We start from the raw sequence: 58958 nt of genomic DNA, 5'->3' as shown, positions 1-58958 counted from the left end.
CTTAGTCAAGAAATTTTTCATGAAAAAAATTTACAGGAAAATATTTTTATGAAAAATTATTTCATCATGTTTTATAGAAAACTGAAAAAACAAATTGAAGAAAGATTAAAAACAGCAGGGCCACAGAGGAAAATGGAACTAAATAAGAGAGCAGTGAAAATAAATCTCAGAAGTCAAAGTGACCAGCAAGATCTGAGACAAAGCAGTCCAAGCAGAAAGAGACAGCAAAGAACAAGGAAGAGTGAGTTTCTCACACAGAAGGAACACTTCAAACAGCAGATGAGAGCAGTGAGTTCTGTGAAGAGTTTGGTCATGTGAGTAAATTGTGCATAAGCTTCTTTATCTTTTGCAGTATGCCTGGGAATGAACTCAAAGACCTCAGGTGCCAAGTAAGGACTCCTCCACTGAGCCATATGCCTAGCCCAAACTTCTACTATTCACAAAGGAAGACTATGTTCTTAGGCAGAAGTGAATAGTGGTATGTGAAATTCTTTTTAATAGCTACATAACTTCTTTTTTAAAGTTTTATTTAAATTAAAAACAATCTTATTTTACATACCAATCCCAGTTCTCTCTCCCTCCCATGCTGCCTCACCCCACCCCATCCCCCCATCCACTCATCAGGGAGTGAGGCCTCCCATGGGGGATCATCAAAGTCTGTCACATCATTTGGGGCAGGACCTAGGCCCTCCCCATTGTATCTAGGCTGACAGAGTATCCCTCCATAGAGAATGAGTTCCCAAAGCCCATTCTTGCACTAAGCATAAATACTGGTTCCACTGCCAGATGCCCCATAGACAGCCAAGCACCCCAACTGACACCCATGTTCAGGGTGCCTGACTCAGTCTTATGCTGGTTCCCCAGATGTCAGCGTGGGGTCTGTGAGCTCTTGTCCCAACTCACAGGACACTCGATGTGGGTTTGGTAAACACCTAGGAGAAAGATGGGGGGCAGGGGATACAAGAATGGATGCCAAGATGGGATTCTGATCAAGGGGACAATTTTATTTCACCCCAAAGGGACTTACATAGGGGAAGGGAGGAGGGGAAGGAATGGGGGTGTGCTGCAGCTGCAATGAGCCTGGTAGAGAAAAGGTCAGTGGGAGGGGTAAACCTCTGTGCTGCCTAATTCACAGGGCAAAAGGTTGGGGGTAGAACCTCCTGTGTTGCTAGGTAACCTGACCATAGGTTCTTACTTTATCTGTCTCCATCTCTCCTGTGTCCTTGTCTAACTCCTGGCGGATTTGGGGGCTTTCTGTTGAGCTAATCTTTAACTGCTAATTAAGCTGCAGGCCTGTTTCTGGAATTTGGCAGAGGTAGTAGGGTGGTCCAGAGTCACGTACTCTCTCTGAGGGTTGAGTCACGTCTTCTGTTATGAGTATACGAGGCAGCCATTTTTGGTTGATGGCCGGAGGACCCTGACAAGCTCTCACTTGCTTAGGTCAGCTGTTTCTGTGGGTTTCCCCAGCATGGTCTTGACCTCTTGACTTATCACTCCTCCCCCTGGATTCTAGGAGTTTAACGCAGTGCTTAGCTGTGAATCTCTGCTTCTGCTACCATCAGCTACTGGATGAAGGCTCCATGATGGCATTTAAGGTAGTCATCAATCTCATTATAGGGGAAGGGCATTTAGGGTTGCCTCTCCACTATTGCCTAGATGCTTAGTTGGGGTCATCCTTGTGGATTCCTGCAGATTTACCTAGTGCCATATTTCTCCTTTAGCCGGTAATGGCTCCCTCTATTAAAGTATCTCTTTACTTGCTCTCCTTCTCTGTTCTTCCCCCAACTCAACCTTCCTGATCCCTCATGTTCTCCTCCCCCCCCATTTCTCCCCTACCTCCCCCTTTCCCTGCCCCCAATTTACTCAGATCTTGTCCCGTTCCCCTGGGGGGGGGGGGCGCATGTATGTCTCTCTTAGGGTTCCTCCTTGTTTCCTAGCTTCTCTGGGGTTGTGGATTGTCAGCTGGTAATCCTTTGCTCTATGTCTAATATTCACTTATGAGTGAGAACATACCATGTTTTCTTTCTATGTCTGGGTTATCTCATTCAGGATGGTTTCTCCTAGCTCCATCCATTTGCCTGCAAATTTCAAGATGTCATTGTTTTTTGTTTTGTTTTGTTTTCTGCTGAGTAGTACTCCATTGTGTAAATGTACCACATTTTCTTTATCCATTCTTCAGTTGAGTGGCATCTAGGTTCTGACTATCACAAATAATGCTACTATGAACATAGTTGAACAGATGTCCTTGTTGTATGAATGTGTATCATTTGGGTATATGCCTAAGAGTGGAATTGCTGGATCTTGAGGTAGACTGATTCCCCTTTTCCTGAGAAATTGCCATGGTATGTGAAAATTCTAATACCAAATTTTAATTGAACATATCTGCATGTTAGAAGGAGTAAATATTACATTTGATCTTGTCACTTGGGACAGAATGTAGCTGTTACCAGCTTTGTGTGAAAATAACAACATCTCTTTACCAAAGTGGGAAATCAGAAGGTGTAGAGAAGAGTGTTGACTTCTGCTTCTGACAGAGAAGCATCCTCTAAGGATGATAATATCTGCTGTTATTTGAATTTCAAATGCTACCTCCGAAGGTCCATGTGATAAAGCTCCAACCCTCATAGTGCCATTTTTGAAAGGGTGAAAACTTTTAAGACGTCATACCTATTAAGAAGTCTTCAGGTTACTAAAGGGCTAAAATGCCAGCTCCTTATCTTCTTTATCTTCCCATTGACCACCATTCATTGGATTTAGCTCTACTGCACACATCTGTCATGATGGACTACCTTGCTATTTTAAACAGTCACCTTTAGAGTAAAATGTGACCTGGAAATATTACCAGATAACTAACACAAGGCCCATTGGTCTGGTGTCATCAACACAGTGAACTCAAGTCCTCTGACAGGAGAGAGATCTGTTTCTCGGTTCAGCTCACACACAGTAGATAGTATGAACATTCACATATTGCAGTGGTAGAATCATAAATGTGTATTGAAAATCCAGCCAACTAAAAGCAACTGGCCTTGGTCACCTTTTAACAACACAGCATAAAGAAACATTAGATGTGTCATGTACAATATGTAGTGAGTTGCATCTTTAACATGGCTGTGCTAAGCCCTTTTTGGAGCCTTTGATTTCCCTTTCTCCTATTGTAACTGTCAATCATCGTTTTGCTAACTAGCATTCATACAAGCGAAAGCCTATCTAGAGTATTCATTTGGCTATCCTCTCTTACATACGTAGATCCTCTTACTTAGGAAACTCTTGAAACACGTTTGCATTTACAGTATAAGCACAGCATTAGCACCAACAGGATGGTGGGGCAGAACCTGATGTGGTGGCTGAAGCCTTTAATCCCAGCACTTGGGAGGCAGAGGCAGATGGGTCTCTGAAGTTCAAGGCCTGCCTGGTCTACAGAATGAGTTCCAGGACAGCCAAGGCTACACAGAAAACCTTGTCTCGGAAGAAAAAGAAAAAAAGACAAACCCAGATGGCAGGATGGAAGCCTGACTGGCCTCTAGAACATCAGCTCTATTGTAGCTCTTCATCAAAGTGAGTAAGGAACATCAATTTTTCTATTCATTCATTCATTCATTCATTCATTCATTCATTCATTCTACACCCTGACTGCAGTTTCCGCTTTCTCCTCTCCACCCTTTTCCTCCCCCTACCTCCCTTCTGCCCCCCCCTCACTTCTCCTCTGTTTCTGTTCAGAAAGGGGTAGACCTCACATGGATATCAACAAAACATGGAACATCAAGTTTTGAGAAGACTAAGCTTCTCCCCTTGTAATCAGGCTGGCCAAAGCAATCTAGTATGAAGAATTGGTTCCCAAGAGCCATATAAAGCCTTAGGGACAGCCCCTGCTCCCATTTCTAGGAATCCCATAAATAGGCCAAGCTACACAACTGTCACATGTATGTAGAGGGCTTAGATAGACCCTGTAGAGCCTCGTTAGTTGATTCTGTGAGTTTTCTTGTGGTGACTGTAGAGCCTCGTTAGTTGATTCTGTGAGTTTTCTTGTGGTGTCCTTGATTGCTCTGGCTCCTACAATCCTTCCTCCTTCTCTTCAGTAGGATTCCCTGATCTCAGCCTAATGTTTGGCTGTGGGTCTCTGCATGTTTCCATCAGTTACTGGATGAAGGCTCTTCGATGACAATTGGGGTAGTCACCAATACAATCACAGGAGATGGCCAGTTCAGGCTACATATCCACTATTGCTACGAATCTTAGCTGGGGTCATCCTTGTAGATTCTTGGGAGTTTCCCTTGGGTCAGGTTTCTTCCTGTCCCTGAAAAGCCACTCCTTTCCAGTCACCCCTTTCAGTACCCTTCTCCTCCACTCACACTTCAACCCAGTCCCTCAAGCGCCCCCTCCAGGAGATCTCTTCTATCTCCCCTTCCCATGGAGACCCATGCATCCCTCCTTGGGCCCTCCTTAGCCTCTCTTAGTCTGTGGATTGTAGCATAGTTACCCTTTACTTTAGAGCTAATATCCACTTATGAGTGAGTACATACCATGTTTGTCTTTCTGGGTCTGAGTTACCTCACTCAGGATGATTTTTTTCTAGTTCCATCCATTTGCCTTCAAATTTCCTGACGTCATTGTTTTTAACCGCTGAGTAATAATACGCCATCCTGAAGTTCAGTACTGACAGACCGTGACTAAGACAGTTACCCAAAAACTTTGGCTATGAGAACCAACAGTGAGAAAGAGAATATCAGTGCAGATTCCACTGCAGCTTGGCTGTGTAACACACAAGGTGACTGTCAAGCTGAGAGAGACACAGGCAGCAAAGTAGGTGGAGAATGTGAACATAGCTGACCCGAGTGCAGCATGGCGATGGTGCTTGACAGGCGCTCTTTATTTCTCGGCGTCCAAGGGTGGTACCATGATGGAGAACACCTTCAGCTTTAGGAAACGCAAACCCTGTAACTCACACAGGTACTGCGGTACTTTCCTTGCCCGGATTACCTGATGATACAGTGTGGCCCTGGCTGATCGTCACTTACACTGAGCCATGGAAAAGCACATACAGTAGATTTTGTGGTCAGAGTCACAAAATGAAGTGGAACTCATTTTCTCTCTAAGACTGCAGCCAGATGAGAAGAGCCCGAGAACAGAGTTATCACGTGTGAAGTCAGGCAAGCACATATTTGGACAGCAAGCACATAACCTACGGGGCCATATCCCTAGTCCCTGGCTTTTGTTTTGTTATTGATATACATATATCTGGACATGATAGTATACAATTTCAATCTCAGCACTTGAGAGGCAAAGGCTAACAGATCTCTGGGAGTTCAAGGCCAGCCTCAGTCACATAGAGATTTTTAAGGTCAGCAAGGCTACATACTCCGGGCTCAAAACAACAATACACACACACACACACACACACACACACACACACACACACTTTTTTCTTGAACGATTTCTTTTTAGGATTGTCGCTGTGTGTAGATTAGTGCTGCCCAGCTTTGGTCAGATAAGCTTCTTTTGCATTGGACAGCAGTTACTGCAGAAACACAGCCAGTCAAAATGCTGCGAATAAGGGACCGCTCAACCTTAAGTAGGCCATCTAGATCACATCCTCCAAAATTCAGGGAACATCATAGGAGAGAGGATGAAAAGAATTTAAGATCCAGAGAAAGGTGAGGAGTATTGCAGGAAGCTGTTATCAGGGTAACGCATGGACCCTCAGGACCTCTGGCTACCTACCTGCACAGATGTGCATGAGATTGGACCCATCATCATTCACTGAGAATTCAGGAGCAGTTTGTGAGGTCTTCTCCTCCTGGGAAAATAGAGGAAGTTATTGGTTGCTAACAGGAAGCAGGGAGCACATGAGGCTTTACACCTCCCTGAGAAGCTATTGGCAGTTAAGTGGCTGCCGAGGAGGAGACATTACTCAACAATATACCATCATTATGTTGCCCATGATAGACTGCATGGATGATTTTGTAAGGCTCCTCTTACCCATGCTCATGTAAACAGCCCTAATCAAAGTCACCATTATCCTTTGTGTATCTCTGACCATCAAAAAGTATAGTCTTTTTTCCAGGATGTCCTGCCCACATTTATGAGGCCAAAAAGATAATGAGCTGAGCCCTCTGAAACCCTGAGCCAAAGTGAATTATTACTCTATTCAGTTGTTTTCCTCAGACATTTTGGTCATTGTGACAGATCCCATAGGTACTTTTTGTTTTACTCTAAAATCCCTTTCACCAAAATGTGATATGAATTTGTAGCCTCCCCGGTGGGATACTGGGAAAGAAACTTTACCTCCTTTATTATAAGTTATCTCACTTGTTCACAGGAATATTGATACCACTCTTGTGAGGTTATAAAGGGCAAGGCAGTGGGCACATGCCAAGAGCTGCCGCCAGGTCACAAGATACCATTGCTAGTTTCCATTTGACCAACTTCCTGCCAAGCTTTCTGACCCCAGTACCACAGATCACCTTTTTTTTTTCATCTTATGCTAATTGTCTCCCTGAGTTGAGGTTTCCCCTTAACCTTTTCTCTAAGCTCTTTCCTGTTACTGCTCATCCCACAGCCAAAACCCACACGATCATTTTGGGTTTCTTACAGGAAATGACTTCTTGTAGTTTCTAAACCACAACAAAGGTAGGGACCGAAGGCACCATCCATGCTATAGTCTCTCTCACCTTTCCATGGGATGAGCTAACTAACCGGGTAAATCTGGCTGGGAGTGGGGAATGACGAAAGACATTCAAAGGTTTTCTTGGGTGCTGAGATACGCCGGGCTCTGTGTATACTGCCTGCTGTGATCTCCACCATAGGACAGCCAGGTTTACATATGCCAAAGTGGGTATGTTAAAATGCAAGACTGGAAGCTGACAGACATTTTAAGGTTTGGGGCCGTTCAAGATTATCCCATGCACTGTGCTTTCAGTTACATAGTCCCAAGGTCTTATTCAAGAGGAAGATCATCTCTGTTTTCAAAAGCAAGGAACCGGCACGACAAAGTAACTGTGGCCATTTTTATTCATTCCAACGAGGTTTAAAAAACACCACAGAAAGAACTTGCCACTCCGTTGGCATATTGATCTTCTTGGCAATGGCTATGCCATGGTAACTTGGAAGCAAGTTTACTCTTTGTGGGATACTGGGCTTCTGCACCAGCTGTATTTCCATTTTATTCAGGCACATTCTCTTTGACTCCATTTCCGAAAATGAAGAAAGGTGGACCTTCAATTTGCTCTTAGACAAGTAGGCAAGATTTAAAACAAAAGGTGCGATATTAACTACCCCTTGTCCTGTTGCTGATAAAAGGCAATGGTTAAGGGAGGATGGGGGAAGCAAATATGCAAGCTAACACCAAGAGCATTTTCAGCTCCTAGTTAGGGGGAAACTGCAGCAGTTGGCACTGAATCTTCACAGCATCTATTTCTGCCATGCATTTCACTCACCTTGGGGTGGCAGGGTTTCACACTTTAAAGGACCCGGTGTAGGAAGCAAGTCACAGAGAGGTGAGGTATGCCAGGTCGGCTAGCTGTAGATGGAAGTGCTTCTCAACAAACAGGAGGAACGGCCTGACCAGACCACCTTACATAAGTGACAACAATTAGACACTCGCAAGCATTATCAGACGTGGACAAAAGCCATGGGTTGACTCATTCATTGTTCATTCAAAACCTTTGTGTTGAGAAGATTCTGATTCTGGGCAAATGCTGCTTACAATTTCAAAGCCTGAGCAGAATAAGAGGCAGTGGTAGAGAAGTCAATCTAGAGAGGGTGACTTAAAATTGCAAGACGACACACTTTGCCTGGAACAGCAGCTCCATCTTGACCTCTCCACTGTCCCTCTAGAAGATAACCCCCATGCCCACAAGGAGCCATAGGAAAAAATAAAGAAATAAGAGTATGGCTTCAGGGAGATAACAGACTCCTACGAGCTGTCCTCCGAGTTCCACACGTGTGGCATGTTCTTCTACAACCAGACACATATGGACACCAGACAAAGAAAGAGAATTTTAAATGTTTAAAAGGCTGGTTTCCTGATAATTAGATTTAAAAAATACACAGTATAAACATAAACAACCTCAATGGCTACACATTTTCTTTCAACTGTTTTCCTAACAGGATGCCTGAAGCCAACATTTTAGATTCACCTTTTAGCAAAACCACTAGAGGGCACTGGGAGATATTCGAGCAGGCTACAGTATCCAGCAGAGGGCAGGACTGCTCATCCAAGTACTTGATTGAGAGCATAACTTAGAGTGAATGACAATAGAGAAGCCTAGAAAATGCTTTCAAAGAAACATGATGCTTTATATAAGTGTCAAGAACATGTGGAGAAAGCAATGACCATGGTCAGCAGTTGTGGTTTTTATGGGTATCCCCCAAAGGGCTACATTAAAGGCCATGTTAAAAAGTGGTAGTACGCCTGGCATTGGTGGCACATGCCTTTAATCCTAGCACTATGGAGGCAGAGGCAGGCAGATCTCTGTGAGTTCGAGGCCAGCGTGGTCTACAGAGCGAGTTCCAGGACAGCCTCCAAAACAATACAGAGAAACCCTGTCTCGAAAGACCAAAAAAAAAAAAAAAAAAAAAAAAAAAAAAAGTGGTAGTATATGTAAATTGGGCCTAATGGGAGGTCCTCAGGTCACTGGGATAAGTTCTTGAAAGCATCTCTTTCTCTTGTTCCCTGGCCCCGAGATAAGCAATTCTGTCCTACAGTGTGCCCCTTGTCACTGTGATTACTACCCCTACCAAGTATATCAACAGTATCAGCTACTCGATGCTGAGACAGCATAGCATGAGCTGAGGAACCAGATGGCAACGTAGGCACAACAGAGAAACCCCATCTTAAACAATCAAACCACAAACAGGAGTGATGCCATAGCATCAGACCTTGGTAATCCAGACTCATGCAATGGAACCAACTCATGTCTAAAATGTGGATAAAACTATCATTACTGTTCTTACACCAATTATGGCTATAGAAGTAATGAGGATGACAGGGAAGACGGGGAAAGCCTGGTCTTTTTTTTTTTTTTCCAATTCCTCAGTTTGATATAGCCAGTCTCCAACATGATAAAATTTTTCCTGAATATTGATAATTTAAAGCTTAAAGAGAAAGCCTCAATCAAAACACTGTATTTTGGATAGTAGATATTGATCAGTAAGTGGAGTATGCGCCTTGCAGAAATGGACACCAGAGGGAGCTGTTTGGATCCCAGAACACACGTTAAAAACAAAAACATAGTGTATATGGTTGTAATTCCATCAGTGCAAACATGCAGATCCCCTTGGTGCTCACTGGCAGCCAGCCTAGGAAACTGGGTGAACACCAGGCCAGTAACCGACAATGTCTCAAAAGGTGAGGTGGACAGCATTCATTCCTGTGGAAGGGGACCCAAGACCGCCACATACTTTGTCTTCCAAACGTGCATGCATACACGCCCACATGTATGCACACACATATACACAAAATTTTAAAAAGCATAATTTGAAGCAAAAACAACAAAAAATCCAACAAATATTGCGAAAAAAGCAATCAAGTTTCAATAGCTCCCTCTGCTGTCCATTTCTATAATTGTTTTTTATTTATCTTTTTAAAAATGGATGCCAGATTAAGGCAGTTTTGTAAAGTTAGTGCAATCCCTGACAGTTTGAAGCCTGCTCCTGTGTCGTTTGCTCAGCCCTTTTCCTGTATGCTGGAGTACAAATGAGGAGTGGCTAGCTTCCCGAAGAGCGCCACCTCTACTTAACTCCCAAGTCTCACTTGTGTAAACAAATGGGGTCATCGTTGAAAAGCCACTGGCTCAGAGAGGCATGTGTAGGGTCTACATTTAGACTTACAGAGAAAGAAGTAGCCAAATTAGGGAAAACAAGTTCTCAGAATAGCCAGGACTTCTCCGATCTTCAAGATGTCACCAAGAGACAGTCTTATTTAATTCACTTGCCAATTTTAAAGTCACTCTCTATTTTACAATACCAGTCCTGCTTATAGCTCACTTTCAAGTGGGAACTAGGAAGTCTAGGCTCACAGTCCTGCAGTGGTCACTAGCTGGACGATAATTAAGACTGAGACAAATTCTGTATGTGGCTGAAAGTTGGTCATGCATCTAAGCTCTCCGGAATGTGAAGGTCAGGGGGCAATATTGCCGATCTAGGACTCCTTAACCTCACAGGTGTCTGTCACATGACACACAACTGCTCCCTTCACCAGAGCTAGCTCCCTGCATGACTCTACAATACCTAAGCTCAGAAAAAGAATGTATTCTGTTGACTGCTGTGTAGCCATCTTGATTTATGTTACCAAAGGAAAAGCAAGGCTAAAATTACATCTTTATTGCCCTCACAAAGATCCCTCTTGATATACAACTCAGGAGAGCAGGTGTGCACCCCAGTTCCCGCTCTGTTGGAAACCAAGGGGTCAGAGTCAGTCTGGATACCACGGTAGGTCATTTCAAAGCAGGAGAACCCAAAGTAATTTTGCTTCTTCAACTTTGATTAAGTGATGGGTCACTGGTGAGGTGGTAGGAAGCTAAAGAGGCACTAAAAACTGACTCCGAGAATGAATCCATCCTAATAATATGCTCAGTGAGAAGCTCACCTGACTGTGTGGCGAGATCAAGAGACAGATGTTCCCTGGTGAGATGGCTGGAGGTCCTGTGTATGGGAGGTTATTGCACAGAAGTACTCAAGAAAAGGCATCGACACAGAGGAGCATGGAGCCAAGCAGCCCACCAGTGGGCATGCAGGAGGGGAGTTCTCAAAAGCAGCCCCAGTGCCAGACGGATCAGAAGGACACTTTTCTTTCATGGGACAAGAGATGCTGCCACAGACTGAACGCAGAAGACAACCTAGAGTATCCCACCTAATGAAGCAGTGCTTTAATATCTGTCCAAATTTGCAATACAGTCAACGTCAGTACATAACCCATACGAAGAAAACATCTTTTGGTTTGCTCAGTGTGTAGAAAGGACTTGACACAAACCAGTTAACATTTAAGAATATTTAACTTTACATCACCATGAATTATGTCAACAGCACAAATCTGACATAACTATTAGCAAATTATCTGGCGGTGTCTACAACAGTAATCTGAGCATCAAAGTTACTCAGAAACCAACCGAAGACAGGTGTGCTGAACTGGACTGATATAAGTGCTGACACATGTAGGTCTTTCGAACCTGAAAACCTCACTTTCTAGCTTTGATTGCTGTGGTGGTTATTCTTGGTTGTCAATCTGACTGCATCTGGAATTAACTAAAACCAAAATTACAGGTACACCAATGGGTTTTTTTTTCTTTTAAGTCATTTGAAGTGGGAAGACCCACTTCTAATCCAGATTGGTTGATGTGAGAGCCAACCTGGTCGGTCTTTAATCCTGCCCCACACTGTGCTGGCAGCCTATGTAAGACATGGAAGGAGGGAGCTCTGTGTGCTCTTTGCGGGTTTGCTCTCACCCTGCTAAGCAAGCCCATTCCTCCATTGGCATTAAAGCCTACACCTCCGCCATTCCAGAGGATACTTAAGACCAGCAGAGACATCCAGCCTCATGGACTGAACAATTACTGGATTCTTAGACCTTCCACTGGCAGACAGCCATTGTTGGACTATCTGGATCATGACCTGTAAGTCATTCTAATAAAATATATATTACACACGCACGTATGAATGAGTGGCATGGAAGAAGGAAGCTAACACAATCATTCAAAACAATGGTCAAAAGTTACTTTATCTCTACATATTATTTACTCCATTTAACTGCATGTCCTTAGAAATAGTACCTGAGAAATGAGTACATTAAAACAAAGCAAATTATGCTCTAATCACTAATTTCATGATACTTATTTCACCACTAACTCCCTCTTACACAGCCAGATGAGGAAAGGGGATGGGTTGTTATATAAAGGGCAGAAAGTGGCTTAATTTCTCAAGGTAGTCCCCAAAACCTGATATCCCAGTGGCTTTAGACACCAGAACTGTCGCTGGGCACATTTCTTCTCCCCACCTTTTCATATAAAGCATGTCACTCAAGAAGCCTGAAGTAAATATGCATGGGCCAGCATGTTGTACTTTCTAAGTGGTTAAAGTACTTTCCAATGGTTTGCGCTTGAAGAAGTGTAACAGTTTATGATTACACGTGTACATATGTAGCCACAGGCAAAAGATGTCAACTTTTGAAGAGTTATATCTATATAATATATATCATACACACACATATATCTTATTAGAATGGCTTCCAGGCTGTGGTCCACCTAGTCCAACAATGGCTGGCTCAACTGGTCTTCAGTATACCCTGGAATCCCAAAGGTGTAGGTGCTTTTTGTTTCTTTTAAAGAGGTTTGTAAATTGTAGATGCTTTATTTTTTATCTATGAATATTGTATTTTTAATTCAAATTAGAAACATGCTTACTTCACATGTCAATCCCAACTCCCTCTCCCTCCTCTCCTCGCCTGCCCCAATATAGGCTTTAATGCCAGAGAAAGACAAAGTAGCAGAGACATCCACATGAGCTTTCCCTCCCATGGAGCAATTTTATTATTATTATGGTTGAGACTCTGACTTTGGTTCTGAGTGCTGGAATCAAAGACTTGTGCTGTCACTGCTCAGCTTTATTTATGTCTGAAAGTCTGGTTACTCTGCATTTGGGACTGGGGATGTTGGGCTGGGGGTGCAGTCCATGATTAATGTTCTAGTAATGTGTGTATGTGTGTCTATTTGTAAAATACCACCTGGCCAGACCCCCCCCCCCATCACCTCCCATGAACACACCAAGAAACAAACAGAAGGATAATGAGCAAAGCTAAATCACTATAGTGATTGCTCTGGGGATCTCAATAAAGCAGTATGAAAGTAGCCCATTTTGACTACAACCTCTAAGCTGCACTCAAGCAGTAAAGATTCCCCTAAATTCTTCATAAACAGAAAAGGATAGTATTTGAGGGCTTAAAGTAAGCCCAGGGATAGAACTCAACACATTTCTATCACCATTTTGAAACAAATTTATTTCATCATTACTATTTGCTCTCTTAGCCCACCAGAAAATATAAAATAAGTAGGAGTCCCAGATTCCAGGAAGCTAGTTACCCACCTCCAAAGTTGACGTTCTTGGCAACTATATTAAAAATCACCTTAGGATGTTCAAAAGAAATTCATCAACATTATGTTAAGCAAAGTAAGCCAGGCATAGAAAGGTAAATACTACATGATTTCCCGTGACCTCTGAGAGCATAGGACTTATCAAGACCTGGGAAGCGTGCAGAGACAAGTCAGAATAGCATTCATCTGTTGCTCTATCACACATTAAAGAAGCTACAACCAGCGGCAGGCAAAACTATTTTCACTTGATGGGTACATGCTGCAGACAGGTATCACTAAACCCCACAAATATGTGCAAATGCTGTGGTCATTTTTAAAAGTATATGTGAAAAGATTGAATTATAAAATATGCTACTCTATTTTAAACTTCCTTTTAAAGGAATGTACCAGTCTAATCATAGCATACATCTTCTATCTCACTTTTCTAGCTGAATGACTATCCATCCGCTCCTATCATACCACAGCTAGAATTTCCCCATGACCTAAGATTTAACTTGCATATCTCCTACCCCTTTATTAGAATCACTACTTCTTCATTCAGACAATTATGCTTGAAATAGGTATGAGTCCTATTAAAATTCCTTCAAGATTTCTGCTGCCCCCTTGAAAAAAGGTAGAGAAAGTGAGGGGTAGTATCCACAGGGAAAATATTGACATACAAGCTTTCAGCAATGGAGGGTAACTAAAATTCCTAGATTCCTGTGTAAAAATGCAAGGATCAGTGCTACCAATTCTCCACTCAGATGTTGACTATGACTTCTTTGGAATATATGAGTATCCTGCAGGGCATTGTGATGTACATGCGCAATCCTAGCAGAGGACTCAAAGGGCGGATTATAAAATCTGAAGACAGAATGTGTCAGAAGACAACCCTGGGCTTCTAACATTGTGATCAAATACATTGGGGGAAACAAAAGATGTTTTGGTTCCTGGTTTTATCATGGCAGAGGGGCAGCACATCATTGTGGCCAGGAAATGGAGATGTTTATACTTCTTTCTCCTCCCTTTATTCCATCTAAGCCCTCAGCCTGTTATGTGATGCTATCTCCAAATTCAGGAGTCTTCCCCTATTTAATCTCCCCTGAAAAGTACTCTCAGAGGCACCCCAGAGGTGTGCTTCATAATCTCACAAGGCATTTCTCAGTTCAAAGAAACTAGCATTCAGGGTTAGTAAGCATCCCTGAATCATCTTTGTTATCTCAGAAGACAAAGGAAAGCTAAGCGGGCCAGCAGTAGAGTACTGGAATAGAAGGTGCCAGACTCTAGGTTTAACCACAGGCACCATATACAAGAGTGATGTTAAGAAACCTGACAAGGGCCACCTCAGCCAGTCATAAACATCAGCACACGTTACTGCGTACCTCCTTGCTATGTGACAGAAAAAAATTACCAGCCAGATTCCAAAGGAAGAACATTCCACACAGTATCCATCGCCATCCAGAAACCCAAGAAAGCAGCCCCAGCAAGGAGATGTGAAAATAAGTGCCGTGGTATTCCCGGGTGGATCCTGGCAAAAGGAACATTAGGTAAAAAACTAAGAAAAAATTTAAAGTGTACAAGTAGGAAATGAAGGATCCGTACTTATCAGGAAGTCGAGGAGTTGGGCACAAAGTAGTTAAGAAAAATTTTTCAGATTTCCTGCAAAATTGCTCTTACCTGATTTATGAAGAATAGAGAGATACTGTGAAATGACAGAAGGAAAAAATTTGGATGTCTTTGGGACACATGTTCAATGTTCTGAATATAACACCCCAAAATCATACAGATGGCCAAACTTATTTTGAAAGGGAAAACATTTAACAGTTAGACACTACCACAGCCTACAAATCTAATTATCTAAATAAATCATTTACAAATCTCAGAAATGTCACAATCTTAGCTGTGGTTTATTTTTACACTAACAACAAAGAGATTGGTTCAGTGTTACCCCATCAGATAACTCATGTTTCTATGTCCCCTTTATATGTGATTCCATCCTGTGTCTCAAAATGAACAGTATGTAAAAATCAAACTTGGAGGATGTGGATCCACCCTGGGCAGTTACTCTGAATTCCTATCTTCATTTTACATTTTCATGGAAACAGTTTTTTCACCTAAATTAGCTCCAATGTTACACAGATAACCAAATTTCAATGAATTATGGATCTGATGCACTAGTTATGACTAAACTGTACTTAGCCTACAACCACTACATATAGGTACTACACAAGAATTCTGTTCATTTTAGCAGGAATAAAATTCTACTACATTGAGATTATATACTAATAAGTACTACGTAAGCATAAAGTAAAGATAACCACCTTGATCAGTAAACTCTAATAACTTAGTTCATAGAACAGAATCTCCAAATCCAACACTAAGAAGCAAGATCAGTAAAAACAACCGTGTTCTAACGATAGGTGACTAACGAATGACTGTTCTCAATTCTATGAACACTGGTAATTACATACTTGGGGAGATGACCAAAAGGAGGCTCCTGACGCTACTGCAGTGGGTAGACACAGCCAGTGATGTTTGTATACAAGCAACTGGTTTTGAGAACACAAAACTCAATTTTCTCATCCAACCAAGGGCTTTATTAAGGGTTAAGTTAATGATGAACATACCATCCAGAATTACAATGACCCATTCATATAAGACTGCCGTGCCTCCTGCGCAGCCTGTATCCGAGAATGTGGCGAGGGGGTCAGGATTGATGACACAGAGACCAGTCGGTTGCGTTAGGAAAACCTTATGCTCCCCAAATCGGCTTAGGAGAACTTCCCAAGAAAACCGCTTCCCTCCAGAAAAGCTTCTGCCATACATACACGCACAAATCTCCAACACGTCTCTCTTTTCCCCTCCTGGCTGGTGGTTAATTCTCTGACACCAGAGAGCAGAAAGAAGTAGCTAGCCATCAGGAAGATCAAAGTCAGGGTGTTTCAGTGAGCAAGCCCTTATCAGGAGCTTATGGCATTGGATTGTTTTCAGTAAACATGTTTTCAGCAAACATTGTCTTGCAGCTGCCTGCTCCCAGACTGATGGAGGAGTGGGTTTCCGGCCAGGGTCTGTGATCCCCACATAAGACAATGTGAAAACTGTTTAGAAAAGCATTCCTTGGGGTCAAGGAAGATATAGGCCCAGACAGCTGGCATTTCTATTTCCTCCTACTACATTTAAAAAAAAAGGGGGAGAGGGGCTCTTCCTCTTGTATCATAATTATTAATAACTGTGAGTCAATGGGAAGGTTAATTTGGATAAAGGACACCCCCCCTTAATTCACTTAATCTAAATGACCAATTAAAATGAGTAACTTACATACATTTGCCAATAAGGAAAATCTTAATAAGCAAGAGTTGTTTTCTAGCAAGCAGCATGTATTTATAAAGGTAGATAAAAAGGAAAGAACACAGATATGAGTGAACAATTTTTATTGAAACCCTCAAAGATTAAAGAGGACCAAATGGTGAGTTCGGTACCATAACAAAAAAAAAAAAAATCTCACCTACTGTACCATCATTCACAGGAATGAACAAACCCAAACACGACAAAATTCAAATTCTCATTTGTAACTGCTACAAGTGAATGTAAATGAGCTAATCATTTCATCATACCCTTTCTTTAATCATATGAAAAAGGGAATTTACATGGCATAACAAAAGATATGCAAAACTTAATGAAAACACAATTCTCATAAAATCTCACAAACTTATTTTTAAAGGATGCAGAATGCACTTGAAATGATTGAATGACTTAAGCTGATTGGTTTTTTTTTATTGCAAACTGTTTGAACATCAGCTTAACCCTCATGCATGGTACTCAAAATAACACAGCTTTTCAATTAGAAAGATCACATGTTAAAATGAGGAATTAAGCACTAAAAGGCTGAGTTTTCTGGTTTTTTTTAAAGGAATTTTCAAGTACCAATATATGTAAATACTAATTTTGGTTACACTTTCCCCCTTACTGTTAAATATACAAACTATAATACCTTTAAAAATAAGATACCCACATAAGATAACTTTAATAAGAACCATTCAAATGACAAATTGGAAAAACATTAAGCAAGAAATCACGGGACCAATTATGTCTTAATTTAAGAGTATTCAAACATTTTATTATATACTACTCTTGTAGAGTCCGGGCTCTCTCCCTTTTGGTCCCCGCAGTTAAGAAACATTCTGTTGGTTGTGCTCTAGAGACAACCTGTAATGATTTCATTTAATGGAAAAATAATCTTGCAATATACTGACTGACCAAGAAGGAAGAGAAGGTTGGAGCTTTGGGGAATACTTAGGTGAGAAAAACACAAAATTACCAAGTGGAAGCTTTTTTCCCAAAGGAATGCTGCACCCATTTCACTTAAGATTAGAAATTCAGGTTAAAGGCACTGGGATGTTCCTCTCACCACGAACAGACTCTCAGCTACACTGGCCCTGTCTGAGTCTAATGCAATCAGCCTGCTCGTTGGGAATTTCGATGACATTTCTTACATAACACCTAATGTAAATTAAACAAGACTGAATTAGTTTATAATGTCACTAGTTTTATAAAAATATCCAGAGTTGCTAATAAAGCACCAAGAAAAAGAGAACCTCAGGGGGAGGACTCAGCCCCTTCCTACAAGGTCACCCTTTTACAGTTTTCTCTAGTAGGAGCTCCAGAATGACACGAGTCATCTTTGAAATGTCCTACCTGTGCAATCTTAGGGATATAGAACATAGCTGTGCTGACTATACCCAAATGCCAATTTTCATTATAAATAGTTAAGAGACATGTTACAAGATTTCATGGCTTAGTCTCAAAAAGGTAAAATAGGTGCAATTTTCCTTTATGAAAGTTTTCATTCTTCAATATACCATTAATATTTTGATGTTCCCTTCAGTAAACACTGACATAACTACACAGGGACTACCAAGTAACGTGTGAAATACCTATGGTTATCTACAAATACTGCATTCTAATAAAAAATACAATATTTGCACATTCTAAAACATTGTACAAAATTACATAAATCAAAGTTTCAAAGAAATATCCACCACGTCTTTTGTGTTGAAGTGAGCAGAGAGGAGAGCAAATGAAAATATCTCTAAACACGATGTAAACAAAAATGGAGTAATTCAAAACATCAAGGTATTCAAATCTATTGTATTGCTATTTTCACCTTTAACATATCATTCTACATAGCTTTCTTCTTTCAAAACAGTAATGTAAGGGGCAGGACATTATTTTCATAACCTTATGCCATCAAATCACTCAATACAGATGCACAACATATTCAATTATACAAAATCAATTTGCTTCAAGATACAAAATTAATGTTGATATGTAATTAATGAAAAAAATAGGATGTTAGAAAGATAACTATAAGAATACCCAGATATATGCTGTATTCCCACTTATATAGATCTGATCAATAAAACATCCAACACATTCACTTAGATACTGATTTAATTCATGGATCAAGGCCATATTTTCAAAGTATTTTAAGGATGCCAGGACACTGCAACAGCTGGAGAAGAGTTGAGGAACAGCTTATGCTTGCTAAACAAGAACTATGTTTATTTAGCTAGTGAGTACCTAGAGTAATAAAGTTTTACTTCATGATAGCAATCCACTCACAAACACCCAGAAACAGGATTGAAGAGTTTTAAATGTAGTTATAAAGGTCATAAAAAGTCTAATTAGACTGAGGTACATTACTCAAAGTGTTGAGATTCATTAAGTGGTAGAAACAAATTAATCCCTCAAACCAATGCACATTCTCAGTGTACATAAGTGGGGAGGGGTGTGCATTAACTGAAGTCCACCAAGCTGCATATCAGCATTCTGTTACACCAAATAGTTTGAAGACAAGGGAAATGTTCTAATATAATTTTAGATTATGTTTCTTTTGGCTAAAATAGAGCATAAGGTTGCTTTGCCATATTAAAAGTTTACTACAATAATTTTTCACATAAACATTCAGACTTGAACTCCAGGGCTAAATATGGCATGATTATTTTGCTTTTAATCTGTCAAATAGCTAAAAATTGACAATTTAAAAACTACAACAAAGAAAAGGTTGAAGCAGTGAGACTCTTACATCATTGAACCACTTCTAATGGTTAACTGTTAGTACTTAACGAATTCAAAGAGTTAATGAACCCTTGCATTCATTCAGTCTTCTGTGCCTTAGCTAGGATGCAAAATTACAAAAGACAGCAGGTACTGGTCAAAGCTTCAGGACAGAAAGTGCTTGATGAAGTTACAGTTCTCAAGTGTTTGGTGAGAGTATAAGGGCAGATGCGCTGATGAAAACCATTACAACAAGAGTCAATTTTTGTGTTAAAATGTTCAAAGATGTCACCGTAAGCAGAAAAAAAAAAGCTTTAATAATGTCTTCTTTGACTTATTAGGCATTTCCAGAGTCTACATCATTAGTGTTGTCATTTTAACAGAACATTTCCACACGGTGGTTATTGCTTGTTTCTATTTCTCTCCTGAAAGAAAAATATAAATATTATATCACAATATAGTCACTATGTAGTGATCTTAACTACAGGTTATATAATGCAAATCACCAAGACACAGTTCTTCAATTAGTAATTATTTTCCCTAAGTATTAGAGTAGGACAATTGCTACAAACCTCTTAAATAAAGAACTCCAAAAACAAAGGCTTACTTCAAGATAGCTTTACATCCCCATTTTCCTACAAGATTTAAGAATAAGAACATTATGATTTTTTCGAGTCTTTCCAGTTGAAATAGTGTGGTATACCCATTTAAAAGCTTTTTATTGGCTGAGATAGGGAAAACGTTGCATTAAATTAAAGGTACATTAAATGAAGAGTTCAGTATTTTGAAATGACTGACTAAAAATGCCCACCACTTATTCTTACATTCAGTATATATATTATAAATTTAATATTTAATAATTATAATATAATAAATTATAAATTAAAATATATATATATATATATTTTTTTTTTTTCCGAGGCAGGGTTTCTCTGTGGCTTTGGAGGCTGTCCTGGAACTAGCTCTTGTAGACCAGGCTGGTCTCGAACTCACAGAGATCCACTTGCCTCTGCCTCCCGAGTGCTGGGATTAAAGGCGTGCGCCACCAACGCCCGGCTTCAGTATATTCTTTTTACGTCAAGAATAAAGAAGGCCCAAGACTGCCTACCTCCCAAGGGAGGGTAGTTTGCTGTTATAGGGGAAGAAGAGGAGAGAACAGGGGAGAGGGGGGAGGGGGAAAGGAAAGAGGCAACTACTTAAGGCTTCACTAGACAGGGAGGTATCATAGGTAATCAGTTACAACAATGAGACTAATGCTGCAGTTTGAACTGTAAACAACTTTAAAAAATTATTTCTTATGTACAGTGTTCTGCCTCCCTGTTTGCCTGCAGGCCAGAAGAGGGCACAGACCTAATTATAGATAGTTGTGAGCTACCATGTGCTTACTCGGAACTGAACTCAGGACCTCTGGAAGAGCAGCAGTGCTCTTTAACTCTGCACCAGTTCTCCAGAGCCTGTAATCAACTTCTACAGAAATATACACTAAAATATACAGATTATATACTTAATTCATCTCTCTTTATAAAGCATAACTTTCTAAAGAAAACTCCATTAATCTAACAGATAAGACTAAAAGATCTTTGATTATAAGACAGTAAACAAATATATTTACACTTATAACACGAGTCACCATAATAAATGTACATTGATTCATGAAAATAAAACTAAAAGATTTTTAAATCTCATATTACATATTCATGAGAAATAAATCCAAAACACAAAGAAAAGTTGACATAGCACAAACACATAACACAGACCAAATGATGTCATATGAAATATCCAATCAGCAAAGGTAAAAGTTCTGACTACAGACATTTTAAATAGTACATTAAAGTTTCCAAAAGCTCTAACAATACCAACACAATTTTACACTAAATAGAATTGCAAGAAATAGCTAACAAATTCATGATTGGAAAATGTAACAGGTTTTACACAGTAAAACAGACAAGTACATAAAAACCACAGAAAACTGAATTCAGAGTGTGTGTTCTAACTAGGCCATGACCACATGGCAGCCCAGAAGGTAAGCCCAGATAATGCCAGGTTTTCTTACTTTTTAAAAACTGTGTATGTGTGTGTGTGTGTGTGTGTTGGGGGGGGGGGGGGATGTTAGTCAATTTGTGGTAATCAGTTTCCCCCTTCTACATTGTAGGTTCTAGAGATGGTTCAGTTGGTAAAGTTCTGGCCTCTCAGACATGAGGCCCTGAGCTCTGATCCCCACCAAGCACACCTGTAATCCCTGGAATGAAACATGACAATTCCTGGAGGCTTTCAGGCCAGCTAGCCTAGCATGTGCACATTAGAGGACAACATGAGACCTTGTCTCAAATAAGATGCAAGGTGAGAATTTATAGGCATTCTCACACCTACACACACGAGAGAGAGAGAGAGAGAGAGAGAGAGAGAGAGAGAGAGAGAGAGAGAGAGAGAGAGAGAGAGAGAGAGAACAAAACCCCACATTTACACTACCAAAAGGTAGGGTTGTGTCTCAAATTAAGTATATATAGGCTATGAGCTCCAGATCAGAAGACACATGAGTCTTAGAAGTGAGGATTGCCAATGATCTTACCAATGTGCTATAAAATGAGAAATTTATCACAGTTGGCATCACAATTACAATTATGAAAAGATGAGGAAAATATGATTTACATACAAAGGATCGTCATTCAGTGAACCTAGGAAAGGATGAATTGCAGAAAGTCACTATGTTATCCAAAGTGATTCAGAAAATTAAAGTTTTACTTTAATGACTGATACTTTAAAAAATAATTTAGGGGAAAATCCTTCCTCCACTTTCCATCAAGGGCAAAATGCCTCTAGTGATCAGTGAGATAGAAGAGTTACCAAGTCTTTGAGGAAAACAACCATGCAGTCAGAATAAGAGGTATTCTCTACCCCAAAAGAGATGAATGCAGACCACAGAGCCAGGATCAGAAGTATGCCACAGAAAATGAACCCTTGGCACATTCATCTAGTCTTTTGACAGAGCTAAGACTTCCATCTCCTTCAAAGTAGAAAGCACAAAAGTAGAAAAGAAGACCTTTCCAATATCCTGAGAAAGCCCTGCAGCTTCTAATGACCTGAAGATTTATCACCCTTAGTATCTTTCTACAACCAGACCAAAGCCTGAAAATGAGCAATGAAGTTATCTAAGAAACCACAGCACTCAGTAACAAAAGGAGCAGAGGCTCTGAGCTGAAGGAGGTAGTGAGTGCCCGGAAAAAGCAAAGCAAGACAAGACACTCAAAGTCAAATAAAACAACATAAAATACTTTCTGTAGTTTAACAGATCTTAATTCCTCCCCAAAAAGGGTTTCTCTGGGTAGTCCTGGCTGTCCTAGAACTCACTCTGTAGACCAGGCTGGCCTCAGACTCAGAGATCTATTCTGCCTGTCTCTGCCTCCTGGGTGCTGGGATTAAAAGCATGGGCCAACACAACAATACTGAAGGATATATGATAAAATAAACATATTTGTTATAGCCATGCCAAAAGTCATAACCTCAATCTAATGAATGCTTGAAGCACCTGAAATTAAACCACGTACTCAGGTGTTTTTAAAATGTCCCTTACATGGGGGCAAAACCAGCACACAAATAATAACATCAACAAGAAAAAAACCCACCTAGTCAGTAATCTTTAAAAATGCAGGGAGAAACAAAGACAAACAGTAACAAACTGGAGGTAATTAACTGCCTTCTGATTGACACATATGTATTATGACATACGCACACCCCATACACAACACTAAATATAGTGTAAAAGATTATGTAGGATACAGGCAGTTACACTGAACTGAAAACCTTATCCACTCAGAAGCCAGAGCACATGGGTAAGAACCTTTCATTTTCTACAGTAAGCCTGAGCTAAGTTTCTGGCATGCTCTGTCCCAAAGGTAGCTCCTTTTTTTTTTTTTTTTAGAAATTAAGGCAAAAGAATGTAAAGTAAACAGAACAAGTCTGTAGCACACAACAAATCCTAAATTAGTCACTAGGGCAATGAGAACTTGCTTCTATTATAACACCACCCTTGCCCTTCTCTGCACAGCCACACTATGATCTAGAACTACACTAAGAGGTCCCAGTGCCTAAGAGTTGGCTCACAGGTATGAAGCACTTGCAATACACACGAATCTGTCCAATCCCACAACCAAGATGCAAGGAGACACAGACTTAAAGCTGTCCTCTAACCTGTGCACGGTGTAAACTCTGAATACACCCACACCCGTGTAAATACTTTTTAATATTTCAGACTTGAAAAAAATTATCTACTTATCTATAAAGGAATCATTTTTTTCCAAAGATCAAATAAACTAAATGTATACTATAAAAAAAGAGAAAAGAAAATTAACAGAAAAAATTGTTTTCCTGAATGCTGGACAAGCCCTCTACCAAGAAAGCTGTTTCTTCTGCCTGGTAGAAAATAGCTTATCATCAAAAGGAGACAAAATGAGGCCCTTTGTCCAACAAGCTTTGAACTAAATTCTGCCAAAAATGACACGATTCTATGTAATTTCCTTTCCATGAATTATTTTCAGGGCTGGGCAGAGGTGATGAACACCTTAATTCCAAGCATTTGGGAGGGAGACAGAGGTAGGTACATCTCTGAATTCTAAGCCAGCCTGGTCTACAGATCAGGTTCTGTGATAACCAGAAACCCTGTCTCAAAACACCAAAAAAAATTATTTCATAAGAAAATAATCTTATGTTTATTAAAAAAAAGGATAAAGGTGCATTCCTATAATCCCACATTTGGAAGGCAGAATTACAAGTCCTAGGCAAGAAGCAACTGGAGCAAATCAGTGACTTATAAAGCTTACTTAAGAAAAGTATTTATTAATTGAAATTCTCTTCAGTTTAATAATATGGATTCACAATTATAGTATAGAAGAGCTACCTCACATAAGGCCTATAACCAATCTGAAGAACTATAAAGGAGCATTGGAATATACAACGGCTACTACAAACTGGGGGAGACCAATGACCTAAATGTTAATCAAAGATATTCTGTCACTGCAACAAAACCAAAAATAGGCCAGCTATTAAAACTAAAACCTGGAGCTGGGGAGATGCCTCAGTGGTTAAGAGCAGATTGCTCTTCCAGAGGACCACAGTCCAATTCCAAGCACCCACATTGTAGCTCACTAACCATCTGTAATTCCAGTCCCAGATCTTATCCTTGTTCTGGCCTCCACAGGAACTGCACACATGTGTTACACAGGAATACATGTAGGTAAAACATCTGCACACATAAAAAAAAAAAAACAGAAAAACTACAACTAGGATCCAGGTATTATGCTGGCCTGCCCCAGTCACCTGGTAGAATGCACTCAGACAGTACCCTGGTCAACCCACATGCAAGAAGAAAGACCTCCGCCCACTTAATGCTCTTTCCTTTTCTAATAAACTTCTCACTTAAGCTCTTCTGACTAGCATGTTTGTCCCCCGCCTTGGTCAACCTTAACTGACATGGAGTCCATCAAGGTTCCTCATACTGTATCATTAACAAAAATCTCATACCAAATTGTTGATAAATAAGGACTTATATGAGTAAAATAATATAGAATATAAAAGGATTCATTCTAAGGAAAAACAAACTCTCAGGATTACCTAAATAGTCTACAAGTATGAGGATAACTAAAATTTACACTGGACAAATACAATCAGGTCTTCTTATTTTCTTCTCATATTCAAGGATTATATTAGCTTTACCAAAGAGGCAGTGCATATAAATAATTCTTCTGGAAACAAGTTAAGATAATAAAGATAATGGGCTTGAGTAAGCATTTACCCAGAATTCAAGAGGCAAAACATCCCATTTTCCTCTCACATTTCCATTTTAAGTTCCTTTGCTATAACTTTGTTAATACTAATGTTCTTGATTCACCAATTCTCCACTGCATATCCTGGTAAGTTCATCAAAATCAGTGTTTTATCTCAGGAGTTTAAATAATATTCCTAAGGCACTATCCCATAAATTACTGTAATATTTGAATAAGCTGTGTTAACTACAGAAAGATAAAAATGTGCATATGCTCCCTACTCCACCTCCTAATGTTACAGCTAGGATTGAACTTTTATAACATTATTCACAGACCAACCAGTAGAGATAAGACGAATAAGGAAGAAAAATTACCAGACATTCAACCTGTGTTTTCAGTTAGACTGGATGGACTTTAGAACAGTGGTTCTCAACCTATAAGTCATGACATTTTTAGAGGGAAAAGACCCACAGAAGTATTCTATGGCCATCACAAAAACAGATATTTACACTATACAAATCATAACAGTAGCAAAATTACAGTTGCAAAGAAGGAAAATAATGTTATGGTTGGGGTGACCACGAGGAACTGTGATAAAGGGTCAAAGCATTAAAGAAGGTTGAGAACCTCTGCTTTTGAGCATTTACTCACTTGGCAGTGTCTTCTTAAAAGCTTTGTGACAGTCCTTTTACCTGGTTTTAAAAAATGAGCAGCCTTAATTAACAAAATCAGAAATGAAAAGGGGGACATAACAATGGACACTGAGGAAATCCAGAGAATCATCAGGGCATACTTTGAAAACCTGTACTCCACAAAATTTGAAAATTTAAAGGAAATGGACAATTTTCTGGATAGATATCACTTGCCAAAACTGAATCAAGAACAGATAAACAATCTAAACAGACCCATAACCCTTAATGAAATAGAACCTGTCATCAAAAGTCTCCCAACCAAAAAAAGCCCAGCCCAGATGGCTTCAGTGCAGAATTCTACCAGAAATTCAAAGAAGAGCTAATTCCAATACTCCTCAAAGTATTCCACACAATAGAAGCGGGAGGCTCACTGCCAAACTCTTTTTACAAGGCTACAATCACCTTGGTACCCAAGCCACACAAAGACACAACTAAGAAAGAGAACTATAGACCAATTTCCCTCATGAACATTGATGCAAAAATACTCAATAAAATACTAGCAAATCGGATTCAAAAACACTTCAGAAAAATCATCCACCATGATCAAGTAGGCTTCATCCCAGGAATGCAGGGGCGGTTCAACATTAGAAAATCTATCAATGTAATCCACCATATAAACAAACTGCGAATCAGAGAAACCATCTCGAAAAACAAAAACAAACAAAAAAAACAAACAAAAAAAAAACAAAAAACAAAAAAAAAAACTGCGAAAGAAAAACCACATGATCATCTCACTACATGCTGAAAAAGCCTTTGACAAAATCCAGCACCCCTTCATAAAGGTCCTAGAGAGATCAGGGGTAACAGGAACATACCTGAATATAATAAAAGCAATATACAATAAACCATCAGCTAACAACATCAAACTATATGGTGAGAATCTCAACGCAATTCCTCTAAATCAGGAACAAGACAAGGCTGTCCACTCTCTCCATATCTCTTCAATATTGTACTTCAAGTTCTAGCTAGAGCAATAAGACAACAAAAGGAGATCAAGGGGATACAAATAGGAAAGGAAGAAGTCAAGCTTTCACTATTTGTAGATGATATGATAGTTTACATAAGTGACCCAAAAAACTCCCCAAGGGACCTCCTAGAGCTGATAAACACCTTCAGCAAAGTGGCAGGATATAACTAAAAAAAAAAAAAAAAAAAAAATACAATGGCCCTATTATATACAGATGATAAAGTGGCTGAGAAAGAAAATCATAGAAACATCACCCTTTACAATAGCCATAAACAGCATCAAATATCTGGGGATAATGTTAACCAAAGAAGTGAAAGACCTTGTATATCAAGAACTTTGAGTCTCTAAAGAAAGAAATCAAAGAGGATACAGAAAATGGAAAGATCTCCCATGCTCTTGGATTGGTAGGATCAACATAATAAAAATGACAATCTTGCCAAGAGCAGTCTACAGATTCAAGGCAATCCCTATCAAAATTCCAGCACAATTCTTCACAGACCTTGAAAAAAATAATCAACTTTATATAAAAAAAACAAAAGGCCCAGGATAGCCAAAACAATCCTATACAATAAAGGAACTTTAGGAGGCATCACCATCCCTGACTTCAAGCTCTATTATAGAGCTATAGTCCTGAAAACAGCTTGGTATTGGCACAAAAATAGACAGGTAGACCAATGGAACCGAATTGAAAACCCTGATGTTAACTCACACACCTATGAACACTTGATCTTTGACAAAGAAGCTAAAATTATACAATGGAAAAAAGAAAGCATCTTCAACAAATGGTGCTGGCATAACTGGATGCCGGCATGTAGAAGAATGCTGATGAATCAATGTCTATTGTCATGCACAAAACTTAAGTCCAAATGGATCAAAGACCTCAACATAAATCCAGCCACACTGAACCTCTTAGAAGAGAAAGTGGGTGGTACCCTTGAACGAATTGGTACAGGAGACAGCTTCCTGAACATAACACCAGTAGCATAGACAGTGATGAAACTGAGAAGCTTCTGTAAGGCAAAGGACACAGTCAGCAAGACAAAAAAGCAGCCCACAGAATGGGAAAAGATATTCACTAATCCCACATCTGACAGAGGGCTGATCTCCAAAATTTACAAAGAACTCAAGAAGCAAGTCTCCAAAACACCAAAGGACCCTATTAAAAAGTGGGCTGCAGAACTAAATAGAGAGTTTTCAATAGAGGAGTCTAAAATGGCTGAGAGGCACTTGAGAAAGTGCTCAACATCCTTAGCCATCCGGGAAATGCAAATCAAAACAACTCTGAGATACTATCTTACTCCTGTCAGAATGGCTAAAATCAAAAACACAGAAGACAATTTATGCTGGAGAGGATGTGGAGAGAGGGGAACACTCCTCCACTGCTGGTGGGAGTGCCAACTCGTACACCCACTATGGAAATCAGTATGGAGATTCCTCAGGAAAATGGGAATCTACCACAAGACCCAGCAATTCCATTCTTAGGCATATATCCAAAAGATGCAAATTCATACATCAAGGGCATCTGCTCCACTATGTTCATAGTAGCATTATTTGTAATAGCCAGAACTGGGAAGCAACCTAGATGCCCCTCAACTGAAGAGTGGATAGAGAAAATGTGGTACATGTACACAATGGAATCTTGAAATTCGCAGGTAAATGGATGGCACCAGAAGAAACCATCCTGAGTAAGATAACCCAGTCACAAAAAGAGAAACATGGTATGTACTCACTCATATATAGATTTTAGACATGGGGAAGAGAGAGTAGGTCATGGGTAAACAGGAAGATTGAGTGGGGTGTAGAATAGGGGGAGAACAGGATGAGAAATACCATAATAAAGGGAGTCATAGGTTAGAAGAGAGATCTGGCACCAGTGAGACCTCTAGTGATCTAAAGGGATGACACCAACTAGCAAGCTATGCAATAGTGGAGAGACTACCTTAAATGCCTATTCCACATCTACACTATATGCCATCCTAGTCCTTCATCCAGTGACTGATGGAAGCAGAGGCAAACACCCACAGTTAAACACTGAACTGAACCCATGGAACTCAGGGACAGAGAGAGAGGAGAGATGAGCAAATTGGCAAAGAATTGGCTAGCAAAACCAGCAGAGACAGCTGATCTGAACAAGGGTTAGCTCTTGGACCCCAGACCGACAGCTGGGAAGCCAGCATGGGACTGATCCAGACCTTGTCAGTGTGAGAGTCAGTGAGGAGGCCTGGGCAACCTATGGGGCCCTGGGCAGTGGATCAGTGTTTATCCCTGGCATACAAATGGACTTCGTGTGTCCATAACACAAAGAGGGATGCTCTCTCAGCCTGGACACTTAGGGGGAGTGCATGGACCCTGCCCTGAGTGAAATGACAGACTCTGGATATCCCCTATGTGGAAGGAAGTGGGGATAGGGTGGGAGGCTGGGGGGTGCGGGAGGATGGGAAGGAGAGGGAACTGGGATTGACATGTGAAGCAAGCTATTTAAAATTAATTTTAAAAAATGCACAAAATGAGCAGCCTCCAAAGCCACAGAGGAACCCTGTCTCAAGTGCCCTCCCCCCGCCCAAAACAATGAGCAGAGAGCGAACTCTCCTACTCTATATCAGCTTATGCAGCTTAGATACCCATGTCAACAAAGATTATCTAGTTTTTCTTCTTCTGCCCATATTACTTCCCTCTGTCAAAGACAGTGGTTCCCAATCATAGCCCATTTTGTTTGTTAGACTTTAAAATTCTCTCTGATCTTGAGTAACAAACCAGTTTAATTGAAAATGTGTTCAGGGTCCCCATGGAAGGACATTTGTTCCAGTATGGAGGCAGCTAGGCAGTGGTGGCACATTCCTTTAATCCGAGCACTCAGGAAGCAGAGGCAGAGGAAGGTGGATCTCTGTTGGCTAGAGGTCAGCCTGGTCTACAGTCAAGGCTACACAGAGAAACCCTGTCTCAAAATAAGAACCCCCCCCCAAAAAAATGAAATAAAACAAAAGAACTGGACTTCACTACTTTACCTACCTAAGTCCCCTCTATTGCACCTTGAAGTAAGATTTCACTTTTATACCTAGGGTCAGAGAGAAGAGACCTTTTTGATTACCCTGTGTATCCTTCCTATGTAGTATCTTTTGCTTAAGAAGTTTTAAAGATTTTTCTCTTTTCATGTCTTTTCTTTACTACTTTCAACTAGTTTGCTAATCATTTGGTAAACCACACTTACTTCCTACATTTGGCTAACTTTTTCAATTTGCACTTCTAATCTGATTATCCTGATAATTATGTTTCAAGTTTTTAAATAACCCTTTATATTATTCTACTCCAATTTTGTAGGAATAGGAATCCTTCCTAAAAAACAGTGATTTTTGGTATGTATGTACGTATGTATGTATGTAGTTGTTGTTGAAGGGTCTCTCTACATAGCTCTAGCTGTCCTGGAAGTCACTATGTAGAACAGACTCAGAAATCCCCTCCCACTGTCTCTTGAGTGCTGGGATTAAAGGTGTACACTGTTACACCTAGCTTTAAACTATCTTTTGCTCCCTGAATTATCCAATTTTTTTTATCTTGGTCCTTTCATGAAACTTCATTTTACTCAAATTTAATGAAAACTGGTTGTTCACATCTAAGAAATGTGTCCATATCTAACAATGAGAGAAGTACCTATACAAATACTGACTGTAATAGATTTATATATACTGTAGCTCAAATCCCCCCTGAAACTTCTCATTCTGAAATAAGAGAGCCTGACATCTAAACATAGGATATGTCAAGTTAACTCCACCACCTTGGAAATGCAAGGTGGAGAACTCCCACTGCCCAAATAATCAAGAGTGGGGAAATCTCAGTAAATAATGTATAAATTAAAACATTAAAAGTAGTAAAATCAGAACTAAATTTTCAGACCAGGTAGGAAAGAGACATTAAAAAAAAATGTACTTGGTGGTAGAACAAAGAAAAATCTTCTAAGTATTTCTTTGTCATATCTTTTCTCCTGAACAATCTTATCTCACTTCAATAGATTCAGCTATGAAAGAACAGAAAGCCACGTCTGATTCCCATCTCCCTCAAAGGTCTAAATCAAGGTGGACCCTATCTGTATTTTTCAAAGATTTTAAAAGAAGCATATCCCAAAATCACATCGTCCGCATTCCAAATTTTTCTACTGATCCAGTATCTTATAATAACAATTACAATCTGGCTATTACTTAACTGCTAAGCTAAAAAGACTCCCTGGCAACTTCTGATGCTCCTATCACTTCCCACATTTAACTAGAAGAAAAATCTATTTAGCAATCCATTTAAACAGCTCTACAGAGGTGCAAACAGCAATCTGAATCACTCCAAAGCCAAGTTTCTACCAGTTCAGCACAGCACCAGAACCACCTAGGGTGCTTGTCAGAAACTTAGGTCCTTACCCAATACGTTTATTATAAATGGGTGTTTTACAAACACTCCAATAAGTACTTCTGAGCCTTAAAGTTTAGAAACTACTACAAATCCTTATCTCACAGAATTCACCACTGAGTGCTCAATGTTAGCTGAGGCAATTTCCTCATGCTGCACCAATATGTAAGAAGTCATAAAATATTTGAGTTCATAGAAAGAAATGAATCACTGCCATGTTTTCATGAAGACAGAAGTGTAACAGTTTCCAACAAATACTTCTACAGTGGATAGTTATTTACTCTTGCCTGTTTTCAAAAGACACCTAAGTGTACTGTGTATGGAAAAACCCATTAATTTCCTACCCTCCACACTCTCTTTACATCTAAAATCAGGCCCCAAGTTGGTTTAGTTCTGAAGAGAAAGCAACTCAAGCCTTCCTTACCTTCTAACCACATTCCAGTCTTATGCAAATACATGCAAGTCACAGAAATTGTGTTAATGTGAGAAAATCAAATGCTACAGATCTAGTTGTAGAGGTCATGTCCTCCAAATCTTCCTTCCTAATGTTATGCATGTTTGGCCCTACTATAGTTTTATATAACACATACACACCACCTTTCTCATAAAACAAAGCAATAACAAATATTTATTTGAAAATATTGCTTCAAATTTTAAATGTATCTTCTCATAAAAACTAACATTTAAAAGCAGTAACTAGAAGGGCTGTGGATGAGTTAGGTTAGCTATTGATTTTTCTCAGAATAAAGTTCATGCCACTCCATGAAGGCCACTCAGGAGGATGAATCCTCATACAAAAATTACTGGATTCTTACTTACCCTTCGCATGGCTTCCTCCTCTTCTTGACGCTTTTCATAATGTGCAAAGTCATCAAAGATTGAGGTGGTATGCTTGAAAGTAGCAATTATTTTAAGCACTTGCTTTGCTTTTTCTAGGGGTACTTCTTGAGTGTCCCTTGAGTTGGTTACTGGTTTGTTGTCATTGTTTTCTAAGCGAATATGTCGTAATTGGTTATTGGGAACATCTTTGACAAAGATCCATTTAACTTCAAATTTGCCCTTCCACTTATCCTGAGACCAGACACCAGCATATGCATTATAGTCCACAACAGACTTCATTTCAGCCACTCCGCAAAAGTGTCCACTGCCATTCACACTGAAGAGTAAATAGAGTGGGCCTTTCCCGTTCAGGGAACGGTAAGCTGCATCCAAACGCTTGTTACCATGCTCAGTACTACACCAGATAGAGTACTTGATAGAGCGATGTATATCATCCTCAGAATAGCTCTTTATTATAAACACACGTCCATTCTTCAGGTTCCAATCAAAGTCTTTGGGATTATAGTTGTTTATGGCCTTTAGTTTTTCCAGCACTGGATGCACCTCTACACTAGACGGTGATGCACTAACAGGTACAACACCTAAACCAAAGTTTTCACTGCCTGCTCCATTGTTCTGGTTGAAGCCGGTTCCTCTATTCCGAGGAGCTACCCAGCGATTCTGCAGCTGTGGCTGTTGTGACTGCACTTGGTGAGGCTGGGCCTGTGGCTGAGGTCCTTGTTGCTGCTGTGGTTGTGGTGGCTGAGGCTGCTGTTGAGGCAGTTGGCTTTGCACCAATGGTGGTGGTTGAATTAATGGCTGAGGCTGCTGGATTATAGTTTGAGGAGGCAGAACTGGTTGGGTTGGTGGAGCCTTTACCACTGACCCCTTTTCATCCCAAGTTCCAATATTCATGTTGTGTTTTATAGGAGGTGGTGGCACAGCAGAACCCCCAATTCCCACATTGCCCTTGGGTTTAAGTTTCGGTTGAGGTTTGGCAGGCTTTCTGGCAATAGCAGCCCAAGAAGTTGGTTTAGGTGCTGCACTGCTAACAGGGGGCACATTATTGGTTGCAATGCTAGTCATACCACTGCTGCTCAAGGCTGTACCTACAGTTTTTGTCACTGCAGCCGTCAGGTCACCACCAATTTTCAGTCCAGTCATGCCTTGCTCAATACTACTAATGCCAGGCACCTTACTCAAAGTATCATTTCCAAATCCGGCCTGTCCATCAGCAATAGCTCTCCCAAGAGAACTAGGTGGATAGCCATAACTGCTACTATAAGCAGAATTTTGTGTTGATTGTCCCTGAGATCCACTTGTCCCCCACGTAGAGAAATCAGCATTACCAGGAAAAAAGTTAAATCCATGTTGACCAAGAAATGGAGGGGTATTTCCTAATGCCCCTGGCTGACTAAAAACGCCATCTGGTATATAATGATGTTCTCCATTACTCATTTGTCCATAGGTTGTCAGATACGGCATAGGCTGGTCTCCAGCTGTGGACCATGCTGCTTCCCCAAGAGAATATGGAAATCCAATGGATGGAGCATAGTAACTAGGCATATATGGATCTGACATTGGTGGATAGCTGTTATTCTGCAAAACAGAAAACCATAATAAGTAGTGAAATGTTCTCTTAAGAGGAGAAGAGAAAGTGGTTATCTCAAAGACTGAAAGCGATTTTAAGTGGATGAAACACATGTGTCTGCTCCACATAGCTAAAATTTAAATCAGTATTAGCAGCAGAAATATTTATAGGCACCATGACCCCTAAGATAGTCTTACTGCCCACCTGGACTCAATTTCTACAGCAGACTGATCTCAGTCTCAGTCCTCCTGCTTTGATTAAGTGCTAGGATTATAAGCATGTGCCCACCATGTCAGTGGTAATTTTAAAATACTATAAAACTATGGCATTTTTAGGTAGAAAGTACAAGAGTAAAGATTGTGCTTCTGTCCCAATTTAAAATACTGTAATTTCTACAAAATGCTAATAAGCTTTATAGGTACATACTACATTTTAAGAGGCCTAGAATTATGTCAAATAGAGGAATAAACTGCAGTTTTCATGATGGAATCAAGTTTGGCCACTTAAATCGTGCACTTTATTTAAAAAAACAAAATGTAGAAATGCTATATCTGAGAAGAAAATAAAAATCAAGATTATGCCTACACCATGAAACACTGCTTTACTCTTCTCTCTTTTCAAAATGAAATGCAATAAAATATACTTTTTATCTTATTGCTGCTCCCAGAAGTCATAAGATTTTTTAAAAGAAAACTCCATTCCTAATCAGAGGCCCACAAAACACTATAAACTATTGCTACTACTCTTTGGTCACCCGCCAGAACTAGAGGATAAGACCCCACTACTGAAGATACCACACACTTTTAGTTACAGCAACCAAGAAATCAAGAGGGAAAGATCAAGAAGGAATAAGTTAGAGGCTTCCTCTCTACTTGACAGCTTTCATAGTGTCAGAGATACTAGACCTTAGGAGAGGAAAGGAATCAAGAGTGGACATTTGAGCTACAACACCAACCTGCCAGGCAAGATGCACACAATGGTACAATACTGGCATGACTTTTATGACTAGAGTGACTGTGCCAAGCTTGCTGCCTGGGTAGATTTTAGGCCTGCACCACAGCAAGAATTTACATGTAGTACTGTAAACCTGGTCATAAGACCTACTACTATTCCTTTTCTAAATGGATATGGTATCAAAATGCTACACTCATAAAGTAATGATGCTTCAGCATTGGTCAGAGAAGCTTGTTTGCAGCAGGTGGCAGTTGATGCAGGGAATTCATAACTGGTCCAAGTGACTAATGTTTAGCCCCAAATAGGATAGTTGTATCACCCTCTCTAAGGCTCAAGAAATGCCATGAACAGAGAATGCAAATAGTCTAATTAGTAAGAGTACAGACAGTACTGGGAAAAACCTATCCTTTGGACATGGTACAGCTGTTATACCCAGGAACTCTCAGTAACAGTGGCTCACTACTTACCAACTTTGACTACCCACTTAAAACATTGGTGAGGCAAAGTCTTGCTATGTATATGTAGCCAAGGCTGGCTTCTTTCATATTCTCAGACTGCCCTCAATACTATGATTTTCCCTCCATCCCCCAAGTGCTGAAACAACAGCTATGAAGCATCATGCTTTCAACTTTCAAAGTTAGAAATTTTCACTATAGAAACAATAATTTTAATTACTACAATATAAAAAAAAATCAAACTTCAGTTTGTATATTAAATAACTATACATTTAAAATTTTTTCCAAATAAAAACTGCAAGTTCTAGGCCAAGCGGTGGTGGCACACGCCTTTAATGCCAGCACTCAGGAGGCAGACGCAGGTGGATCTCTGTGAGTTCGAGACCAGCCTGGTCTGCAAGAGCAAGTTCCAAGACAACCTCCAAAGTCACAGGAAAGCAGTCTTCACATCTTCCCACCTCCTGCTCCTCCAGATCCAGTCCGAGTTCCATCTCCAGTTCTGTAGCACACCTGCTTCAGTTTCCCTTTCCTCTGACCTTATTCCCATTGGATCACACAGATCGTCTCCCCTAACCTTCCCTGCCCCAACTCATCCAATGATCCCAGCCTCCAACACTAACAAGCATTTCCTGTGAACACACCAACTGAGCAGGGCAAGAAAACAGGTCCACAGGAGATTTCCAGGCAACACAAAGCTACTGCACACTCCTAAAATCCAGAGAGGAAACAGAAACCAAGGGAAGAAAACACCCACCCAACAAAGACAAAACCAGATTATCAGCACCTAGACCTATAATCATTCCAATACCAGATGCTTAGATGGCAGGGATAAAAACACAGTAAACAGCCAGGCCAGGAAAATATGTCTTCACTAGAACCCACCAACCTTATCACGGCAGAACCTAAATATTCCAACATAGCTGAAGCCCAAAAATAGAACTCAAAATAGCCAATGTGACTAGGATAGAGGTTCTTAAATTAATAAATCCCTTAGAGAAATCCAGGAAAACAAAAACAAACAGTAGAAAGAAAGAAATAAAACTGTTTAAGACCTGAAAATTGATATAGAATAAAGAAAACCCTAAACTGAGGGAAGTGTAGAAATGAATTTAGGAATTTGAACAGGAACTACAGAGGCAAGCTTCACCAACAGGATACAAGAGATAGAACAGAGAATCTCAGGCATTGAAGCTGTGAGAGAAAAAAAATGGGTACATTGGTCAAAACATATGTTAAATCTAAAAAACTTCTAGCACAAAACATCTAGGCAATCTGGACACCATGAAAAGACCAAATCTAAAAAAAAATAGGAAGAGGAAGAAGAAACCCACCTAAAAGACACAGAAAATATTTTCAACAAAATCATATAAGACAATTTTCCTAGCTTAGAGGAGACGTTTATTAAGCAAGCATACAAAACACCACCAGACAGGGTGGGCCAGAAAAGAAATGACCCTCAGCATAGTCATCAAAACACTGAACATATAGAACAAAGATATATTAAAAGCTACAAGGGAAAAAGACCAGCAAATAAACCTATTAGAATTACACCTGACTTTTAATAGAGACGCTAAAAGCCAGAGGGCCTGGACAGACGTGCTGCACTCTTAAGAAAAAGCACAGATGCCCGTCAAGACTACTATGCACAGCAAAACTTCCAATAACCGTAGGTACAGAAAGTAAAATTTTCCATGAGAAAGCTCAATTTTAGCAGTATTTATCAACAAATCCAACACTAGAGAAGGTGCTAGAAGGAAAACTCCAACCTAAGGAGTTTAACAACCATGGAAAAACAGGAAATACATAATCTCAGACCAGCAAAATCAAAAGGGAAAGTCTCATCTCTCCACCACCAAAAACAAAAACAAGAAAATAATGGGAATGAACAACAATCATTTGTCATTAATCTCTCAATATCAATAAACTGAATTCCCCCAATAAAAAGACACAGGCTAATAGAACAGATAAAAAACAAGACAATCTTCTGTTGCATCCAAGAAACACACTTTGATCATCAAGGATAGGCATTACCTCAGGGTAAAGGGTGAAAAAAGATAAACAGGAAATTGGGACCTAAGAGTCAAGCTGGTGTAGCCATTTTAATATCTAAAAAGATAGTCTCAAGATCTGGGCTGAAACCCATAAAGTAGAAAGAAACAAAGAGAAAAACACAAAGAATTAAAGAAACAAAGAGTTGTTTTTTTGAGAAAAGCAGTAAGACTGTCAAACTTACCCAAATTGATAAAATTAGAAATAAAAGGGGGACTGTTAACGACAGAAACCAAGAAAATGGAGAGAATCAAACCTGTATTCCACCAAACTGGAAAATCAAAAAGAAATGAACCATCTTTTCAATACATACCACTTACGAAAGTTAAATCAAGATCAAATGAACATTGGTACAGGAAATACATTTCTGAACAGAACCCCATTAGCAAAGGCAGTAAAACCAACAAATAATAAACAGGACCTCATGAAAACTGAGAAGATTCTGCATAGCAAGGGACACCATTAAATAGGACAAAACGGCAACCTACAGAATGGAAAAGATTTTACCAACTCCACAGCTAAGAGAACACTAATATCCAAAATATATAAAGAACTCAAGAAACCAGATAATCCAATCTAAAAATTGGGAACAGAGTGATCTCAAGAGATCACTCCCAAATGGCTGAGAAACACTTAAAAGAAATGTTCAACATTCTTAGCCATCGGGGAAATGCAACTCAAAATTACTCTGAGATTCCATCTTAATGTCTGTCAGAATGGCTAAGATAAGTAACATAAGAGACAGCTTATGCTGCAGAGGATGTGGAATAAGGGGAACACTCCTCCATTGCTGGTGGGAGTGCAAACTTGTACAGTTGCTGTGGAAATCAGTAAGACGGTTCCTCAAAATGTTGGGAAATAATCTACCTCAAGATCTACCACACCACTTTGGGGTATATACCCAAAGGACGGTCCATCCTACCACAAGAACACTTGCTCAACTATGTTCACTGCTACTTTACTCATAATAGCCAAACACTGGAAACAGCCTAGACGTACGTCAACAAAAGAATGAATACAGAAAATTTGGTACATTTATACAAAGGAGTATTACATCATGCATACCATTTAAATGCACTCATATGACAATACATCTACTCCCATGAAACTACAGTAGTGGTTTTATGTGCACACTATTTTCTGTTTTGATTTTTCTGAGATAGTTTTGCTATGCAGTGCAGGCTAAACTCAACTTCACTATGTATCCCAATCATTCTAAATTTGAGAGTTTCTTGCCTCTTCCTAAGTGCTAGGAGTACACCATCACATCTGGCAGGTAATTTTTTTAATATTGGTATTGGCAATCATGCATTAAGACTTGGATTTTGGACTGTGGAATGGCAGTTACTGAAGTGCCAGTGTGTGTGTGTTTGTGTGTGTGTGTGGGGGGTTATCACATCAATAGCCAGACATTGTTAAAGTACAAAAATTACAGGACACATAATGTCAAAACAGAATAAAACTCAATTGTAATTATTTTCCCAAGCCTCCATTATGAAAGCATAGAGACTGGTTTAGTGACTTGGGATTCCATTAGATTTGTAGTATGTACATATCCCCTCTTTTAATAATATACTTACTATGCACACACCCCTCTACAGTCAATGCAACCAGCAACCTCAGCTCCACCCACACATAAAGATATTTCTATGAACAAGAGAATTTGTGTTACTCTAACAACAATCAAATTTGAAAAGTTTCTATTCAGAAGTATTCTCAACAAAGTCTAATCTGAGGACTGGAGGTCAGATGCAGTCAGGGCTGGTTTGGGGCACATGAACAGTAAAACAAAATTGCATCCTTTAAGGAATTATACTCTAAGTCCACTTTGTTTCCATGTATATGACTAAAATGAGATACATATGGGAAGGAATATGCACAATGGAAAAATTATTATATGACCTATCAATCAAAATGGAGAACCATCCAAGCTACACCCTTAGCAATCAGCCCTTCATTTAGACCGTACAAAGAGGGAACCCAGGCAGCAATTGAGGCCTTGAATATTTTCATTCTTGTGGCTGGATGCTCCCTTGTAGCATATGCTAAATTTTTCTACTGGTTGGTTTGAATAAATTTCCTTCCTACTTTTGTGCATCAGTGTGGGTTTTAATTTCAATTCTATGCACAAACGGCCAAGAATCTGGAAACACAAAATGCTAACACTGACCAACACTGATCACAGGTAACATCAGTATTCCAACTTCATCTTTAAATGTATTTGTAGTTACATGGCATCTTTAACAAAAGTTGATCTGAAACATGAAACGTGGACTCATTCACATTTTCTGAAGATCTACAGGGAATCGATGATCTGTTCCCTCTTTAAAAAGTAAAACACTAACGCAGAAGAATGCTGTCAGAGTAATGCCAACATTTTTAACGCAATCATAGTTAGATGGTATGAATTAGATCCAAGTGTATACAACAATTCAAATCATCAGTCAAAAGTATTAAAATACATTTCCTATTAGAGGATTCATCTTTGTTATTTATAATTTTTAAAATTACATGAGATTAATTTAAAAAGCATAATGTGTAGAGATGGAGAGTTGGCTCAGCAGGTAAGAAGAGCCTTCCTGCTTCTCTGAAGGATTCACGTTCTAGCCCCAGAACCCAGGTTGGACAACTCCCAGGTCCCAAGGATCCAACCTTCTCTTATGGCCTCTACCATACTCACGTACACATTTGCACACATACACATAAAAATAAATCTTAAAAGGAACCTCACAATTTATCAAATTGAATTTTTACTGAATAACTACTTTAGTTAGGATCAGCATGCAAGGAACTAACTCATTTGCACAACTTTATAAAGTTTGTCAATCATAGTTACTTGAGATATTCCAGCAAAAGACCTTGTTTCCACTAAACTCTTGAGTTACTTTAATTTTATAGTTCAGCTAAGAAATTTTGAGTAACTTAAAAAAATTATATAACTTACCTTTAAGATTTTGGACAATTTTCTACTTTTTTCTATACAACAAACGTAGTTTCTAACATTTTATATTGCTATTGCTCTTAAAAAGCATGCCTTTTTAGAGGTAATCATTTGTGGCACTGTGGAAAGACAAATGATGACATCTTTTCTACCCCTTCCTGACAAGCATTCACAAATTCTAGCTGTTTGCATTCCTCCTAATATATTTACTCCTCTCCAATATATGCTAAGAAATTAAGCCAACACACAAAAGAAAGTGAATAAAGAGAAATGCCCAATAGGTAGATGAGGGTGAACAAAGCCTTTGCTCATACATCCCACAAAGAAACTTTGTGTTTACATTATCGAACTGCTCAGTTCTATGGGAATACTTAGTGCCTTTTCCTCTTATGCTTTTAATAATCTAGGGAATAGTATGTACCTTTTTACAAGTAGAAGAAACAACACTAGAAATTTTGTTCCAGAATATTCTCAAGAACCAATGAAGACTGAAATTGTTTTCAAAATTTTATTCTACGAGGGACAAAATAAACAGCAAAATTGTATCTTTTAAATATCAGGTGATACTATTTTACTGCTTTTTAGCATTTATATTATCCTTATAAACAAACTCAGAAGCTACTAGGGGCTGGGCATGTAGGTAGCTTAATTGTGGCACATTAGGTGACAATGATATACATTTGATCTCTGTGTCCACAATAAAGAAGTCATAAAGAAATATTTTTAAGTCCTTAATTCTATTCTAATACTATCAAATTAAAAACTGCAGTAGCTTAATGAAATTCAAATTTGAATGTCTTAAAGAAATACATTTAACAAAAGTTGTAAGACACAAACTGATCCTTATCCAGCAATATTCCAGCTAATTAAGTCTAATTTGCTTTAGTTAAAAATACAAGGCTATCGCGGGCCTAGCACTTGAGAGGCAGAGGCAGGATTTCCATGAGTTCAAGGCCAGTCTGGTCAACAAAACGAGTTCCAGGAGAGGCAAGACTACACAGAGAAACCCTGTCTTGAGAAAAAAGAAAAAGAAAAAGCCATGGCTGAAACAGTAAAAGATTAAACTACCTTAATATTAAAGAATTCTAAGCATAATACATAGAAATAATATTTATCTTTAAAGATTTTAGAACCCCAGTTCTATAATCTCAAAAACAGTCTCCTAAGCCATAAACTAGCAAGTGCTATTTACCACATGTAGGCAAACTAAATGAACTAATGCAACATTATATTAATCCTGTATCCGATTAGATGGCCAGCTGGAAAAATCAGTAAAAACTAAAATCTGAATCAGTAGGAACTTACCTGATTTGTCTGGCTACTTAAGTATGGCTCAAAATCATCATCATTTACAGCATCTTTTTGATGAATCGAACCATTTTGTACTGAAACTAAAAAACATATTTGTATTAGAAAAGTTGTAATCCTTATAAAATTTACAGCACAATCTAACATATAAAAAATTTACAAGCCAACTCAAAAGAATAGATAAATAAATAAAAAAAACATGAGTTCCTTGCTAGTTTAAGAACCCTCTTGAGGCCAACCTTTAGAAATAAATGTGCCACAGAAAACTTACAAATCCTGTGATCCATAAAAGCCCAACATCACATAAGCCACATCTGTACACGCCCCCATGATCAAAATCGTAAATACCCCAATTCCAACACTGTAGTGAGCAAACAAAGTAATACAGAAATGCTGGAAAGAGCTACCTAAAATTTGATGTGACTTTAAAATAACTTTAAGTAATGATGTAGACAATATATTTGAGTATGTGACCTAACTTTGTAAAAGTCTATTAATTAATCTGATAGAAGTAAGAATTTTTTTCTTACCCAAACTGGGCCTTCCTATGTTACCTAAGCTAGCCTCCAATTCTCAATCCTCCTACTTCAGCTTGTGAAGTCATGGGAATACACACATGCACAAAGCACCAGGCCCAGCCTTAAGTAACTATTTATGACTAAAGTTCCAGTAAATCACTTAGATGTCTGAGTCAAAGTCATTAAATCTAGAAAGGGTTAAGGTCTGATGTCACATCCTGATTATCACAGCACTTGAGAAGCAGAAGCAACAGAATAGCAAGGTAAAAAAAAAAAAAAAATGGACTACACAGCCTATCAGACTGGGCTATGAAGCAAGACCATAAAAGGGAAGACCTTAAGTTGTTTTGGTTTGTTTTTTGGGTAGTACTGGGGATGTCAACCCAGGGCCCAGTGTATGTTATACAAGCACTCTTGTTAAAAATCTGTAAGACTGACTCTCTAACACGTGTGTACACATGCCTTGATTCCCAAAGGCTGAGAGTGTAACAACTACTGGTGAGTGAAGTTAGCATGCACTGAGGCTTTGCCTTCAAATCCAAACACCAATAAGTAAGACTTTCACATGAAAGTAAAACCACAATTAAGACACCAAAGATTACTCATGAAACACATGAGAAAACAAACCAGAGATAAATCAGAATGTCACACTAGTTCAAAAGTTAATTCAAAAACACTGTAAAAAATGTATCAGTATTCAAGAAAAAAATATGTTTGGACACTGTCCCAGTAGTGCCAGAGTACAGCATATAAAACCACCTCCTGGATGTAAATCTCAAATCTACTACTAAGGAGGGAGGTGGGCTTAAGCAGTAATTTGAGTTCATTAATCTGATGATTCTCAGGTTATTCAGTGCCTACTTCGTTTCATCTTAGTAATAAATAACCATATTTAATAATCTTTATTAATATACTACAATACCCACAAATGAAACTAGAAATTATTATGAACCACGAAAACAGACAAAAGTTACCAGGATAATAGTTGATATGGTATCAATAATTATTATTGAAATGTTAAATAAAAAAAAAGACATTTTCTAAGGGAAGTCAATCTCTTAGAACTGTCACAAAGTATTGCCAACTAATGTGGGTTAAGTTTATCAGGACATGGTCAACTCTACTTTTGACCTTTTGACCTAAGTGTACACCACCTGAAATGTAATGCTGTCAGTGACTAAACAGTAGCTTATAAACAAAGATCTGTGAAAGCCATTCTTTCCATCCAATAATGATCAGGGACGGCTCAAAAGTAGAGCCACTTCGAGTATGAAGCCTTCAAAGTTGACCTTGGTGATACCACTACCCCTCAGAGGCAACTCAAAGATCAAATGGATCCTGACTCCCCTTCCAAGATTTCACTGCATTTCACAAGGACTTCAAGCTAGGCTTGAGCTAAATGTGCTCCAGAACTAAATATTTAACAGTAACTACTAGCAAAAGGGAAGGTACCACAGGATATACCCAATGCCAACTGAGAGTAACCAGGTAACCACTGCAGTCCCAGACTCTGATACACCTGCTTTCCCACTGGTTTGACTATTCCTTTATCAACAGTGGCAACGCACAGCCTTTTATTTCTTGAAGAACAAAACGGGGGGGGGGGGGCACAAAAAGAATGTTTCCTACTACCGGACTACTAAACTAGTGTGCATTATCAGGCAGTATTTAAAACAATCATTTCTCTTATATCCATTAGTTCTTGGTTATCTAGTCCATATTGATAATAGTCAAAAAAGTATCCACTTAAAGGCTCCTAATAGGATACTAACTAGCCCTTTGATATCAGAAGCATACTTTTCTTAAAACAACTGTTTTATGTAAGATTTTAGTTGTTAATCATTGCTTAGGGACGATTTGATGTCTTGGAGACTAAAAGTCACTGAACAATAATGAAATCTAAGCCACTTTTATATTGTGTAAAAGTTCTTCAGGGGAAAAAAGAACAGATGACTTACATGATTCTTCGCCTGTTTCCTCTGCCCTATGAAGCAAAGTCAAATCAAGATAGAGCATGGGCCTTAGAAGCCAGGTGATTCTCTGCTCTGGTCCTGACTCTACACCAAGTTAGGAAAGTCAACAGATGTGTGCATCATGTTTTCCCACCTACAAAAACAGCGACAATACCATATACCCTCTATCTCCTTACAGGAATGTTGTGAGGATTAATAATAAAATGAAGCCAAAATAATGGTAGTATGGTGCTTTGAAATCATTTCTTGTGGGGACAGAAAGAAGACACAACATAATATTGCCAAAATATACTACTTTTCTGAAACATTCAAACAACCAACTTCAACCTAATTCTTTTAAACTGCCATTGTATAAAATGATGTACGTGTCACTCGTATAGGAGGAAAAAGAAAATGATTTCCACATGCTGCTTACTTACATAAAAGTAAGGGACAAAAGAAAGGAAGCAGTAAGGGCCAAGAGGACATCTGACACACAAATGAAGACACAGCAAGAAAAGTTGTTAATAAAGAGTATTTACAGACCAACAAAAAAAGTCTTCAATTTTTACCATACTTTGGTGCTATCTTGCCAAGTATAATAAGCAGTTCTGATATTTTACATAGAAAAAAAATTTTTTGTTTTTTTTTTTCGAGACAGGGTTTCTCTGTATTGTTTTGAAGGCTGTCCTGGAACTCACAAAGAGATCAGCCTGCCTCTGCCTCACGAGTGCTGGGATTAAAGGCATGCGTCACTAACGCCCGGCGGGAAAAAGAAAATTTTAATTAAAAAAAAAAAGAATTAAGAATGTAAAAATAAGTAAGCCAAAATTTAGGAATATTTCAGAAGCATGTTTGTCTTCCTAAGTAGACTGACAGAACTCCCTTTCATTCCTTTAGTACAATAAGCCTTAAGGATAGGCTTAAAAACATTTTGCAGAAAAATAACACTAAAGTCAGGTGTTAGGCTAAAAATGTCAGCATCTTAAAAATCATTATTAAGTCAACTAGTTTCAAAATTTTAATTAGTACCAACTTTTAGGAACATAAAGTTCTTTTATTGTTGTTGTTTTCTTCTTCTTCGAGACAGGGAGAGTTTTTCTGTGTAACAGCCCTGGCTGTCCTGGAACTCACTCTGTAAACCAGGCTGGCCTTGAACTGAGATCAGCCTGTCTCTGCCTCCCAAGTGCTGGGATTAAAGGCGTGCACTACCACCACCCAAACAGGAACATAAAGTTCTTAAACTCAGATTTCAAAGTAAAGTAAAAAAAATAGTTATACTTTCTGTTTGAAGCAGACAGTTTTTCTCAAACACACAAAAGCTCCTAACTACCATTTGCTAATAGCCCTGACTGGGCTTATAATGTATTTGTAAGCTTATTGTGGTTTTTTTCCATTTTAAAATTTCCATTTTAAAATCAACTTACATGACTTAAGTATAACAATACTTTTAATAGACTAGTAGCATTTCTTCTCCTCAAAAGAGAAAGAAAAATAATCCAAAAAATAGCAACTAGAGCAATAAGCTATTGTAATTACAATAATCCTAATAACAGAATTTACAGTCACTGTTTTTTGTTTATAGAAGAGAAACTTTACAAAAAGGTAACTAAGTCACCGGGCAATGGTGGCACACGCCTTTAATCCCAGCACTCGGGAGGCAGAGGCAGGCGGATCTCTGTGAGTTCGAGGCCAGGCTGGACCGACAGCCTCCAAAACAATACAGAGAAACCCTGTCTCGTAAAAACCAAAAAAAGGTAACTGAGTGCTCAGCAAACTTAATCAGTAGCTATATGTGGTACTAGAGCTCAGGACAGAAAGAAATCCTGGCCATAATCCAAGGATAAAATTATAAACTGAACAAAGAGTAAAAGAAAAACTGGGAGAATAGAAACTATCCAAAAAACACAATTTGTATGTATATCTAAACATTAAATCAGAAGTGATACTAACAATTAAAAAGTCTCAAAAAATGTAGTCACCAGATGATGAAGTTTGGTGATTTATAAGTAAGTGATGTATAACAACAGAGAGGTCACTAAGCCGTACTAAAATGAAGAGATTCTTAAGTAGTACAGGACAAGCTACCCAATCTAGATGGTCAATATTTTTATCCAAAAAGAACTGGATAAAAGAAGGCACAGAAGTCACTTACCTTAAAACAGGTAACACAAGACACTCAGTGCTTCAAATAGCCTTGCAAAGTGTCACTCCCCATAGTGCTAGGACACAACAGTTTATACTAGCAATGATGACCACAGGTTTCCCAGATAGTCAGATTACAAAAAAAATTATTTTAAATTTACAAATGTTGAATACTAATTTTAAATTACCTTCTAATTCTGTAGTTTATAACTAAAACCAATTCTATAAACAAAAAAATTCCTAAATGTTTATATGCTGAAAAAAAAACATCATTAATTAAAACAAAGTAGCAATAAGTTTGTTACCTAACACACTACAATGCATCTGGTATATACAAATTCTTACATAAAATGTAGCACAACATGAAGGAAATTATTTAGTCAAGAGCACATTTATTTTCTAATTAACCAGCATTGCAACATGAAACCCAGAAAAAAGTTCACAGCATCAAGAGAAACATGAAACTTCCACTTAAAGGGCTATTACAGATCTTCCTTTCTAAGTAGTACTTGGTTACGGGAAAAACAGGAAGTGTAGTTGTATTGAGTGTCATTTCCGGCACTACAAAAAACGTTATAAAAATATATAGTTCATTGTAATTTTCTTTAATTGGCACCAACCCAAGAAAGGAGTTACTGTTCTACACCAATATCATATGACTTGTGTCATAACGTTTCAATCAACTGACTACTTAGATCCACAGGCATAAATACAAACTTAATGTTTTAAATGCCTTACTTTTTTTTCCGAAACAGGGCTTCTCTATATTGTTTTGGAGGCTGTCCTGGAACTCACTCTATAGACCAGGCTGGCCTCGAAGTCAGAGAGATCCTCCTGCCTCTGCCTCCGGAGTGCTGGGATTAAAGGCGTGAGCCACCAACTCCCAGCTTAAATGCCTTACTTTTAGTTGTAGTTTTTAAATAGCAAATCATGTAATAATAGCAGTAACTGTACAAATAATTTCCTTCTCAGGCTTTTCTAAGATACCAGATTGGGACACACCTTGCACTGAGTGCTACACCGTAAGATTACATGCTTGCTGTTAGGAATTCTGTACTGTTGTTGCCTCCTTGCAAGCAACTTCTATAGAATCACTGATTAACCGCACGATTTTCATTAATGTGACATAGAACGCCATGTGAATTGCAAGTTTCAGTGTAATCCAGCAGAATGTTCACTTTAAAAACGTTCTGAACTACAGACAAATGTAGAAAATTGTGTGACCTAAGTTATGTAACAAAGATAAAAGAGAAAACTAAAGAAATGCCATTACATCAATTGAGATACCATGAAGACAGCTGGTTTGGTCTTGCAGCGCTTCGGTTTCTACATACGTCGCTTCAAACCCAGGAACTACCTAAATGTTGGCTGTCCTAACTGCGATGCATGTCTTTCTAACCATTATTTTTTTAAGTAAGAAAAGGAAGGAAGGGAGGGAGCCGCTGGAAGTTTAACAACAACAAGGCAACAATCTGAAAAGCAAAATAACCAAACTCACCTTTATTTCCTTGCCCTTTAGGTCTCTGGAGCAAAGACGAAAGATGTGGTCAGGGGAGGGATGGGGGAGGAGAGGAGAGAAAAAGTGTGTTAATGAGAGACATTACCGGAGGCAAGTTATTCACAACAATCCGCGTAGGAGTGAACCCCACCAGATCCTCCGCTGCCGCGCCGCCTGCCCGCCGGCCGGCCGGCCTCCCACCGCCCCTCCGCATCGCCGCCAGGGCATCCGGCCCTCGGAGCGGTCCCGGGCGCCGCGGCCAGCGCGCACGCCGCCCCGAGCGTCAGCAGCGACAACCAGCACCCGCGGCGGCGGCGGCGCCGTTACAGGGCGAGCGGGCGGGCGAGCGAGCGAGAGGCGGCTTGTAGAACGGCGCCGCTCGCCCGCCGGCCCGCCCGAGGGTGGAGCTCTGTGGCTCGGGCCTTCGCCGAGCCCGGGGCCCTGCTCCCTCACCTGATCCACGCTAGTGGCTGACATTCTTCACCGCAAGCCAAGAGGAGGAGCCGCCGCCGCCGCTCTAGCCGCCGCCTGGGCCTCTCCGCGAGCTCTCACAGCCGTCGGCTGCCGCCCGCCCTCGCGAAGCTCCGCTCTGGCCGCCGCCGCTCTAGCCGCCGCTCCAGCCGCTCCGCTCGCGGGGACGCCGGAAAGCGGGCTCGCGCTCGGGAGTCGCGGAACGGGCCCGAGCTCGCCGCCTGCACGCTGCTCGTCCCCGCTCGCCCTCCGCTCCTCGGGCCCACAATGGCGGACGAGCTCCCGAGCCCCACTTCCGCTCCAGGCCGCCCTGACCTTCCGCTATCCAAGCTGACGTCCACCACGCACGCCTCACAGTTCCGCCCCCACTCCCGCCACGGACCCTGGCTCCGCCCTAGCTGTTACGTCATCGGACGGGGCGGGGACACAGGGGGCGCGCGCGTTGGGGGGGGACGCATGCGTGGAACGGACGGGACGCGGCCGGGTCCCCCGGCTCCTGCAGGCGAAACGCAGCGCGCAAAGCCAACGCGGGTCCCGGGACCATGTTCTCGGTCGCACCGTTTTGGGTCTTATGAATAAAGTAGTTCTTCCGAAAGAGAAACAAGTTGCAAAAGGTAGTCCTACTAAGAGAGAAACAAATTGCAAGACTGCCTCCCCTCCCGGAAAAACAAAAAACAAAATAATGTTGAAACTCCATTAGAAACGAATAGTGTTGCTTTCTTTCCAGTTGGCAAAAAACAAAGGCCAGTCCGTTTGTACTTTTTGACATTTTTATTGAATTCCTTTCCCAAGAAGGGTTTCTTTACAAGTGTGTAGCATGGACTCCTACTAAAGAAATAACTAGACAAATCCTTTCAAAACACGCCGTTTAAGTGCTAATATAAAGCAGGAAATTTGGGGAAATCACACGGTCCGCTGTCGTAGTATGACAGTATTTTAGAAGCACTCAAATGGTATTTTCAAGGTGGTCGGCCCAAATCCCTTTCTCTTCTGTTCTCAGTCCTAGACTGCAAATCCTTCCATTTCTCTTACCCTCCATTGTTCTGCTTATCTTCCACTCCCCCAGAGAGTTGGAGTTTTCAGGGGGGTTGCTGGGAAATTGAGAGTACACAAGAGAAAAAATAGGAAAGCCGGCAGACTTGCCTTTGCTCCCGAAAGCAAGGCTTTGGAATCCCTTGAATCTCAGTTCAATTCTTATCTGGCAATGATTAGTTTATTGCTCCTGGCTGAGAAGTGTGGCTTTGGAATCCCATGAATCTCAGTTTGAATTCTTACCTGGTAATGATTAGTTTGTAACCTTGGAAAAGTCACGGAACCTAAACCCTGGCTTCCGGAGTAACATGCATAATCAGTGGCATGGGTAAGCTTCCCACAACTGTGACGGTGTACAGCTCATTCTTGCTTCCTTTGCTGAGTGAGTCCCAGCATCAAAATTGTAACTTAGTATTCATTAAATGCCAGGCACTGTAACTGATTAAATATTCACAGTATCTTGTGTGTTATCTGCTGTTACAAAAAAAAAAAAATTGAAGGCCTGGTGAGGTGGCACATGCCTTTAAACACAGAACTTGGGAGGCAAGTGGATCTCAGTGAGTTTGATGGTTGCCTCGTCTACATAGTGAGTCCCAGGACAACCAAGGCTATGTAGAGAGACGCTGTCTCAAAAACAAACAAACAAAAAAACCACAATAAGGTTAAGAAATAAATCAAAGGCCAACAAGACTGCTGGGCAAGTAAGGGCCAATGAAAGAAAATTACAATGAACTATATATTTTTATAACGTTTTTGTAGTGCCGGAAATGACACTCAATACAACTACACTTCCTGTTTTTTTTCCTGTAACCAAGCACTACTTAGAAAGGAAGATCTGGGGCCGGGCATTGGTGGCGCACGCCTTTAATCCCAGCACTCAGGAGGCAGAGGCAGGTGGATCTCTGTAAGTTCGAGACCAGCCTGGACTACCAAGTGAGTTCCAGGATAGCCTCCAAAGCCACAGAGAAACCCTGTCTCGAAAAAACCAAAAATAAAAAAAAAAGGAAGATCTGTAATAACCCTTTAAGTTGGAAGTTTCATGTTTCTCTTGATGCTATGAACTTTTTTCTGGGTTTCATGTTGCAATGCTGGTTAATTAGAAAATAAATGTGGTAACAAAAACTGACAATGTGAGTTCTATACCTAGAACCCAAGTGGTAGAAGGAGCATCACGAAAAGTTTCCTCTGACCTCCACATGTGTACCCACACACATAAAATGAAAAATAAATAAATACAAACAATGGGCTGAAAAGATGGTTCTTCTGTTAAGAGAAAGTATTGCTCACAGCAGCCTGGAGTTCAGTCCCCAGCACCTACCACTTGTGATTCACAAACCCCTACAACTAACTCATCTCCAGGGGTAGATGCTTTTCTCGGCCTTGCTCTAAATTTTCTATATAGCCTCCCTGTAATACTGCCTAATGGTATAATGTTTTTTATGAGTTTCTGTTGTCCTTCATTCCTGCCCTTCAAATAAGCTGTTTCCTTATTATGGCCTTTCTTCCTAACAATAAGGTCTGAACTTAATGAGTAGAATGGAAATTTCCTGCTCATAAAATCCACTTAAGTGAACATGAAGTTTTTTGCTGTTGCTGGGGATAAAACTCAGGACTTTGCTTAAGCCACGAAGTTACTCCATCATTGAACTTTGCCCCCAACCATTCTCAACTTTCTGAAGTGTGTCTAGAAATCAGCTGCTAAGAGTCTGTAAATGAACCTGGGGGAATGCTTCTGCAGAGTCTAGATGATTGATTACTCTCCTAGAGGCCCATGAGTCCATCAGCCCCATGATCTTCCTGCCATAGTACACACAACTTGGAAAACAAGAGGGTTGGTTTGACTCAAGGCATTCACTCTGTCCGACTTGGTGTGCTATACTATGAAGATCCATTCTGCCTGGCTGTAACTTTTGGATGACTTTTTGTGTACATTCAAGTTAGGTTCAACTACACCATCAAGTTCAAAATAACAGGGATGTAAATGGTAGTCTGTGTGTCTGTGTTTCTTCTCTGTTAATGCCATCCAAAAGTTGTTCGGGGCGGAAACTGCTAGAGTGTCAGTGTTTTCTCAAGTAGGCAGCATGCCAATCAATGAAATGACATGTTTTGTGAAACAAAACGTTTATTCACCAGAAGGCTAGTTGTGTAGAGAGTAACAGGCGAGTCTCAAATTCACTTCCTTAAGTATACCATTGAGGGATATTTCTAGAAGAAGCCTAGCAGACTAAGGCACAGGGAAAGGTGTGTCTAGATAAGGAAAAGTGATAGGTAGACTATGCATGCATGATCAAACTCGATGGCTCCTTATGCTCAAAACAATGGTAGCATATTCTAGGGATCAGTCACCAGGTGCTAATTCAAGATAAACTGGTTAATACTGATTATTAATTTGAGTTGTTTTCATATGCTTGAAAAGCAAAGCGTTATTACGTCTGTAGGAAAGTTAATGGGAATCTATTACTTAGCATTGTGCCACTCTGCATCCAGATGGCATAGTACCTAGGAAAACAAAAGAAAAAGGATTTATTGTGGCTTGTGTTTTCATAGTGTCATCCACAGTCACTTGGCTCCATTGCTCCTGTTCTTGGGGAGAATTCAACAAACCAAAGTGGCTCACTTCCTGCTGGGCAGCAGGCACACAGAAAGAAAAGGTCATGGACAGGATGAATATGCCTACAAAGATGCACTCCCCTAGTGACCTGTTTCCTCCAGCTAAACCCCACCTCCACATAGTCCATTCTGCCACGGATTAACCCTTTGCTGGGGTTACAGGGCTGAGGAGACAGGCAAAAGCCCACCACCTAGTATCCCCTTTTTGATGAATGAGCCTTCAGAGAACCTTTTTTTTTTTTTTTTTTTTGATTCAAGCCCATAATGGGACATGGTAGCTAAAATCTGAAACAAAAGTAACTAAAAGTAAGTTTCCCCTAGGGTTTCACCTCTGGGCCCTGACACTTCCACCAGTGGCCTGGAGGTACCTACTCTGCTTCCAGCTATCATTATCACATTCCCATCATACAGAAAAGAGAGAAAGACAGAGGTGGGGGAGAAAAGACAGAAAGGGAGGGGGAGTAAAGGAGAAGGGCTCTCTCTCTCTGTCTCTCTCTCTCTCTCTCTCTCTCTCCCTCTCTCTCTCTCTCTCTCTCTCTGAGCATATGTCACAGCGATTTTATTTCCCACTTCTGTCTACCTCCTAGTAACCACAGCATTGTTTTCTGAAAGTACTTAGTTTCAGGGAAACTGGAACATGTATTGTGAAATGTGTGCTCAACTGGGAATCAAGAAACTTACCACCCAGGAAGAATAACAGATGACAAGAGAGATACGTAGTAAGTACTGAACTGTGTGCATAGTTCTTTCCCAGTTTCGCTCTGTTCGCTGGCAGTATTTAAACCTTTCCTTGAATTTTTTTCCAACCTTTAAGTTAAAAATTTTAAGAACCTCCACTATCTTCAAGTAACACAGTAAGTGAACCAAGCATGGAGAATTCATAGGATTCAGTGGTGGGTTTTAAAGGTAAGGTATCTAAATATTGTATATGCAAAGGTAAACTGAATAGTTAACAACATTAAATAAGGGGGGGAAGCAAAAAAGGAAATGCTGTTTTTGAAAGCTGAATATTTCCCAAACAATCTTGTTATTATTGTAGGAAAATTCACAATGGCAAGAAGAAAACATGTAGTCTTAGACGTCCTTGAAGTGATGTTCTCAAGTGTGGCTCGTGTCTCTTGAACTAACTACAGCTTTTCCCAGGAATTTGTTATAAAAGCAGAGTCTCTAGACCCAAGCTAAATCTACTAAATTAGAAACTATCTAGTTTGGAACAAAGTGTGTGTTTTTAGAAAGGAAAAAAGGTGTCTTTTTGGAAGTAATTTTAGATCTACAGAAGTGTTGCAAATATGGTTGGTACCCACAGTTCCTACACATCTCTTGCTCAGCTTCCTCTAATGCTCTTGTTTTACACAACCACTCTAAAGTTTAAAAAAATAACAAAACAAAATAAGGAAACAGTCTGCTGGTTGATGGACTTCAGCTATACACGTAACAGAGCCCCAGACACAACTGACTCCATGATGGAAGTGTCATTCATACTGGAAAAGTCTTGATACCTAGACAGCACTACTGACCAAAATGGAAACAAACACCTAATCCGTCAAAGTCCATATAGTTCCAGAAAAGTCTCAAGATGTACTAACCTTACTTTTAGCTTCTGTGGTTCCACTTCTGGCTAGCTTTTCGTGTTAGCTGAAGAATGTCAACCCAGAACACGGTTTTTGGGCTTAAATGCTCACCCTTGGAAAGGCGCAGGGATACACTGGGATCCACAACACCCAGTGTAGTCGCCAGCCTGCTAATAAAGACTTTCTATTGGCTTAAACCCATGTCTGAGCAGTCTTCTCTGGTGAATGTCCCACAACAAACTGCTAGTTTCCGCACTCATGGTCCTTTTCTGTTCCAGAATCCTGCATTGCACTTCAATAGTATGTTTTCTTCATCAGATGCATGACAGTTTCTTCACCTTTCCTTGTCTTGGGAGAATGGATATAAATTATAGTAGGACAGTGTTCTGAGTAAAGAAAGCTCTTTCATGGGATCCAAAAATCAGACAAAAAATACAAACAGAGCCATACATACTTACAATCTTCATCACCAAACTGATTTTCTTAGAAATCAGGATTAAAGAAAACAAAATTCCTTAGTCTGGTTTTATTGACACAATAATTTCCTCAGCTTTAATTTTTTTCTTTTCATTCTTACAGTAACAAAATCAAGCAATATGATTTTAAATTAAATTTTCTTTAATTTTTCTGGTTTGTTTTGACATGTGGTCTCACACAAGCTGGCCTCCTCAAGCAATAGTCTTCCTGCCACAGCCTCCTAAATGCTGGGATTACAAGTGTGTAATTACTGCATTACTAGTACTGGACAACCCCCACCCCCACCCCATTGGTGGGTCTTAGTTCTTACTTCTATCAAGTTTTGTATAACTAAACAGGAATGAGGGTGAATGATAGGGATTGTTTCCAAGCAAAAGAACCAGGCATACCTTCCTCGATGCCCTGAAGTGAAAAACTTAAACCTCCAAAAATAGTAACATGTTTTCCTTCCCCATTCCAAAGCTTGTGACAGGACAGGATTTCCAGAAGAGTGAGCACAGAGAGTAAGCAGACGACAACAAGACAGGTAGATGTTTTAGTTCTTCCAGATGCAAAGTGAGGCTACACAACAACTAGGAATCCCCCCTACAGGAAACATTCCCAACCGAGGCTTGCCCACCTCTTCAGAGAGTCTACCAGCCAGTGTCCACTTCACAATAGCCTTGCCCTGAGTGCAACCACTGGCCTGATGCCTTACAGCTGTGATTGGCACGCAACAAATGCAGCCTGTATCGATCTGATCAGACAAAAGCTGCCCATCCCTGTTTCCCACATGGGGTGTGGGAAAGGCCAGCATGAATAGCCAAAGCCATCAAGTGTAGTTTTTGACTGAAGGTCTACATGGTGTCAGGGTCAGTCATGGTCTGTGCTGGCTATTTTTATGTCAACTTGAGACAAGCTGAGGGGAGAGTACCTCAATTAAGAAAATGTCTGTAAGAGCAGAGCATAGGCAAGCCTGTAAGACATTGATGTGGGAGAGCCCAGCTCATTATAGGTGGGATCATCCATGCACTGGTAGTCCAGGGTTTTATAAGAACATAGGCTGAGCAAGCCATAGGGAGCAAGCCAGTAAGCAGCACTCCTCCATGACCTCTACATCAGCTCCTGTCTCCAGTTTCCTGCTGTTTGAGTCTTGTCTCAACTTCCTTGATGGTAAACTGTTATGTGAATGTGTAAGGCAAATAAACCCTTCCCTCCCCAAGTTGCTTTAGTGATGGTGTTTCATAACAATAGTAACACTTACTAATACATGGACCATGATAGTACTTTGAACTTCAGCAACCTGTCTGCTATGAATTCTTCTAGGACAGGTTCTAACCCAGACAGCAGTAGAGGAAAATGCCACCCACCCCTGCGGCTTTGACTTAGCTCAGAAACTTCTCCAGTCTTCCACCCCACAGGGACTCCCAGAAGCTCCCTTTTTTCTTTTCCTTTTATGTAAATTTCCTTTTAAAAATGAAAATCATCAATGTTATTTAAAGTTTCATTTTTTTAAAAATTAGAAACACGCTTGCTTCACATGTCAATCCCAGCTCCCTCTCTCTTTTTTGTTTTTAAGATTTATGTCAACAAGACAAAAAGGCAGCCCACAGAATGGGAAAAGATATTCACTAACCCCACATCTGACAGAGGGCTGATCTCCAAAATTTACAAAGAACTCAAGAAGCAAGTCTCCAAAACACCAAAGGACCCAATTAAAGAGTGGGCTACAGAACTAAATAGAGAATTCTCAATAGAGGAGTCTAAAATGGCTGAGAGACACTTGAGAAAGTGCTCAACATCCCTAGCCATCAGGGAAAAGCAAATCATAACAACTCTGAGATACCATCTTACTCCTGTCAGAATGGCTAACATCAAAAACACCAATGACAGTTTATGCTGGAAAGGTTGTGGAGAAAGGGAACATTCCTCCACTGCTGGTGGGAGTGCCAACTCATAAAGCCATTGTGGAAATCGGTATGGAGATTCCTCAGAAAAATAGGAATAAGCCTACACAAGATCCAGCAATTCCACTTTTAGGCATATATCCAAAAGATACACATTCATACAACAAGGATGTCTGTTCCACTATGATCATAGCAGCATTATTTGTAATAGCCAGAACTTGGAAGCGACCTAGATGCCCCTCAACTGAAGAGTGAATAGAGAAAATGTGGTACACAATGGAGTATTACTCAGCAGAAAAAAAAACAATGAAATCCTGAAATTTGCAGGCAAATGGATGGCACTAGAAGAAACCATCCTGAGTGAGGTAACTCAGTCACAAAAAGACAAACTTGGTATGTACTCACTCATTTATGGATTTTAGACATAAAGCAAAGAAGTAGCAGCCTACAGTCCACACAGCTAGAGAAGCTAAGAAACAAGGAGAACCCTAAGAGAGATATGCATGGTTCCCCGAATAAGGGGAAAGAGACAAGGTCTCCTGAGCTCATTGGGAGTATGGGGGGAGGGGAGAGTGAGTTACAAAAAAGAGAAGGGGAGGAGATAAGGGGAGAGGGGGACAAGAGAGACCAGGAAGATTGAGTCAAGGGAAGAATAGAGGAGAGCAAGAAAAGAGATACCATAATAGAGGGAGTCATTATAGGTTTAAAGAGAGATCTGGCACTAGGGAAATGTCCAGAGATCTACATGATTGACTGAGAGGCTACCTTAAATGCCCTTCTCCGATAATAAGATTGATGACTACCTTATATGCCATCCTAGGGCCTTCATCCAGTAGCTGATGGAAGCAGAAGCAGATACCCACAGTTAAACACTGAACTGAACTCTGGAATCCAGTTGCAGAAGGGAGGAATGATGAGCAAATGGGTCAAGACTAGGCTGGAGAAACCCACGAAAACAGCTGACCTGAACAAGGGGAAACTCATAGACCCCAGACTGATAACTGGGAAACCAGCATAGGACTATTCCAGACCTATGTCAGTGTGGAAGTCTGGTTAAGCTATGGGGTTTCTGGCATTTACCCCTAGTACATGAATGGACTTTGGGAACCCAAGCCACATAGAGGTATACTCTCTCAACCTGGACACACAGGGGAGGGTCTAGGCCCTGCTCCAAATGATATGACAGACTTTGAAGATACCCCTGGGGAGTAGAAAGGGGATGGGATAGGGGGTTGGTGGGGGGCAGGGGAGGAGGGGATGGAGAGGGAACTGGGATTGATATGTAAAAGAAGTTTGTTTCTAATTTAACTAAATAAATAAAAGCCTGGGGATCCTTTCCCCTAGTGAACAGTCCCGCCTGTCCATAGGGAATGTGACACAGTTTAGGAATGTACCAAAGCCCAAAGCACAGGCTGTCTACCATCTGCTCAGCCTGGGCCCCAGTCTCCCACTAAGTAGGTTTCATCCTGCCACTACTAAGGTTATTTTTATATTATTTTGTCTCTCTGGCCCTTCCTGCCAAAGAAAGCCAAATTCCCAGGAGAGAAGGGATTGGGGGAATTAGAGAGGAAACAAGATAGGTCATGAGTTAGTTATTGCTGAGCCTGGGCAAAAGCTCCCTAAGGATAAGTTATATTATTCTGTCTAGTTATCTTTTACAAACCCTCAACAATAAAAACATTTTTGAAATAATTAGAATATGAAAGCAAGTGTATATTCTGTTGTTGCTATTCACAAGTTAGATTCTAAATAAAGTCTACTTGGATACTGAATTAACTATCATAGGACCAGAGCTCCCAGGTGTAATACAGCATTATATTCCCTCAAGCCTCGAGTCACATTTTCATCAACAGATCATTTATGCAGCCTTGTTTTGCTAATGCTTGCACTTAAAGAGCTCTTGTTTAATATAAACTGTGGATTCATTAACCTCAGACTCAAAGACAACAGCACAGTGACACCTGTCTGAGTGCCGACAATCTAGAACACTTACTTTCTTCTGTAAGGCATATCACAGCCTCTCGTAGGGGATATACTAAACTTCAGCACTGTATGTGGCAGCCATTTTAAACAATGAAATCAGTAAGGAAAAAGTTGGAATATGTGAAATTGACTACCCAAAAGAAACTTGTTTACAAAGTAACAAGGGCCAGAGCATGACCTGTCTCACATCTTCCAGGACCAAACCCTTCTTCCCATAATGCAAGTCCTTTTGCTGTCCTGCACATCCACATGGCTGTGACAAAGAATGTGCTATGGGGTGGGTCTGGAGCCTGCAAATACCTTACAATTAGTAAGCATGTTATAAATACAATGTTGGCAAACAAAGAGTCTCAGACCATATTCAAATTGACACGTAGTGATAAATGATTTGGGGGTGGCTAAAGGGTTACTTATTATCCATTGACAATTTCATACATATGCAATGCATTTTAGTCAGTTTCATCCTTCATTATCTTCTCTCATTCCTCTCTCACCCCTGCTGAACGCTTTCTTTATACTAACAATTCCCTCTCCTATTTTCATGTCTTTTGATTGTTGGTTTGCTTCTGTGACTCACTGAATTTAATTGCAGTTGCTAGGAGTAGAGGGGAGGGCTGTTTACTGGAGCTCGGGAACTTAATCGTGTCTACCCCTGGGAACTTAACCATGTCTAGCCCATTGAGAAATGTGACTCCCAGGAAACATTAACAGCCAGTACCTCCTCAGAGAGGGGTGGAGTCTCATAAACCTCTCCCCTATCCTTGATGGAATGTTGACCTTCCCATCTTGCATAGGCAACCACAGCTGCTTCAGTTCTGAGTAAAGCAATATCATCCCCAGAGGACAGCACTTTCCAGCATTTTCCCATCCTCCACACCCTCCATGCTTTCTGAATTGTAGCGGGCATGGTAAAAATGTTCCATTTAGGGCTGATAAGTCAATAGCCACTCATTCTCAGTACTTTGAGCAGCTCCAAGTTTTGACCTTGGTTTTGACCTACTGTAAAGAAAAACTTCTATGGCTAAGGCTGATAATAGTATTAATCTGTAAGTGTGGGCAGAAATACTTAGTAAACCATTTGGCACCACATCATGAGCTTTTCAGCAAGTTCACTGCGCCAAACAGGAATTTCCTCTTGTGGAACAGGTCTCAAATCCAGCTGTAGGGTTCTTGGCTACTCCTGTAACAGTCATAACAGTGGGTACTCTTGCCTGTACGATAGTATCAGGCACAAGGTTCCCAACTGGGTAAATCTACTGGTGACTCTTCTCATCAGCTTGCATAGCATCTTTTGGTCCTATGAATGCCCACATGAAGAGGCACGGGCATTTTCATTTTATAATCTAGGGTTTTTATCCCCCACAATTAATGCTGAAAAATTCCTACTACAGTGGATCCCTAAATGCCTGCTTCTATGTACAGGGGAATTAGAATAGACATAGCCCATGGTGCACAGGGAATCTCAGAATCTAGACTTGGCTGGGCTCTGCCCTCTTCTCCATTATAGATTAACAATGGTATGCCATACAAAAAGAGTGGGGTCTTCCCCAGTGTAAACAATTCAGAAGAAGCACATTTGGTTAAACGAATAGTGCCAGCCAGCTAGGTAGTGTCTGAGGCCTGGAAATACATGTGATTGTCATTTCTGGAGGTAACATTCTGTTCATGGTTAAAGGCATCTACATAGGAGGAAATATCTGGGGAGTATCTTTGGGATACTAAGCAGGTTCCCAAGGTTCCCCAGGATGACCTTAGGTTGGTCCCATTTAC

General features: G+C 40.1%; 1 protein-coding gene across 2 annotated transcripts; it reads right to left on the bottom strand.

Annotated features, from left to right (window-relative positions):
• Window positions 1–16477: 16477 nt before the first annotated feature.
• Window positions 16478–47884, bottom strand: Ythdf3 (YTH N6-methyladenosine RNA binding protein 3). 2 transcript variants are annotated; one of them, XM_040740815.1, is made up of 6 exons: window positions 47612–47722; window positions 47159–47183; window positions 43522–43669; window positions 41043–41128; window positions 31748–33346; window positions 16478–19543 (listed from the first exon to the last, which is right to left on the bottom strand). In XM_040740815.1, the coding sequence occupies exons 3-6, from the start codon at window positions 43577–43579 to the stop codon at window positions 19520–19522; spliced, it is 1767 nt and encodes a 588-aa protein (XP_040596749.1). In that variant the 5' UTR covers window positions 43580–43669; window positions 47159–47183; window positions 47612–47722; the 3' UTR covers window positions 16478–19519. The 2 variants fall into 2 exon arrangements, with proteins under 2 accessions (XP_040596749.1, XP_040596750.1); XM_040740816.1 differs by lacking the exon at window positions 43522–43669 and having other exon boundaries at window positions 47612–47884.
• Window positions 47885–58958: the final 11074 nt, after the last annotated feature.

This window comes from Mesocricetus auratus, unplaced genomic scaffold (genome assembly GCF_017639785.1).
Source record: "Mesocricetus auratus isolate SY011 unplaced genomic scaffold, BCM_Maur_2.0 Super-Scaffold_6730, whole genome shotgun sequence".
In the NCBI taxonomy this organism is placed as follows: domain Eukaryota; kingdom Metazoa; phylum Chordata; class Mammalia; order Rodentia; family Cricetidae; genus Mesocricetus; species Mesocricetus auratus.
Note: the sequence above shows the minus strand (reverse complement) of the source record. Positions and strands in the feature narration are given on the sequence as shown.

Bases quoted from the DNA above. Each gene is read 5' to 3' on its own strand.
- Ythdf3 (XM_040740815.1), bottom strand. From the start codon at position 43,579: ATGCTCTATCTTGATTTGACTTTGCTTCATAGGGCAGAGGAAACAGGC. The intron at 41,129-43,521 runs GTAAGTCATCTG...TATGTTTTTTAG, and splicing joins GGAAACAGGCGAAGAATCAT to TTTCAGTACAAAATGGTTCG. The intron at 19,544-31,747 runs GTAAGTAAGAAT...TTTTTCTTTCAG, and splicing joins AGGAGGAAGCCATGCGAAGG to GAGAGAAATAGAAACAAGCA.